General features: G+C 43.5%; 1 protein-coding gene across 1 annotated transcript; it reads left to right on the top strand.

The window, feature by feature from the left end:
- The first annotated feature begins 12,252 nt into the window (after positions 1–12,252).
- LY86 (lymphocyte antigen 86) lies at positions 12,253–38,113 on the top strand. Its single transcript, XM_032685671.1, has 5 exons — positions 12,253–12,569; positions 26,191–26,277; positions 27,742–27,870; positions 34,848–34,900; positions 37,354–38,113. Exons 1-5 carry the CDS (start codon positions 12,449–12,451, stop codon positions 37,447–37,449), a joined length of 486 nt encoding a protein of 161 aa, XP_032541562.1. The 5' UTR covers positions 12,253–12,448; the 3' UTR covers positions 37,450–38,113.
- The last annotated feature ends 33,976 nt before the right edge of the window (positions 38,114–72,089 follow it).

A 72,089-nucleotide genomic window follows, 5' to 3' on the forward strand; every position in this document is an offset into this window, starting at 1 on the left:
AGATGAGAATTCAGCTTCTAGACTCCAGACCTCAGGCATTTCACAACCTCTGCCCTCAGGCTCCTGCCCATCACCTTTACCTATCCCCATAAAGAGAGGAGAGCAAAGGATAAGACAATCTGAAGGAAAGCAAAATGCTGTTGCACTTACAGTGCTATAGTGATTACAGCCATACCCCACTATTTCCATGATTACTAGGGAAGGGACCTATGCCATCAGCCTCAGTTGGTTTTCTCATATCTGGATTTTAAAAGATTTTCTTCATGGTATTCTGCACTTCAGTGAATAATTAGGGATTTCTAATAATTAGGCATTTCTTAGTTCCTAGTGGAACTAAGGTAATTTAAATAGAAATGTATATAAATAATATGTTCAGTTCTTTGTATTCTTATTTGTTTATATATCTATTTCTATAAGTAAATATATATACGTATACATTTATTAAGATACATTTATTAAGATATAGAAATACATATGCAAATAAACACATACACAGTCATATTTACAAACTTAAAGGAAAACTATTCAAAAGTGTGGTTACCCAGTTCCTCTAGGAAACACCTTGTTTCGCAGTTTCAGCTTTGAGTGCCCACAGTTAGACCTTACAGCAACAGCCCTGAAAATCAGGACTTTCTGTCACTTTTTATGCTTATGCATATAGAAGGATTGATTTACATATCTAATCTAAGGTCTCTAATTTTCAAAAATTTGTTGCCTGAACAGATAATCCCATGATTCCAGTTTTACTGCCCCAAGGGGCACTTCTGTACAAAGAGGATCATTCAGTCACCTTGAAGGGATGTCAAAGCATTGCAAGTTGTTGACAGCCCATCTCAAAAATCTCTGCCTTCTGTAATAAAGAGACTTCCCAATTCCCAGATATGCTCGATGCAATAAAATTTCTGAACATCCCACATGAAGAAAATAACAGAGCACCTAACACAAAAGACAAAAAAAGAAGAGGAAATGAGATTATATTTCCCATCATGGCATCTGCATTAAGCTCAATAGCTGCTTATTTCTACTATAATTGTGCCAAAGTCATTTTGAATTTCATTTTCTTTATGCACCTTGTTCTGAAGCTGAGATATTTTGGGAAAAACAATGCACAAGACAGCACTTAAATGCAACAGCATCATCTCACCAGTTGCTACTAATGATGTCAGAGGAGGTCAGATGGGCACAGAAGTATGAATTGTCCCTACATTTGTACACTTTTTGAATGGTTAAAGAGCACCCAGGAGAACTAAGGTCTTCCTAGGACAATGGGAACACAGAACGCTAAGAAGAAGAAATGTATTTTTTCCTGCCACCTTAATTCTCTTTGCTTTCAAGCTCTTCCTCAGCCCTTGCCTTTTATCTTCCTGTAAAAGGAGAACACAGTGCTTAGGGAACTCAGCTTGCAGAAGCATTGGATCATGGGAAAGTCTGCACAAGCCACCTCCAGGCACTTCTATAAGTACTTCTTTTCTGCACTGGGTTGTCAGTTGTGCTGCTCTATTCTAAGTGCAGAGCCATGGAGCAAGATGCTTGGGGTGGATTTGTTGGCAGATCAGTAGGGAATCATAATATTCCTGCCAAATTCATTTTCTCATGTGACCTGAGCTTGACTTAGAACATGGATTTCCTATAGAGACAAGTTTGAGCAGTGCCAGGAATTTGAAGGCCAGGTGGTCTGCAAAGCTTCTCCCCAGGCTCTGAGATCCTATTTCCTCGCGTCATTCTTTCCAGACGGCATGGAGAGCGGGCTGCGGTGCTCACAGCAAACTGAGTCCTCAAAACCAAAGCAATTGCTCCTTCCCACCACCACGATCCTCTGGAAGAGACTGTCTTCTAGCAGAAACGTGCTCATCTTTCCTCCCACTTCTGTCACAAATTCAGACAGGCTTTGACCAAGAATGCTAGTTAAACTTTTCTCTGCCTGAGGAAACTCTAAAAAAAAAGAAATCCCACTTTTTCATCTCTGCAACATCCAAATTGGGCTTAGCTAGTCCAAACTGCCGTGTCCTTGCTAATTCAGAAAGCCTATATTTGCCTGTTTGGGAGGGAAAGCCATCATGCAAAGGCAGATAGACAGGCTTTTCTGAAGAAAGCTATCCATAGCCACTTTGGTCTCTTGGGACAAGAAGGTCCATATATTAATTTTAGATCTTTGGCAGTCTGCATAGCAGAAATACGTTATGGCTCTCATCCATACTGACTTCTATTAAGAAAACAAAGCTAGAATGAGCTGGAAGCTCTCCCAGATGATGCTCTTTGAATATCCATTGAGAAAAAGCAGCCTACTCTAATATATTACTTGCCCAATCCCCACAAAACTTATTAAAGGAAGCAAGTTAGGCTTCCTGAAGAGGCACAATAGTTCTGTCAGCATTGTAATGGACCAAATATCACAGAGTCACAGAACGGTTAAGGTTGGAAGGCACCACTGAGGGTCATTCAGTCAAACCTCCCCTGCCCAAGCAGTGTTCCCTATAGCACATTACTCAGGATTGTGTCCAGATGGCTCTTTAATATCTCCGGAGAAAGAGACTCCTCACCCTCTCTGGGCAATCTGTTCCAATGCTTCGTCACTTGAGCGGTAAAGTTCTTTTTCATGTTCAGGTGGAACTTCCTGTGCATCTGTTTCTGCCCATTGCATCTTGTCCATTGCTTGGCACCACTGAGAGAAGCTGCTTTTCTCACTGTTTTTTCTCAGAAGGAACCAGGCGTAATGCACAGATTACAGCTGTCTGCTTCTGAAATTCTTAATCTTCTCATACTGCTAAAGAAGGGTCCCTACTGGCCCACTCCTGACACAGAGCAGGGAGTAGCAGTCTCATCCTGAAATGGCTCCTGCCATTCTCTCTATAAATGTTAGAAAAGTGGTGATGGCCCATCACACATATAATCCCATATCTATAATTGCTGCCTTGTTGGCAAATTCCTGTCACAGATTGCACTCAGTTCTATCCCACCCTCACATCAGATGCAATCCACACCAACCTGTGCCTGCTGGAGCGCCTGGCTGAGGTAGTGGGATGGAGAACAGCTCACTGTACTGGCACTCTTGGGAGACAGAGCAAATAACTCAGATTTCAGCAAGTCTGAACCCTCCACCTCAGTTGAAGCCATCCTTGTATCAGCTCTGTCCCCTCAGGGCCTGAGGAAGTGATGGATGTAGCACATCCTTCTCCTCTACAGAGGAAGGAGAAGCCTGCACCAGGGTCTCCTCCCTTCTGTCCAGCTTAGATTCAGTTGCAGCAGCCAAGCACAATAATGCTCTGCACGGAGGGAGTGATATCTTCCATTGAAGCAGCATTTGAAACAGCACAAATCACTGAGAAAGCAACCTCCCTGCATTCTTCTTGTTGGCATTATGCTGATGACCACGACACACTCGAAAACCCTCTGCTTCTACAGTCAAAGAACAGCAGGAGAAACTGCAAACTCCCTTAGCATGCTCCTGGAAAAACATAGCTGGGAGAACGTCAGCAGCGGCTATGAAATTCATTTGCATCAGACTCACAACTTTCTGGCAGTAGGCTGACCAGTCTGAAATTCACTCCTAAAATTCATCAGAATCCAGTTTAAACTTAGTCTTGCTTCCACTGTAGTTCCTCTACCTCCTTGTTTCCCTGCATTCAAATGAATCTAACCTTACCACCCATAAGTCAGAAAAGAGAGGAGAAACATAGGTTAGGAAACACTCAGGTACCAAAACTGAACAAATGGCATAGTAAATCGATGAAATCCAAAATCCTTGCCTAATTTAAGCCTAGCTTTCTTGCCTGGAAGGGCCAACCTGCTAATTCACAATGTGTGTAGCTGGTAAGAGACTTCCACTTGCAATTGCTCTCCCTTTTACAGTGTTCTCAGTCAACAGGCACGTCTGTACATCCTGCCAGCACATGACCGTGAGACCATTTTTAAAGGTTTCGTGTCAGGCCTCTGTGGAAATCAGTTAAATCATTTTACAGGAGAAAGACTGTGATCCAGAAGCACAAGGGCAGCTATTTCGGACATTTATCCCTGCTTGCAGATGATTATTCAATCCAAAACTCCGCTGAGCTGCAAAGTTCCCTAGTACAATATTTGTGTGCAATATTGACTACGAAATTTCACATCATTGCACTGTGTGTGGATTTGGCTGTAGATTCGTGATATCTATAGATATCACTTTCTGCTCTGCTAAGTTCACCTGTAAACAGAATTCGTCTGTAGAGCCAGAAACTCTGCTCCTTACATCAACATTAACTAGCCCTTGGCTGAGTCTGCTCTGTCAAGGTCTCAGGCTGTATTATCAAAGGAGTACCTGGACACTGCTGAGCATTTTCTAGGCAGCAAACTGATTTTATTCTACAGAGAAATTCACTTCCCCATGAGCACAGAGGAAGGAGAGTTAGCCAGGATGGAGAAACACTTCCACCAGATATGGAGAAACATTTCCACCAGTTACAACACCACCACACGACTCAATTCAACTGCCCTGGTGTGCTGTTCCTTACTGCCTAACATGCACCTATCTGCACTGATCCAAAATTACACTCCAGCACCACAATGATGGCAAACAAATTCATTTCATCCAAGAGGGCAACTGGGTTTTAGCAGAGGCCATTGATCCACTGTGATCCTGACTCAACACCAATTTAAACATATTGCCTGGCCAAAGACCTGCTCACAAGCACAGTCACGAAGTAACACAGGAGAGATTGACTTCTGACACAATGAGACGTACCAAGTTCATGCTAAACCAAAGGCTGGTTCCACAGCTAATTGAAGTTGCCTCACCAAAGCCATGCACTGAGAGGCAGTCCACCAAAGGGAGAGCATAGCAGCCTGAAACACCCTTTCTCACTCCTTTGAAGCTTGAGGTTTCAAAGCTTCTCCCATTCTGAGCTTCATGTGAACAGGAGGCCATCTCCATGGTAGGTTGGAGTCTCTTAGCCCAGGAGAAGTCCCCATACAAGTCCCTATTTTGAACTCCAGACTCACAAGAAGTAAAAGAGTTCCTTAACCTATACAGGATATTCTGGAAATGGAGCTTTCTTCTAACTGCAGTGCTTGGTCCTGGTGCTGAAAAAATTCCTCTGCTGGTAATGCACATTCCCACAACATTGTACCAGTACTTTCATAAGACGCTTATGAAGTGGTATTTGCTGAGGAGAACAGTATTCACTAGAAAATTCCCACCCACCTCAAAACATAACTGCCGCAGTAATAACTTCACACAGCTACTGAGACTGGTTGGTGGAACTGAGGAGGGGAGATGGAGAAGCAGATGAATGCTTTTTTTAATTTGCACCAAGGCTTGTTTTTTCTCTTCTACCCCACTATGATTTTAGAGACCACATGACTCCAAGACCACGATTTCTTTTCAGTCTTAGGTCATGTACCTTTGCATCATGAACATGCGATGCAAACCACAAATAAATGTATGTGTATATCTTTGTCTCTGCTCTGAGTGGTGCTAAGTCTGCTTTCCTTCTTCCCATTTCTCTTATTCAATGGTGCACACTGTGGATGACTTGACAAATACAACAACACTGGTCCAAAAATAACATCTCGAACTCTCAGTCACTCACTCTGTACTTGGACATATGTCACCTTAGCTGCATCACAAGTATGGCTTCACTCTTCGGAGAACACCAGAAGAAACTCATCCTACATTTTCTTCCTGCATGCAAACAAATGGTAGAGCAATAGTATATAAAACTCATCTTCCTGTTCTAAAATTATAGAATGGTGTGAGGGAACTTTAAAGGTCATCTAGCCCAACCCCTCTGCAGTAAGCAGGTACATCTTTGACTGGATCAGGTTGCCCAGAGCCCAGTCTAACCTGACCTTGAATGTTTCCAGGATCTTTGGGCAACCTGTTCCATTTTTTCACCAAACTCATCATAAAAAATTTATTCCTTATATCTAGTCTAAATCTATCCTCTTTTAGTTTCAAAGCAATAGCCCTTGTCTTATTGCTACAGACTTAATTAAAAAGTCTGTCTCCATATTTCTTATAAGCCCCCTTTAAGTATTGAAAGGCTGCAGTAAGGTGTCTCTGGAGCCTTCTCTTCTCCAGGCTGAACAACCCTAACTCTCTCAGCCTTTCCTCATAGGAGAGGTGTTAGATCCCTCTGATCATTTATGTGGCCCTCCTTCGAACTTGAGGAACATGGTTGCTTCATGACAGCAGCTTAATTTCACCCTTTTTCCATGACAGACCACCATTTTACTCCAGGAGAGACTAGTTTGCAATGAGGGCAAAGCTTCACACCGCACACATCTATTACAGCTGCATGGCCTAAGGTGTGTATGTTGGTGCAAATGCACACCCTCTCACTTGGCAGCAGAAGACTCGGGAAACTTTATCCTGTCTCATAGGCTGTAGACTCCAGATGGAGTTCTGAAAAGTTGTAACAACACATAACTTAGTTTTCTGAATATTTAATAAAAATGCTAAAGAGGAGAAAGTTCTTTCCTTTTCTCCACACCACTGACTACTCCCTTTTCCTAAAAGATATATTTTTAAAAAGAACAGTTCAAGTTAACAAGGTAGCTAGCATAGTAGTCTGCTACAATTTAAGGTGTCAAAGTCAAATTAAAACCTGACCTGTATAAAAACATGTTATGCTATATAATACAAACAGCACCAGTGTTCCACGAGGAGCAGGTACTCCCGAGCAGCAGTCCAACCCTAGGCAGCTACTAAGGGCTTGTGCTGAAAGCATGCCAGGACTCAACAAAGCCCAGCTTTACAGTACTTAGGAAAAGCACTACACAGCAGCCCCACCTGCAAGTTCCACTTGCATCAAATTTGGTCACTTTGCAGCGCTCAACCCCACGTCTCGGTTTGGTCCTGGAGTGCTCGGAGGGACAAGAAGTGATTAAAAGAGCTGGGTGCCCACTCCAGGTCTTGGGTTAGCAGCCAACAGGGAAAGAAGAAGCCGTGGGGGACTGAGGCTCTGCTAGTTTCTTCTTCTGCAGGGCTTACACAGTGCATGAGCTCCATCAGGCATGTTGCTGAGAGCACAGCACTTCCAACACCCCCAGCACTGTGGAGAGCTCAGAAAACAAAACTCATCTTCTCTCAGGTGCAGCTGGAAAGGGGGTAGGGGGATGGCACATTAGGTTGCATTGCATTTCTAGGTCTTGTTCTTTTTTAACTATAGAATATTAAATACACTATTACAAGCACAGTAGGAAAAGTTGACTTTTATGGAGAGAAAAGATATCACCTCTGAAAAATCTTATCTGTTTGCTGAGAAATTTTCACTCACTGTCTTTGACTAGCAGGAGATCCATGCTGAGAAATATGAAGCAGAAAGGTTTTGTTCAGAGTGAATTGCAAGAAAAAGGAAGATAAATGAGTGAAGCTTTTAATGTGAAGTTTTCCCTCTGGCAACATTTCATTGTATGATACAGGCATACAAAGATGCCAAAGGAAAGAAAACAACATTTTGGTTTGAAAGAAAGAACTTAAACTCTGGATAAGACTCACCTTATACTGGACTTGCTCAATAATGGAAAAAAAATCTGTAAATAAAACAAGCTCTTAAGAGGAAATCCCACTGCTGAGGTGAAGCTCTATTCAGGCCTATGTTTGAAAAAGTTTTTCAAACACAACTCCTTGGCTAGGAGCATAGGAAAAACAACATACCCATAACTATTTTGGCAAAAGTCAAAGAGTAGTGCAGCTGTCTGAATGCAAGTAAGAGGTTCCTCTGGACCACCAAGCCTCATGACTAGCTAAGCCTCCGCAGGGAACCCAGAGAGCAATTAAACCAATTCAAGGGCAAGGATGTTATGTGAGCACAAAACAGCTATTTTGAGGGGGGTGTGATTTGCTTATATCAGCAGTTATATCAGCAATCTTCTATCAGACAAGCCAAGAAGTCACAGACATCAATGTAAGATTTATCTGCTTACCAATCTGCCTTGTATCTTTTTACTCTTTCCAATTACATTACAGATAGAATAATCTTCTTGATAAGGAACAAGAGGTTTTTTTCACTCTTTAATACCACAGAAACATTCGAACAAGGTGAAGAGTGCTCTAGATATATGAAGCCACTGTCCCTCTAGGTAAATAACTTTCTTTACAGACATTTTTGAGCTGTTTATCTCCATCGTCAAAGCCTTCAATCAGGCAGATAAAGAAACATGCTTGTTGGCCAGCTAAGCAACATGCCAAAACAGAATTCCCACTGCCAGCACTGATACCACTTCATTTATATGTAGTTTCTCATCCCACAGGCTTCGGCTGTTTGAAGGGAAAGTAGTTCTCAGAACAGATGGAGTTGATAATATAGCTCTTTCTAGGAGATACAAGGATTACACAGGGAATGAAATGGTGAAATAGTGTCTGCAGTACATATTGTAAAACTTCTACCACTCCAAGTAAAATTCCCTTCCCACTGAGAACAACATGATAGGACAAAGTGGAAGTGACAGTGTGGTTTTCCAAAACATTAGCTGTATCATGGCTGTTTCCCCTTAGAACATTGGCTACCCAAAACCTACTTGAAACACGTTCCAACCTTGCACTCACAAAAAAATGTTGTGACTTGTCATTTTGAGTCAGTGTCAGAAGAACTGCCAAAAAAAAGGATGAAAAAGATATCTTAAAAGAGCAAGAGAGAGTCTGTGCACCAGACAGGGAAACAGTGACTGTGTATATCAGACCTCCTAAGCTCAGCTACAAAATCTTATTTGGTTTCCGCTAGATATACCCCAGGCATCTTGCTTTCAGTGATGCAGGAAGACTTGTATCCTACAAGTCTAGTGTTGTTCCATGTTCCCAGGCTGTCTACCTATGCTTAGACTGAAATCTTTGCAAGGCAAGGCACAGAATCCTGGATATTTTTAGAGAAGCTAACTTCTGCAAAGACGACAGACTGCTTTGAGTCGGACTTGGAAAGCCACAACCACTGGCAACAGTGTTCCAACAGGATGGGGAGGGCAGAGGGAAGGAAGGTAGAGAAAAAGTCCATTGTCCAGGTAAACCATTCTAGTTCAGACCAAAGCTCCATTTAACCCAGTAACCTGTGCCCAGCAGTATGGACAAGAAGGCATACAGAGAAGACCAAAAGCATGACAAGCATGTATAGTATTTCTTCCACGTATTTTTGCAGCTTCCAATGATTTTCATCTCAGGACAGGTCCTGATCCCGATTTGGCTTCTTTATGGAATGATCCCCAGTAGGTGTCTCTTTGAAGTATATGCCTGACTGCTTCGTTTGCTTTGTTCATTGCCACTGAGCATTAAGATGACATTTTAAGTGAAGAACCATGATGATGTCATTCCTAAAAAAAAATCATCATCATGGCTAGGCTTCGCAAACGAAGATTTGGGAAGGCACTATCCACATTTGCTGCAGGCACGCTGGTGGCTTATGAGGCCAATACGTGACAGACATATCCGATTGCAAAAGGAGCAGCAGAAAGACTCCTTAGATGGTGTATTTTGCAAGACACGGTTCTTTCTGCGTTGCCTTTTTTCCTCGAGAGTGATCCTGCGTGAGTTCTCAAAGGAGACAGCTGCGTTATAGATGGCGTGTCTCCAGGCCTCCCGATTGGAGGCCAGAGTAGACCAGTTATGGTGATCAATATGGCCAAGGCTGAAATGTTGTTTCAGGGAGTCCTTGAATCTTTTCTTCGGGGCTCCTCTCATGCGGCAGCCAGTGGCAAGTTCACCATAGAGCAGGATCTTAGGGAGGCGGTGGTCCTTCATCCTTGAGACGTACCCTGCCCATCGCAGCTCCATTCTCAGTAACATGGCCTCAATACTAGTGACAGCTGCTTGCTCGTACAGATATATTGGTCACATAATCTGACCAGCGGATGTTAAGGATTGTACGGAGGCAGCGCTGATGGAAGCGTTCTAGGAGACGCAGGTGGTGGCGGTAGATGACCCATGATTCGGAGCCGTATAGGAGAGTAGACAACACTATGGCTTTGTAAACACTGATCTTGGTGCTTTAAGTGTTTATTACGCCATACTCTTTTGTGGAGTTTTCCAAAAGCATTATATGCCTTAGCTAACCTGTTGTCTATCTCTCCGTCGATCTTACCATCTGAGGAGATGAGGCTACCAAGGTAGTTAAACTGTTGGACTGATTTGAGCTCTGATTGGCCAATGGTGATGTGGGGATGATGGGGGACTTCCTGAGGTGCAGGTTGATGGAGGACCTCTGTCTTCTTTAAGCTGACTTCCAGCCCAAAGAGCTCAGCAGCATCTGCAAAGCAGGATGTTAAACGCTGCAGGGCTGCTTCTGTGTGGGCAACAAGGGCAGCATCATCAGCATAAAGCAGCTCCCGGACAAGATGGTTTAAGGTCTTGTTGTGGGCCTTCAGTCATCTTAGATTGAATAGACTTCCATCAGTACGGTATCGAATGTAGATACCATCCTGGTCATCGAGGTCTTCTGTGGCCCTTTGGAGCATCATGCTAAAGAAGACGGTGAATGGGGTAGGAGCGAGAACGCAACCTTGTTTCACACCATTCTTAATTAAAAAGGGCTCAGAAAGTGTGTTGCCATATCTGACTTGGCCGTGCTGATCCTCATGGAGTGAGATGATCATTTTAAGGAACTTGGGGGGACAACCTAAACGTTCCAAAATCTGCCAGAGACCTTTTCTGCTCACAGTATCAAAGGCCTTGGTGAGGTCGACAAAGGTTACATAGAGACCTGGAGGTTATGTGCTCAAGGTCTTGATTTGAAGTACTTTGCATTTTGTAATAAATTGCTATATACAATTTTTCACTGTCTTTGTAGACCTTAGTGGGGACTTTTATCTTATGCGATTCTAGTTTAAATGTGTTACAGTAATCCTAGACATTTTCTCTCCTTACTATTCCCTTTTAAATTGCTTTTGCTTTTGTCAACTATCAGCCGGGTACAACCGAAGTCCAGTCAAATCAGGCAGATCTATAACTCAAATCTCATTATATGACTCATACATGTTCCATGCCTAAAGACAGTTGCCTGGATTCTTACTCTGGTCCTGGACATATAATTTACCATTACAAGAGTGTCCAAAAATATGAGGTAGGCCTGAGCCTCATTCTTTAAAGCAAGGTCTCTTGGATTGCACTGAATGGAATTTTAAATTTAATACATAGTGGTTGAAATCTTGGCTCCCTCTTTAATCTGTGGGATTGCTTTTATTACCCTTGTTCAAGTCAGGGTTTTGCCTGAAGAACATCTCTACTGTTTAGCATTATTTTGTAATTAACTTGCTAGGAGCTCTCCTGTTTGCTAAAGCACATAGGTTTTCCCCTCTTCAACTTTACACAATGGCAGAGAAAATGACACTTGCAGCCTTCAGAGCAAGAAAGACTGAGATGGCCAAAATGATCTTTTATCCAACTCTGTCATGCTACAGAGCCAATTGCTCCTTGTGTCCAGTTCAGAGAAGACTGTTGCAGACATTTTCTTTAGGGTTGAATTTAGCTTGCAGCATTTTTCCAGTTGATGCTCTGTCCAGGAAAGTCCTTTTTGGCAGCTGCAGTTTGAAATTCTACTCCAACCCTGGATCTTAAACTGAATCAGAGAATTTTAGTGGAGATGAAGAAACTCTCCCTCCTTTTCTTACTGATCATTCCCTGCCATCTGCAAAAGCAACTAATTTCTGCATAAAGCACAGCTTTAAAAGAGCTAGTGCAAATCACAAATACACAGTTGCATTAGTGGGCAGTTAAATAACCAGAAAGACAGAAAGAAAAAAATTAAGTCTAGGTTTACCTAGGGTATACTTACACGTACTATTATGTGCATGTACTATATATATATGTATATAGTACTATAGGACTTATATGTACTATTGTTAAATAACCTAAGAAATATTGAAAAAAAAAATGCAAATGCAGTGTTTGGCATAGTCAAGCAGAAAGGATTCATTCCTGAAAATTTCAAGATTTGTTTATTTGGTGTCAACTTTGTCAGACACACCTTCCTTTCCCTCCAGCAGGCAGATTTGTTACCAGAAAAAACATAGAAACCAAACTGTCCCTCTTCCACATTGACTTGGTGTGAATGGGATAGGGCAATTTGGATCGCAACGTTTTGCAGCCAGAAGGGCTGTGAAATAAACCTGTCTCAAGTCTTGCCCCAAATGCTTTGACTTCAAGAGAAACTGGCAGCAAGAGACGAAATAAACAGTTCACTGCATTATTCCAGCAGGCACTGAGGCAGGGCTATGCCGTGCAGTGAGTAGGTGTGATTAGCTCATTTGTCATTAGTTTAACACAAAGAACAGAAAGCAGAAGTCTAAGCACACGGAAGTAGCACCCTCCAATTCTGATTAGCCTCTTGTTTATATTACACTGTGGTGAGCTAAGCCTGCACTGGCTCACTTAACCCTTCTGCAGGCGCGAACGCTGTAACTCCCGTGTCCCTTGGAGAAAGGAACACCTCCCTCCAAAGTGTTACCAAGAGACAGAGAAGTGATCCTGCAAACTACCACCACCACCATGAAGACATCAAATGTTCTTGTTCTCATCTTCGTCCTGCTTTACATCAATGCCAGCACAGAATGGCCTACGCACACAGTCTGCAAAGAGGACAACTTGGAAATATATTACAAAAGCTGTGGTGAGATTTTTTTTACCATTTCCATTTTCTTTTCAGCTGCTCAACAAAGTTGTTCTTATGCAGTGAGAGACACTTATAAGCCAGGCAATGAATAGAAGGTTTATATTCCCAAGCCAGCACTGGGTTTCTCATCTAGAATATTTTTAGTCTTTCAAGTATAGCTAGTTTTGGTTCACACATACACACACAAATCTGACTGTATTTAAATAGAAGATAATAAAGAGGAATAATGTAACTTAATTCAGAACAATAAACAGCTGTCAAAACCCCAGTTCAGCATGAAAGAGATGACTAGGATTTTTATCTAGAAGTTAGGTTAAAAAAAAAAAAAAAGAAGACCCTAGATCTTTATCTTTGTTACTCCTGAGACAAAAAGGGCTCTTCAATGATCTGCCGTTTTCCTAATATGAGATGAGGCTGTGGTGATGTGCTTTCTGTCCTCCCACTTGGAGTGACAAGAGACCAGTGTGACAATGGGAAGGATTCATGTTCTCTGCCACTGCCATCGTGCTTTGCAAGACCTCAGCAGCAGCCCCTACCAGAGGCATTTCCCAGGGATCATAGGGGTTTGTTTGCTCTTTAAATCTGTAGAGAAGAAAAGGAGCAAGTGACACTGAAATTGACTGAAAATGAATTCACTGAATGGTGCCTGCTTTCCACCTCTTTCTTTGCTGGCCTTGTGCCTCTCCTATTGTGCTGATCTGCTTTACAACTGGGACAAAGGGAATTAGATTCACAGACGCCTCATTCATTTTCTGCACGTGATGTGAAAAGCGATTCATGGCAAATGAGCACCCCAGAGTTTGTTTTTCCAATTCATCCTAATACAAAGGGTTTTCCCGGGGGCTTTTTCTCCCCTGTAGCTTTCATGCATTTTTGCACACCCATTAGAATAAAGCCGGTGAGGGACAAGAGAAGTAAATAAATATTTGTAATGCTATTCTTTATTGGCCTGCTCCCAGGAGACTAAAGTCAAGCTTCACGTACTATAAATGGGTATAATGCATTAAGAAAATATTTAATTAAATATTGAATACAAGCTTTGGCATTACCTTTATTTCAGTAAGAATTTATTGCATAAATGAATTCTGTTCACTCAACAGGTCTCAGTTAGCACGAGATGCTTTGACAATGAGGCACAGGCTCAGTTTGAGTCAATTCAAATGATGATGAATTTGTCTGCTGGCATGTGCCAGTTAAGGATTGCCTCTTACTATGCACACCACTGGCCTAGCTAACAATATGCATTTGTTTAGAGTCATTTGTTTCTGTCACTTATTTGGGTTTGTGAACAGAAAGATAAGAGGTACATTCATTCAGGGGGAATTCACAGCTTGAGAAGCACGAGCCAGAGATCATGAAGGTCAGGTCCTGCCACTGAGAGTGATTTTCTGTTCTCCTGGTCACAGCTATGGGAAATGAAGAGATTACACAGACATAGAAGCAATGCAAGAATTAAATCAGATTCTTTGTTTGAAGTCAGATTCCTTGCTCCCTTACAGCTCTGTCAAGATTCAAGTTGTTGCAACTCACAACTGCCATCACAATGTTCTGCCCTGCCTTTTTCCAGAGGCTACCACACCTGTAGAACCAGACCAAGACGCACCATTTGCATCTCTGCTGACCCAGTTCATAGTCTGGTAGTTTGCATAAAGGAGAAAAATACAAGATGTTTTCGGTTGAGCACAAAAATCTACAGGTGGGGAAGATAAATCCAAATACTCTAGTCTACATCCTCTTCAGAGAAGACACTGTTCTTACTGAGCTCTCTGGCAAGCTCATGATGGTGCCAAAGGTGCTGATCACCCTTTCAGGGGAGGGGAAGCTTTGTCCCTACTTCATTTCACTGTAAACTGTAACTAGATGGACAGAACATAGCTTCATTTTTCCTCTGTGTCCTGCCAATTGTTCTCACCCAGGAGGAAGCAGACTTGTTAGTACCTAGGTTTGACAAGTCCCTTTCCCAACAAATCTTCTCATGACAAATTTATAATATCAGCAAACACAGAGTCAATTCTAGGCAAGTGCCCATAGTCTTCAGCTGTTTCAGGAGAATACTGCCCCATATGTCCCCCAATCTGAGAAATCCCCTTGATATTTCTTACTCCATCGAAGGTGTCAGCAGATGACCTATTTTTGGGATACAGGAGCCACAATGAGATAACTAGTATGAAATCCTGGGTAAAGTATTTGCTGTTGCCATCAAGAGGGTCAGGATTTCACCTCTATTGTTGTTACTATAGACTCTAGGATGTTATCAGTGAATTAGGGTTGAATAAAGTGAAATACAAGGAAGCTGAGAGAAGTACTTCACAACTTTATTTCTGGAGCTGAATGCCCTCTATCAACAAATTGCTAGAGTTCATTCTGAGCATTTAAAAAGGAGCCAAGTGCTCATTTTTGCCTTGCAGTTTATCAGATCCTCTCCTATAATGCAGTAAAAATCTGACTAAAGCCAAAAATATGACCTAATATAACTGTGATTAATGCAGCAGAGAAATTTAGGTGAATAACTGAAAATAGAGAAAGTGTAGCAATCTCCTGTAGCCAGAAGCAAATCCCAATGGCCTGTCACAAGCAATTGTTCTAGCTGCATCTGCCCCTATAACACATAAGATACAGGCATGTATCAAGTCCACAGCCTCAGTCCATGCTCTGGATCCTATAGAAAGGATCCCCATTCCCACTAAGCCACGTCAGACTAAATGTTCTATAACCAGGACCCCAAGACACGCATCAAAATAAAGGGCTAGACAAGATTCTAGTGATAAATATAATGCAGTCGTAAAAGAGTAATCTAAAAGAAATCAGATAAAAATTCTCAGCAGCAAGTCCATGGTGAGAAAGTCAGGCTGAGACATGGGTGGTCTAAAAGTAAAGTAAATAGACAGTGTGCTGCCTCCTTTGTATAACCGCAGGAGACATAACACTAAGACAGTCTATAAATAGCAAGACATTTCCTATCAGGGCCACTCTTCCTCCCAGGAACAAGTGACAAAAGTGAAGGAAGATCTCAAATGACCACAAATCACTTTAGAAACCTGGGCAGAGATCCCGAGACAAAAGCAGCACAGGTTAACATCTCTGACTGAGAAAAGAGAACCTTAATTGGCAAGACTATGCATAGACGTGAAAAGAACCTGCTACACAAATGGCCAATTCCTATCCCTTTTAATTTCAACGTGATTTTTACCTTAATAATGCCTTTGATATTGCCAACTACATTTTAAAAGGCAATTGTCTGGGAAGGGAGGGGCAGGTAGGTAATGGTAACAAAGTGCCCCAAGTAGGTTCCAGTGCTATTTGAGTAACAAGCATCCACTTGGAAGTGCAAAGTGTAATGCAGTCAGAGACTAGAAAACATAACTCCTCAACACATCTACAAGCACCTCCTTCTAGATCACTCATGTAAGCCAAATTGTCTTAATTAGCCAGGAAAACATTCTCACTACATAGTGTTCAAATGGGATCCCCTTCATAGGGGAGAGCAGGTGATTCCTCCTGCAGACACAAGAAAACCATTTTCCAAGTATTTTTACAGTTCTTTCTTGAAATGTTAGTTGGGCCTACATCAATAAATTAATGTTTCAGAATGTCAGGTTTTGTTTCAACCAGCAAACCCAGATCACTATGCTCCATGATTAGTAAAGTTCTATGTTTAGATTAAGACTCAGAAGATTTCAGAGCTGCCCACTGCCTGAAACTGTAGATTTCTTGACAGTGGAGCAAAGGAAACTGATAAAGTAGAAGGTTCTTAGACAGGGTCTGAACACCATGGACCATTGAGGACTTCTTGCACTCCCTGTGCAAGGGAGTAAGTAAGAGGGAATTTCAGGGAGATCTTCAGGTCGAAGTACTAATATTTGAAGACGACATCTTCAGAAATATTCCCAAGGCTCTATAAAACACTGTTTAGACCACATGGGATTTTAAATATCATAGAAAAACACATTTTCCCATTGTGATTTTGTTTGCTTTTGTTTTTTCATCTGAAGCGGGGTTAATAGCCACTAGCTGAAGTTTCAGGAGAAGGAGCAATCAATCAGTATTCATTTCAACCTCCAGAACCTAAATATGAAATTGGCTGCACCCTTTACAAGTTTTGTAGTTGTGTATCTACAGATTAAAAATAACAAAACATATTTACAGATATGGTTAACCATTTGCTTTAATTAATGTCTTCTGCTAGGCAAAGACTCTGGTCATCCAGAGAATTGTTTTTGGTGACAATGCCTCTTCTGAAAGAGAGGAAAGTCCGACTGAACTTATGTCCAATGAACTCCATGTCTGCATAGTTCTATGTCACAGTTCAAGCAGCATTATTTCTACAAACCCTTTTCCTGCCCTGTTGTGGAACAATAGGAGTGAGCAGCACTGCCCACTTCAGTATACACTTGCACAGGATTGCATTTGCAATTAGAGAAGCTCTCATTTGTATGGCTTTTCTGTAAATTTGTGAGCTTGGGTCTGGATCTCAGTGAAATTGCCCCTTGAAGTCAACAGGGTTCTTCTGGTGTAGAACATGCTCTGGTCAGATAGTGCAGTATAGACTCCCTTATGTTAAACTCTGTTTTGAGGGAACTTTTCAGGTGCTTAAAACAAAAAAGTGGAGGCAGAGACTAATTAGCTCACAATTTCCTGATGATTTATCTGTCCATGCTAAATAGTTTCAGGGTCCTGGTCACACACTCAGCCCATCATATCCTTTCTCCTACATACTGAGATATCAAATATACTATTTTTCTTAAAATGTGTTTTTTCCTTTTTTGAAAAATAGACCAGTAACACCTACCCCTGCTAAATCAGCATTACCAACTTGTAAACAATACTGCTAAATTGTCATCATTGCAGCACTAAATTTACAGCACATCACTTTCTGTTCTCTGTGTCAGCCACTTTAACTTGTCTTTTTTCCTCCCTGACCATTTATGTCCCTTAGTTAAAGGCTATAAATAATCTGATAGCTTTAGATGGCAAAGAAAAGTCTGCAAAAAAATTCTCACCTCATGTCTCCTTAGGGCAAAGATTCTTCTAGACACTTGGTAAAAGGGGTTCTTTTTCCATTATTCTTTGGGGTTTTGGCAGACAGATTGAGCCAGATGCTTCTCTTGGACTTATTTATTTATTTCCCTCAAACAGTCTCCAGCAATTGCTTCTGCTTCTAAATTATTTAAAGCCACACGACACCAACTCCCCTCTGATCTTTTGTTACATAGATTGCTAATGGGCAAACAATCAAAGAACTTAAGAATTTCACTTGAAAACAATTTTTTGGTTTGTTTACTCTGTCCAAGCCACCTTAATGTCATAGCTTTGCTGCTGTACTCATCTGGTATAACTTACTTATTCCAAGGGGAAGACCAGATGTTGACAAGCATATTTCTGGCACCAGATCCTAACAAGCTGAAGCTATCAGCAGAATCAAGGTAGCATAGTTATGAGTGCACATGCAAATTTTCTTTTAAGATTTTAGTCCCTCCATGAATTAGAACTGCCTCATCTATTTCATTCTCTACTTCAGTAGAGAGGATTTAAACTTTCTTTCCTATGTGAACTCTTGAGGTGGTTCTGAATATTATTTTACCCCATCTTTCAGAGAGAGGAAAGTATTTAGTAAGTTTTAAAATGTAAATGGCATAAAGGAGCAGGAGACAATTTCATATCTCCAAGGTACTCCGGTAAAAACATTAGATTCAGCATCTAGACTTTAAACCATTTAGTAAAATCAATATTAACGCTTTCAGTGAGACTAGTAGTGGAGAGAATTAACCTCAGCTGAACCTTTCCCACCAGGCTTTAAATTTTCTCATCTAATTTAGTTCTCTGTGGTTCTCTCACAGTGCCAAATTCTTCACCAAATCAATTAAGGTCCTGTACCACAGACTGCAAAAGAGGATTGTTTATGTGTGACACCCTCTCCTGCTTATCTCCAGCTGATAAATCTAAACTGATTGGCATGTTTTTCACCTATTGACTTTTGATATTTCTTTGGTTGTTGTAGCCACTGAATCACTAAAGTAGTCATAAGCAGGAGGGGTAACAGCTCACAAGGCAAGCCATAAGAAAATGTGTTCTCCCCTTTGGAAAAAAATAGGAGAGACATACCTAAAAAGTAGTATATTGCATTACAGTCTAGAAGTATGTGGGCAAGGCAGCACTGTCATTTCCTTTTGGATACTGAATTTGAGTCTTTATGGAGGGAGCACTCTAACATACTAAACAGGTTAGTCACAGCTATTTTAACAGTTTGATAAAAATTTGAGATAAGCTCCTATATTACACAAAGCAAAAATTGCCAAGAGGCACATTCACTGCATAAAGTCAGGAGCAAGAACAAACCACAGCTGACGATGTGTGTTCCAGTGTAAATCTTTTCTCTGTAAGCCTCTGAGGCATTGCTACGCTTTCTTGACACTGCCACATCATCTCACTTAGAGCTGCCATCAAAGGCTCAAGATATCTCTGTTCCCTACTATGCTTACAGTTTACCAAAGAAAATAAAGTCAGGAAATCAGGTTCTTACAGCAATTAAACATTCATCAGCAAAAATATCCAAAATAATCTAAATAAAATTAACATACCTCAAAAATGCAAGAAACTGCTTCAGCATTATTGTGTGTTGGCGTCACGGTACCAAATTTAGTGGGCCTATGGCAATCTAAATCTAGGGAGAAACAGTGGCCATTGGGGACAAGATGTCCAAATGCCCCATACAGATTCATCACGTGCCAAATCCAAAACTTTTGATCTGTTACGGGTGCTGCTTTTAGACTCATGAGAACTTCCAGTTGCCAAAAGCTAGGATCTTGAAAACTACCACAAATTAATTCAACGCTTCAGTTTCCTCTTCACCTGAAGATGGATGGCTCCTGTCAAATGATTCAGCAGTGATCAGGCAGGTGGGCACCCAGCTAGTTTCCTCAGCAGAGGGAGCATGCCATTTCAGGTACAGCTTACTGCCATGCTCCTGTGGCGGATTTCAACCCATCCTGGGAAAATGGGAACATTTAAACCATTTATATGCTGCTGACTACTGTTCTGTATAATCAGCAGTATACCCTGCTATCCCAGAGCATGGCATGTGTCTAACAGCAGGACAGTTTCTAGTAACGTTTGGTTCTATTTCTGACACAAGCCTGAAAGTCTGTTGCAAATCCCCAGTCATACTGGCAGGCACTGATGTCCAGAGATCTTCATCTCAAATAGGACAATATAAAAAAAAATATTAAAAAAAAACATGTGAGGAGGGAAGAGACATCTGATTAAGAATACAGGCAGTTACTGAATCCATCTTATTCGTGCAGTGCATGGTGTTTTCTTACCAACAGAAGAACAAAGACTTTCTCTCTCTAATACATTCCCTGCTGGGCCCAAATTAATGCAGTGTTTTCTTGTTACACTGCTGTAGCTGGAGCCTGCCCTATCTGCCTTTCTCTCTCAAGCTAACTAGGACAAATCAGGATTATCAAATACAGATATGTATGTGCTATCTCTCAAAGCCAGCATCTTTCAGTTTTGTCCTCTTAAACAGGCTTGGTTAAAGCTTTGTTATACCACACAAAGCACAGAAATCCCCCTTTCCAAATAGCACCTCTGGCAAAAGCAAGGAAAGACTCCAAGAACCTTCAGACACTGGGCCTTCCCTTGAGCCTCAGCAAACAGCTCTTACAAGCCTGCTCTCAAAGCAAGCTGGTTCAGGCAGGAAAAGACAGGGAGTCTAGGAGCATATCTTTGGCAATGCTGCTTTATGCATGATAGGGACACCCCTATCCCCAAACACAGCCCTCCAGCTGCAGAGAGCCCCTCATACCTACTGTCATTACAGGGGCTTCCCTCTAACTCATCATATTAGCCTGGTACCAGCAAATCTCTTCCCCACCTGACATTTGGAGAAGCCTTCTGAGTTATTGTTTCTGAATATTTGCGCATTTGGACATCATATATTCAGCAAAAAGTTTTATTTGAAACAGCAAGAGACAAGTCTTTGTCCTTTATTTAAACTAATTTTCTATTGTTTAATTGGAATCACCTGGCTACAAAACTAAGGCCATAAGTACCAGCCAGTAATGCCTGTGCCTTAATCTAGCCAAGAAGTATATAATTGATCTTTGCATTACCAGTGTTCAGTATTCTTGAGAGAGGAGTGGAAATTACTTAACTTGTATAAACACTTATTTTTTAACCCATATTTTAAGTTTCTTTTGCTAGTTCTCTGGGCTTTTTTAGCTTATAGATTATACTGAAACCAAATCTTTAGGCTTCTCTCTACAGTCATGTAAGTTTTATCAGAAAGGAAGCAAAATTATTCACTCCATTAGTCATCTCCAAGAGTTTTGGGTTTAAGCACACCACAAGTTGATATCACAGTTTGCAAAGGGGAACTCACACAGTTTGTAATCCTGGGACATTTAGGACACGCAAACTCTCATCTTCCATATTCTTTTTCCTCTGTGTTGCCTAAGCAAGCCAGAAAAATTCGGGTGATAAAGCATACCGTGGCTTTTGCAAAGGAGGCCAAAGTGCCCGTTTGAACAAGGCAAAAGCCTGAAGCTGGTCATAGCTAAGGCAAGTGTCTCGGGATGAAGCATTCTCATAATAAGGTAGACACAGCCAGCATGGGTCTCACAATTTATTCTACTTTCCTCTGCCCCTCCCAGACACACCTGAAAGTGGCAGTGACATGCACTGAAGGCAAGCCCAAAAGGAAGTTCTTTAAATTGAAGGTGCTCAGGGAAATCTAGATGCATAATCTGAAAGCTGCTAATTCACCTGATGCTTCTTTCTCAGTGCCTTATAAGTAGATTCCAGTGTCAAACATAACCTTGAGTATTCAGGTTAATTTATTTAAATAGACATTAAAGAGAAATTGTTGAACAAATACATAAAGTCTGAAATCCCAAACAGTTCCTCATTCTTTCCCTCTCCTTTCATCACCTTGAATGCTGTAAAGACTAATGATTTAATTTTATTAGCAGCTTTGAAGGTGAGGAGTGTTGGGTAATTGCTAAATACGTTTCTTCCTTGTGCTAATTTCCAGCTCCTCTAGCACCAGTCTGTCCTTATTCGACCCTAGCCAAGTGCAGCTATGTCATTTCATTCAATTCTGTGGCTTATCTGCTCCTAGAAGTGTTATTTTGAAATACCCAAAGCTTACCGATTTGGAGAGTCTTTCCACCACTCCAGGGCTTACAGATGTGGACTCTCACAAGCACTGCTCATCTGCTTGCTGCTGCTATTCAGTCATACCACTGATTTTCATGCTCATATGGAAACAACGTGATTTTAGAGCAGATTCAGATGAGAGTGAAGCCAGTAGAGGATAGTTAACAAAATGGGGAGAGGAGAGAGAAGAATAAAAGAGAAAGACTGCTGTACACCAGCCCAGCAAAATTCCTGTAACAGGTGCTTCCCATCTGGCCACATAGTTTCTACAATTCCCAGTTAGTCATCTAGGAGCTCAGGCTTGGAGGGACATAGCCACAGTGGGTTAGCACATTATCATTCCCAGCTGTCTGCTTCATCTCCTGCTCTGGAGATCACCTCCCAGAGCACAGGAAGGGCAGTTCCAGCTCACAGCCCTGTGGCTTTGTGCACACCCATGTTCAGCAGCGGCATGAGCTGCTGGCCCCACAATTGCAGTAACTGGGGCATGAAAGTGAGTTCCCATCTGTTGTCCCCGTCACTGGGGTTACGCCACTGTAAATATGTCTGAGATAATTTACCTATGAATCTTCTGCCAAGAAAAAAGGAGGGGGAAAAAAGCTCCATGAAGAAAAGTTCAGGAACTCATCTGGGCCTCTAGGCTGTACTGCACACACCTGCTCAGTCCTCTAAGAAAAACCCTGGCAAACCCATCACTGTGAGTACCTCGAAAGAGGCTGAAATCTTGCACTATGCTGCTAGTGCAGGTGGTACGCAAAGAAAACCACATCCCAAGTCAATACAGCAACAAACCTCCATCAGGGTACCACCAGGTAGAGTGAAATGGGAGGTGGGATGCATCACTAATACTGACATATAAGGGATGATCAGTAGCAAGATGCCACGTACATCCCAGATTTATCTCTCACAAAGCAGAATTGTACTATAGAAGCCAGTCTTCAGCAAGAGCTGTACATTCAGTGCTAGATACAGTGCTGATGCTCAGCATCAGCCACAGCACCAGGTTCAAATAACACATGTAAGAGATCTTAAGAGTGCATTGATTGTTTACAAAAGTCAGAGGCTTGTTCCTTTCTCGGAGAAGTTGCCTGAAAGACTTAGAACCATGTAGACAGAAACTTGAGTTCAAATGCTACTCCCAGGCACCTTCCTACTAGCTGCAGATAGGTTGCAGCATGAGTCCTTCGCACTAGATACACAAAGAATGCCCTTTTTCCCATCAATAATCAGATTTTCACTGATAAACCTCGATGTGTTTGCAAAATTTCCAACAATGTTTTAAGTGTTGGTAATATATCAAAGCTGAACTGGAAAAGCAAAACTCTGCAACCAGTTGAAGAGTTTCTAGCTTTAATTATGGAAGAGGGAGCAGATTGAAGGGAGTGGGTGGAGGGAAGTCTGGGAACATACAGTACTGTGCACCATGAAATGTTGCAGGGAAGGGGAAGGCTGAAGGGCAGCCCCACGTATTTTAGAGATTTAACAGTAAATGTTATTGCTCTGCACATGTGAAAGACATAACATGTATTTTTTTCAGTCTAACCAGCTCACTTCAGATTGAGGCAAACACAGAAGAATAAGTATCAAACCTCCATAAGAGACACACAGTGACTCACAGTTGTGCATCTGAAATGAAATACAAAAATGGCAATTGCTTCGAGTTGCCTTTGCCACAGGAGGGACTCTTCACCATTTAAAGAAAGAGGGGTATGGCACACTCCCTTAGTGCATAACACACAGGTGAATTTACAGACATCTTCATTGATCAAATGACAAAACCCCACTATTTTCAATAATTTCCTTTTTAGCAGCAACTTTTCTGCCTACACGTTTTAGAATACAGACTCCCTGGCACCACAGCTTTAGCAACACAGCCATTCTTTCAATTGATTTCAGCGGGAGGCTTCCACCTCAGTACACCACCACATCTAAGATGCTGGATTGCAAAGCCTTAGCATGAATTTCCACAGGGAGATGGTCAGAAAACTAATTGGGTTTCTTTTGACAGTGGAAAATTTGACATTTCTCAGCAACAGAATAACAACACAAAATCCAAGTGCTCCAATTCACAAATTTTTCCGGAATTTCTCATGTGAGTGCTTCCACACTTTCTTCCTCTCCGGGGACCAGACAACGCTTCTCTGATATCAGGGCCCTATGCTGCAACACTAGCAGTGCAGTAAAAGACATCCATGGCTACAATGCACCACGAAAATGTCATCTGTTAAAGGAGCTAAACCCATAGAAATAAAACAGACACAAGACATCCAAAGTAAAATAATCCTGAGGTCAGGGCCATTGTAAGAAGTCCATGCTTTCAGAGAAGCTTGGTTTCATGAACAACCCCTTTTTACCACGTTACTGATGAGAAATTTTGAAATAAAAATCAATTTCTAGCTCTAACGCCATGATGTAATTTGTTAATTAAAGCACAGCCTATTCACTTTGAAAAGAGAAGAGCATCGTATATGTTGCAGTGCCATGTTTGACCACAACTCCTTCTGGAAATTATGGAACTAACAATTTTAGTAATTTGATTACCAGCACTATTTGTAGACCTCAATGCTCAAGTTGCTCTGAATTTAAGCAGCTGCTTCCTGAACCTTTTCATCGCACTACACACAAAACATAAACGAAAGGGGCTCTTGCAAAACTCCAGAGGAAAGCGGAAACCAAACCCTGAGAGATGGTAGAAACCGGAGGGGAAGCAGGAGTAACGGTCCCAGAGAAAAGAGAAGTTTGACATGCTTTCTGGTTGGAGTAGGAAACTGTTCTCCTAACCAATTCCAACAGCTTCTGAAACTGAAAAAAACGAAGTGAGAATTGACAGGAATGGGGAAAGGGAGAAAAGACAACCCCCTGACTCTGGTCTGACTGATAAACAACTCCAGGCACTATTTGTCCCAAGCAGATTATGCAACTGCAGAGACTGCTTTAGTGATGTGGAGGACAAAATCCAGCAGAGAGACACAGAAAACTGTTCGAAATACAAGTGCCTTTTATCTGTCTCTTTTAAACTGTTATTTTAATTTACCACAACTTAGGGCTTGAGTACTCCTTTCAGACCACACTGATGGTCTGAGGGCTCACAGAACCTGGCTTAGTTAGAGGCCCCCAGGTCCTCCTAACATTTTCATTCATTTCATGATCCCCTCTAAGCAATCAGGTTTCAGTCACGCAGACTTGCTGCCTGCCAGCTGCTACAGCTGTGGGGCACTGCTGCAAAACAGGGCTAGGCTATGGGGATGCTAGCTCAGCCTCAAAGAGGACACTCGTGACTCAAGTTTCACCACAGCATCAAAGGAATTCTCCCAACATGTTATTTTCAATTCAGCAAGAAGACTAGCCCAAGCAACAATAACTTATAAAACAGAACTGTTCCCAAGTCTATATTTGTCACTACCAGCTCTATGTAAACCAAGGAACCTATGGGTGCTTCTGCACATGCCACAGTTGCTTCTCTTTTTTCCACAGAGAAGGAAGTTGGATGCACAGGCTGGCTGGAAAGCCATGTTGAGGGACAAAACTATGCCTCAAGCAAGCCTTGAGGCTCAAGATATGTTTCCAAAGTGGACAAATCTTTCACCTCCAGCCACAGTTTTGGAAAACTCTTGCACATTCTGTTGGTTGTGGCAGCTGAGCTCTCAGTTTTTGCTGCTGCCTGTCACCAGAGAGTGACACAACAACAAGCCTTCAGGCATAGCATGAAGTCTCCTGGAGGCTAGCAAAGAAGAAGGTGGAACTGGTGGGAAAACAATTATGTTTATACAAGAGTTTTAGAGCTTGATGCAGAGGAAGGAATACTGTAGGAACTGGCAAGAACCACGTTCATGACAATCATCAGTCAAAGGGCTGGCTTTGACCCCAGCTCTGCTAAAGTCTCCCAGAAAAGGAGAAATGTAGAATATTTCCTGGGTTAGAAGTATCATGGTTGACCCAGCATAAAGTACTGCACTATATCAGTTACACAATTTTATTTTCAATTTTGGACCTTCCATTCCACTTCAATATTCAGTTTCCTAATTAGCCCCACCAAGCCCTCTTGTGATACAAATCAACTAAAAAACATCTTCATAACCAATTGCCCATCAGTACTGAGGAAGGAATGCCAGTGTACAGTATCTGGGAAGAGCAGCTGTACTAAGAATTCACTGTTGAATAAACATTTACTACCCACTATTGAGAGGAACTTGCTTTCTTTGAACTTGGCTCATTTTCCTACACAATAGGTTTTAGTCTCACCTGAGTGTGCTTCAGATTGAAGAGGCAGGAAAGACAGAAGTAGCTAAGTAGCTATTGAACACAGGGTATGGGAGCTTTGAGCACTTCTTGCAGGATTTTTAAGGAATATGTAATTTGTTTTTTATAACACTTTTATATTCTATTGCTTTCTTCTAAAAAGTCATTACATTTCATTAAAGACAGAACTTTTTACCCACTGCTTTGTGTCTTCAAACAGATCCCCAGCAAGATTTTGTTTTCAGCATTGACAAGTGCTCTGATGTCGCAACCCACACCTTTAACATCAGAGCTTCAATGGTCCTACGTAAGTGAATTGCTATTTTCTCACACCATAAACAGGTAATTCATGTGTGAGTGCTGGTATTAAGAAGTAAGCCAGGACGAAAACCTCCCACAAAATATGAATGGGCTTCATTTCTTAGAAATTTCAAAACCTATGCAGGGCTACAGAAATGTCAGTTCTGTTATCAGCTCAGCCTCAGACTATGTATGTCACCCTAAGAAGGTCATATCAGCCCCCAACTCCTATTCCTCTCCTACCCTTCATTTATACACATGGATAGCCAAGGTGGGGCATTGCTGCTCTAGAGCTTATCTTCATAGCTAAGACTTCTAGGGAAAGTCTTGTTGAACGAGACAGCTACAGCATCCACACTCTTCTGTCAGCACCAGCAGTGTTCACCAAATTGCCAAGGCTGTGACCCTTGCAGGTAGGAGACTGAATGGACTCCCACAGAGCAAGGTGGGGACAGCCCTCTGCCCCTCCTGAGCATACAGAGAAATATGCTGGGAAAGTGCTAGCCTGAGGCAAAAGTCATGCCATCAGTTTACCACCTGCAGTAGCTGAAATTATACCCTTCAGCACCTGACTGATCAGCAATAAAAGGTCAAAACTGGGTGCACAAGTTAACATTAGTCATAGCTTGCATTGTGATCCTTGCACAGAAAAGCCACCTTTTTGCAAACTTGTTGGCCCCAAGCTCACCTAGAACCTCTACTGCCAGAGCATAAATACGGAAGTGCTGCTGTACATTCCTGATGCTGAAAATAAATTTGCGTGCCAAGTGTCTTTTAACACTTTGGAACACTTCATTGTATGCTAAGGTCTCCCTTCTGTGAGAATGCTACCCACTTGCCAAGGAAGCATCAGTTTTTACGTGGCTGCAAAGTTAAACAAGTCTGCAAAAATCACATTAAAAGCATTTGTAAATATTTTTCCCACAAGTCAGAGTACAGGACCTCCCTCTAAATCCAGTAGCTTCACTGGCTCTGTCTGTGTTAGCAAGCCAGGCACAAGCAGGCAACCTCCCAGCACTGCCTAGCTGCTCTGCTGGTCCCTGGCACAAGTTTGGCTTGGGCCAGCTACTGTTTTCCCAGGCAGAGGTTACAGATCACAGGTTGCTCCCAGGGGCCCATTGGATATGATCCCTCTGCTAAGGACAGCAGAAAATAAAGTTTAGATGTAAGGATGTAAGATTGTTGTAAGGACTACTAGATGTGCTAGTTGACCTCAGAGTCAGAGAATGGTCATGGGTGTAGTTTATTTAACAATAAAGATATGTGCTATTATGTTCTTTGTCATATACCTTGAAGGGCTTAGAGACCTGTTGCTTAAGCATGGATTTCTATGTATTAGGAGTTCTCAGTGAGGAGGAAAAATTTAATAGCTCAAACAGCAGGGGGAAAAAATGTAATCTTTTTTAAAATAAAGTAATAAACCTGTTTACCCTTGCACTTTCTCTGAGCTCTCTTTCTGCTTTGTGTGTAGGACACGATATCAAGGAACTATATGTCAAGCTTCACCTGATCATAAATGGGAAGACGGTCTTAACCTACTCAGAGACCCTTTGCGCACCGGGTCATTCTAAGCTTATTTTCTGCGGAATGAAGAAAGGAGGTAATTTAGGTAGCACTCTAAGTGTTTGATGGCTGCTGAATACTCCAAGCAGGATGCACCCGCTGTGCTGTTGAATGCACCAATACATCCTAATGTTCTGTTTACTTCAACAGCATGTTAATGGATGACAGAAACACAGTAGGACAGAGACGTTTTAATTTAAGAGCCTGCTTTTCCCCCTAACCTGTTTTTTTGCTTTTCTGTTAATCACAGAATATTGCACACACATGGGATTTCAAGTCCATAAAAAATAACTGTGGTTATATGACCCCATCTAATAGCAGAGAGGTTCATAATCCCTATTTATGGGCATGTAGTTGTCATGTGAGCAAGAACTATGACAAATATAAAGGCTAGTTCTGTAAAAGAAATGGCTGAGCAAACAAGCAACCATTCTGAACATGTTCTTCACTATTAAGCAAGTAACACTTCCTGTCCTCAAAGGATATTTTCAGCTCACTTTAATAGAAATTATGCTTGAGTAAGGATATTTGAACCAAGATACTATTTGATTCTATCTATGGTTTGCACCTTGTTCCTGCTCAACATGTGCCTATGTAGCAGTCACATGAATTCAGTTCCTGCCAGTTGAACTGCCAACCAGTGAAGACTTGCACTGGTTGGTTTACAGTGGTATTAGCTACCCCAAGAAACAGGCGTCTTTGGTCCCAGGTGAGCCTGGGCACCTCAGGGTCCCTTCTGCCACAATGCAGCGTAGGTAGTGCCAAATTAGCCACGCTATGTTTGGAAGAGCTATGGACTTTAATATCCACATATCTTAAACAGTTATTCTTAAATCCCTCTTACATCATTATCATCTCTTTAGGCTGATTTTGAAATAAACAGATAGAGTCACAGGGAAGTTTGAGTTGTTAGAGTACCAGTTAGTTACAGAAGCTCTGCTTTCCTTCCATCCACTTGCATCTTCATCCTGATAATGCTACAATAACTCATGTGCAAGGGCTATGAATTTAAAGATCATGCACAGCACTACTGCTAAGACAGCTCCTGGAAAATGACTAAGACATTTCACACAGCACAGAACTATCATAAAGAATAATAGAGGAATGCTGCATGAGCAACCAATTATGTAAATCCTGTAAGCCAGAGAGACAAAAAAATTAAATTCAGACATTTCTTCAATTTTGTATTGAATTATAAGAGGAAAAAACCCACCCACAGACCCACTGAAAAACTGTCTTATTCTGATGAAGTACTAAACATCCCTTGGAGAATACATTAAGGAGAAGTAGAATCAGCCCCGAGCTGAGCACAAACTGCTATTCACACATTAAGCCACAAAACCAAAACCTCCTGGGGTTTCCAAGTCCCTTAATCTTGAACTGACAGGCGATTGTTTCTACTAATTGAAGTACATTATGATATAAACCCATAGTTGGTTGTTTAAATAATACTATGTATCTTCATTTAGAAACATTCCTGCCTTTGTGCAAGAACCTCTGCCACAAACTTTTTAATACACACCCTCTCTTTCAGTAGCTATTATTATTTAGTAATTAAGTCACAGTGGGAACGAAGTGAACTTTCTCAGACTGAGGTTCAAACTGAAAATGTGGTATTTCTTAATTAGTTGACAGTTGATTCCAAAACATGTTTTAGGACACAGAATTGAGCTGAAGACCAGTTTAGGACAATTCAGGCATAATTTACCATATTAGCACAGCTGTAAATCTGACCTAATACCTATGCAGAAAGGAAAACGTGGATGGCCAAGTATGCAGCCTACAGGGGAGCAGATAGCCCTTTCAACTGAAGCTTTTCATGGAGAGCCTCTTTTTCCCTGTTGTACAGGCAACATTTTCAACATCTAGCCAGACCTGACCTGAGTTTAAATATAGTTTCACGCAGAATTTGCTTGTCTTTCGCAAGGAGTCCAAAAATTGGCTGTTTCTCCCTCTCCCAAAATTAGAGAGAACATCATCCTGCTAGAGGCTTCATTGATCCACTCACTGGTGTGGAAGAGCAGAGCAGAAGTTAAAAGAAAAATAGACTTATAAGAGCCGGATGTAGCAAATTCTTGGGTGTTTGAGGTTGTTTTCTTCTTTTTGTTTATTTTTATTGTTATTTGCTCTCCTATAATCCTACAGTTTTTGCCATGACTGGAAATACTTTCTGTGCTGGAAAGACTTAATATAGCTGGAGGTTTCATGTTCATCATAATCATACAGTATTTACTATTTTTGTTAAGCAAAGGTCATGTCTGGCACTGCTTTCTAGGACTTCTAAATAGGATTCTAAGATCTTTTTCTTTGAGCTATATACCTGTTGCAAAGTTGTTAGCTCAAAGGTTGCAGGGAAACTGGCCATTGTCCATTTAAGTACAATAGCAACAAGACTGCTAAATTCTTTGCAGCACAGCATGAACTCAGGTCTTCCTCTTTTTTTAGTAGAAAGTGATGGTTATTCCTCATTTCCTTCAGAGAAAACAGTTACATAAAATTCAACAGATTTCCCAATGAAATCACTAAAATCAGAGTAAAAGACCTACCAGGGTAATATTTAGCAATGTGCCAACCACAACTTGCATGCTTAAAGAAAGTTTCCTGACAAAAAGATAGCTGCATCCTCTGCAAGTTTTCTTTCAGGCCCAACTGACAAAGGCAGCATCAGAGCACTTGCACAATTCCTTGTGCACACTCCCAAACTATAGAGAAACCCCCATCTTGCTTCAGATCTCCATTCTTTTCATTATTGTAGGTGTTACAGTGGACAAGTTTCTATAATAGTATTTGTGAATAAAAGTAGAAAACACAACATGAATTACAAAACCGGCTATTACGTTGAGAGTTTAGGTACCTGTTTCTGAGAAAGCAGCTACACCATAAAGCTAGGTCTTTGTGCTGATGCACAGTGACATCTTGCTTAGCTCCTTCATCTCACTTTTTCCTCCCCAGTAAAGAAAGTGAATGCTTCTCACCTGGCTATATATTTATATATGTTTTTCTCACTCAACTATACATCTATAGCTGGCAGTTATTCAGATCATTCCTACATCCATAAAACCTGCAGAAGCTGTGTGTCAGTTGCATGGGTGCAAGATTGTGTCCTAGAAGAACTCAAACATGGAGCATTGAAGTTCTAAAAATATTTAGAACATAGAAAAAGGAAGAGGTGGGTGCAGATGTACAGGGTCTTTATATAGCACAAGAGTGTGAGAATGTATACAGATTTTCAGTGTAAGGGAGATTTGAGAAAGAGGAGTGAGAATTTCATTACAGGACTTTTTTCAGGAAGGAGAGGCGTCTTCATGATAAATGATAACTAGTAACTTGAAGCAATCCTCAGGAAGCTCTTACACATTTGAAAGCTCTGATTCAGACTGGAAGCTACTAAAGGCCTGACTAGTGGCAAAGAAAAGGACTAAGTTACTTCTGGTAAAAACAACAGTGAAAAGCTGCTACAAAAAGTACAATAGCATCACCTTGAATCAGTGGTAAATTAGAAATATTTTCTAGGGTGCTCTACAGAAATCACCTCCAGATAAGACTTTAAGAAAAAGGGCTGAAAACACATCACTGTTGACAGCATGCTTGACATATAACGTAACTTACTAGCAGACCAATAAAGAAACAGGAGATTTTTTTAAGTGGAAAAATGCACTCATGATTTATGCTCTTCCCAATGTTTGTACATTTTTTGCAACAACATTTGGGCTTTCTCTAAAAAGACCACAGAACTCTTTCAATGAGCTGCTCAGTGTTTGTGACAGTTACTGCAGCAGATGTATTCATCCTCTTTCAATGGAGGAATGTAAAAACGTATGAATATATGGAGAAAAATGCGTATAAAGGATGCTGTGATAACTACACCCCTTAAGGCCTTGGAGGATGTTTACACTTCTGAAATTATAGTAGAAATTCTCATGCAACTGGAACATAGGATGGGCTTTTCAAAATTTGCAAACAAGCCTTATTCAGCTAGTATAGGATCTAAGGAGGTTGCCATGGTCCAAAGTGAACATGAATGATAAAATTCAGCAGATCTACGAATCCACAGTATTTTCTGGCAGGTCTCAACTAGCTGAAAGAGAAAGCTGCCCTTGCTTTCCTATAATGACATATTTTCAAAGCAGCATAGCTTCCCTCTCCTCATTGAAGTAAGGAAGGTCACAGGAGTTTCCTAGAGGACTGGTTACAGAAACACAGAGTGGTTGAGGTTGGAAAGGACATCTGAAAGTAATTCAGTCCAGTTCCCACCTACTTGAAACAAGGCCATCTACAGCCAGTTGCCCAGGACCCTGTCCAGGAAGGGTTTTTAAATATATCCAAGAATGGAGGGTCCACATGCTCTCCGGGCAATCTCTGCCAATGCTCAATCACCCTCATAGTGAAACAAGTCTTTCCTGATGTTCAGGAGAAACCTCCTGTGTTTCAGTTTGTGCCTACTACCTCTTGCCCTGCCATTAGACACCACTGGAAAGAGCCTGGCTCCATTCTCTTTACAACCCCACTTCAGGTATTTGTACAACTTGATGTGCTCTCCCTTAATCTTTCTGTTCTCTAGGCTGAACAGTCCCAGCTCCCTCAGACTCTCCTCATTGGAGAGTTGTTCCAGTCCCTTAATCATATCAGTGGCCCTTCACTGTGCTCTGTATGACTAGTAACTGTGAACCACTGCAAGACTCCTGGTTAGAAAGAGCTAAATAAGGCTGTTGCTGAATCATAAAGCAGTAAACATGAACCTCAAACTGGACACACAGAACCTATCTCCGTAGCTGAAGGCTCCCTAAAATATAATACAGCCCATCAGAGTGACTTCTTTGATTACGAGGAAAGGCATACCTACAACACATCAGAGCAACCATAGAAAACTTAATGGAGTGGGTTGAGGCAAAGCCCCAAGACTGCATTCATCTGGCTACTTTATCACAGTGAAGTGTGTGTGAAAAAATAGCTTCTACCCACACTAGATGAGAGATTAGCATTGCCATCATTTCAGAAGCAAATTTATGGCCTGATGACTCCTACTTCATTTTAAAATACAAGCTTTGCAGAGCTTGAATGCTGCATCTGTATTTTTACATTCTGGATGGCTTCCTGGGAGCCTAGGTGAGATCCTAATGAGCCATGTGATCCAAAGGGAATTTCCATGTCCCTGGGGAGAAGGACTTTGGGGAAGGGTGATTATTCACAGCCCAGTTTCCTCTCCATTCTCTGCTGCTATCCAAGATTTGCTAGGCTCAGAGTTGTCTGAAAGACGGGTAGTCATACAAAGCTCTCTGCTGAAAGAAAGGACACACAAATCATGAGCTTGCATGGTCCACATCACCCTGAGGGGGCAGCTCACAATATGCCTTAGCACACATTGACACACATACAGCTTAAGTCCCAAGGGAGTCACTCATCACCTAAGTCATGCAGTCTGCAGTGCCTTTAATTCCCATTTAGACTCTATTAAAGTTGTGAACTGAGAAGTGGGCTGTACAGTATTTTTAAAATTCTTGAGTCACTGCTCTCTGCAATGAAGATGTGTCAGACTCCTGGGCTCTTGCTTCGTGTACAGAAGCAAGCAGGGATGCTGACTGCTCTTCGAAAAGGAAAAGACTTCTTGGTGTCCAGTGAATTGGCCAGGGATGCAGAGAGGAACGAGTACAGTACAGGTGCTGTAGCATAGTTGATCATTTTGAGATTGATCAGCCAAAACATACTTATTCTATTCCCTGTTTTGGTACCAGGTTTTTCAGGGAAACACTGAGTTGCTTTGCATCTTTTCCACCTCCCAGGATCATCAGGGCATTACATTAAGCAAACTTCTCGTTAATGCGAAGGTGCAGAACATTGGTAATATCTGAGGTTTCTCCTTTTCCTAGCTTATCTTATAGTCATGATTCTTTCATAAAATTTTGTTACAAGACTAACATTTCATAACACGTGTAGGAAGACCTCCTGTGGAATGTTTTCCAAGCCAATGCATAGTGAGATGGACCATACAACATAAAGATGTTATGAACCTTTTGTCCAACCTTTCAGAAGAGACGGTATAAATCGACAGCGAGACTAGACTAAAACAACTCTCTAGAAATGACAAGCATCAAGCTGCCAGCACATACTCATATAAACATGATGAAACACTTACTCCTCTGTCACTGTCAAAGTAAAGAATATTTCATGACACCTACAAAAGAGAATCCTTAAACAGTTCTTAAGACTTTTCCATGACTTGTGTGGGGCAAGTTGTGCAAGAAATTCTGAAATATCGAAACATCTACAAGTTTTATTTTCAGTCAAGTCTGCACAGTTTGGCCCAGTAAGCTATGAAGAAGTAGGAGGAACTGCAAAATAGCTTACTAATTCTCTCCATTAATGCCAAAGTTGCCCTTTCTTCAACAGTAAAGAGCAAGCATGCCTCACACGATTAGGGAGATGAGGACTGGAAGGTGGAACTCCTGGGCTCTATTCCAGTCACCAGCAAAACTTGTGATGACTTCAATACCTCATGTAACTTCTTGGTAAACGCTCCCTCAGCAGTGAGATAGACATGTTCTTATTACTTTAAGGTCATGTTTAGCAAGCAGTCAGAAGTCCCCCTCAAAAACTCAGCTCAAACTGGTTTTTATAAAAGTTACCCAAACAGTACAGTTCAGCTATTGCACCTGCAGGTGTTTAATAGCTCACGCTAAAGGACCTGAGTCCAGCAGTCCCCCTCCCCTTTCATTTCCCCATTTGAAGGATGCATGCTGACATAGGAACACCCACCTAGTTTGCAAAGCCATGTCCCTCTCCTCCATTCAGGCAGGGGCTGTAGGTCCTTGAGTCCTTGCTTTCCCCACAAGGCAGTATACATGCTGATATTTCTCTCAGGAGGGCTGTTGTAAGACTGTGTATACAGCATTTTGCAGTTCCATAACACTTGTCACTGGAGCACTTTGAAATTCAAAAAGAGAGTATCTATGATCAGCTGCTTGTTTCCTACATGTGCTGCATGTCTAACCACCCAACACCATTGCTACTTTTCAGAACACCTCCACTATGAGGGACCAGTCACACTGGGAATCAAAGAAATCCCACAGGTAAGTTAGACACAGATGTTCTCCCAAGCTTTCCGGATGAGGTATGGTCAAAGGACTACCAGCAATCACATCAGCACATTCCAGGGTCCCCTGGCTAGCACACTGGGTCTGATAGTGTTTTACATGACTAATTCTTTCCAATATGAAATTAAGTGGCTTTGCTTACAAAGCATAGGAGAGCCACCGTTATCCACAGACAGACAGATTTTCTTAGTATAGAAGATCTCCTGTACCAACACTGAAGTCATGCAGCCATATAGATATTTAGGAGGCTCTCCCTCTCTTACTCTCAAAATAGCAAGATTGAAGAGAAGAAGGCACAATCTAGATTATCGAGGCATACGGTTGAGAATGTGGTGGAGAAAGGATCATAGTTACCACTGCAAAAGCATACAGCTCAGGTGGCTAGTGAAATACTCCTTAGATTTACTAAGAGAGACACAGCATGAGCTCTCAGATCTTCAGCAGCAGACACAAAACCTATCTCATAGGTCCAAACATGAGGTCTCAGGCCTGCTCATCACTGGATTGGTCCAGGTGCAGGAAAAGAAGACAGGATCAGAAGAGGGTCAGAACAGGGATACAGAACAAAGATATGAGACCCAAAGAACCGGGCTTGCCAAGACCTGCAGAGGTGATAACAAGAATAGCTGGTTTCTGGGAGAATAAAGCCTCTATAATAGCTACCATTTAATATGTCTCAATCTTCCCTTGGTAATAGAAGTGACCACAACCTTCATTTTCCCAAGGCTTTCACACAGGTAAATGGACCCCCTTATGCAGGCTGTTGTCCCGCCCCTACCAGCCTGCTTCCCTAAAGCCTACACCTAGAGATTCTGTGTTGAGCAATAACTTTTGATCTCTCGTACAGGAGTGCTTGAGCTCACATCAATCAACATCCTGCTCCAGGAGCAGCTTTACTAACGCACTGAGGACACTTACATAGTAAAACCTCTAGACAAACTGAGGAATAAATCTTTAAACCAAGAGAAAGCCCAAGAAACATGCACACAGACCAGTAAAACTCCAGTTCTGGGCAAATTAGCTGAATTTGGAGCCAGAAATTCCAAGACTGTTCACAGTCCTCTTTTAATAACAATTTTTCACCACAAGCAAAAATTTATTCTGGAGGAGAAAAAAAAAATCTAATTACTAATAAATAATGGAAATTAGCTATTATGAACTTCCATGAATTCAACTATAAGCTTTTAGAGAGTTAATGTGATTGTGAGAAAGGGAATAGGAAGCCTTTTATGTTAATTAATCAATCAGACAAATAATACCTTCCTTCCTGCTGGCAAAAAGGAGTTATCCCTTACAGCAATTATCTCCTGATCATTGCAAAGAACAGCCTCATCTGGGCAGCCTGAGGGATGTTTGCACAGTCCACACTGCAATTACAAGAAGTCTGTATTCTCATGAGCATGTTGCCATTGGGCCTCTCTCTAAATTTGGATGTTACACTTAACCTGAACCTCTCTGTGGGGACACAGGCCAGATATTGTCTTAGGAATCCCATTGTAAAAGGCAAATGTCAGGAAACCTGACTCATTCTAGCCATGCCTCTTTGTACTCCACAACCAGAAGTGTTCTGAGCAGGGCAAGAGCTTTCTGTGGTACACAGCCAGGAGGTCCCTGCTGCCAAACTCTCTGACCCCAGGTTTTTCTCCCCTCCACCCTCCAGAAAAAAAAAACAAACAACAGAAATAATTACTGCAGTGCCAGCAATATAGAGTGAATGAAATCTAGTTCACCTCTTCCTTCAAATCTCATAAATAAGCTTGTCACCCCCACAACCAGTGCTTCTCCTTCTCCAAGAGTCTGGAGAGAGAAGTTTTGACCAAAACAAGACAGTCATGGCTTCTTTAGGGTTCAGGGGGTTTTTGCATTGTAATGATACAAATTCTACCAGCCTGAATTCATAATTTTAAATACAGAATTTGAAATTAAACTACCCCTTGTTTTATTATATAGAAATTCATCATATATTGAGTCATCTATACACACACATCCCTCCAAGGTGCTCTCTTATAGAAATTCATATTAATAACACCGAACAACAAGATCCAAGGAAGTGAAGTGCCAGACAAATGAGCACCTCTTTGCTTTCCAGTTACTAAACAGCGCAGGCTATATTGTGCTTGCTCATAAGAAACATGAGAAGTAGCACAGATTTGAAGGGATTTTTTATGCAGCAAAATATTTTGTTCCCCTTGCACTGTTTTAATTTTTAACTTGTGCTTGTCAGCATTGATATCCCTGAGGAGAGTATTTTGGCAGAAAATATGGGCAAGTTCTTTACCACCTCTGAAACATTTGGACCAGAAAGGTTTTGGAGGAAATTGATGGGAAAAGGGTTATTCTATTTCTGGGAAGAGGACTCAGAAATAGAAACAGAACCATTTATGTACTACTGATGGGTTAATCTCTTGCTTTGCTTTTGTCTCACACAGGGAGATTACACTATTTCAGCAAAGCTGACTAATGAAGATCATGTCACTGTCGCTTGTGCCGATTTTACCGTGAAAAATTATTTAGACTATTATTAGCAACAAACCAATTACATGAAAGCTACAGACTACCAAAACTATTCAAGCCAAGTAGGCTGCTTGCATGCTATGATGATTCTGAAGAAAATAATCCCCACGTGGTGATTCTGATGGTGTTCCTCTTTATAATTCACTATTTTCAAGAATTTACTAGATCCTCTAGTGGTACCTTTTATCTCTAAAAGCACACTGTAGCCTACTTTTTTCTTCTAATATATACAGCTGTAAGTAGAAAGTATCCAATACCAGCATTTTCATCTTAGGATGAAAATAGCACAAGGCAGAACAGGCGAGAGCCCAAACAATTTTTTGCAGTAAGTTATGGAGGTATCCATTTCTAACACACGCTAAAGACTTTATATATATATATATATATATATATAATATATTATGCAATTACAGCATTCAACATCTTAAGTCTTCTCTGAGGCCAGTCTGGAGATTCCACTAACACAGATTTTGTTATAACCACAGAACAAAACCACATAGGATGAACATGCCCTTTCTCCAGTGATCCATGTCCTGTCACTGGATTCATATCGCTCTAACCTTCTGGAGTCTGCCTGGAATTTTTTGTTCTTTAATGTCTTTTAAGGGACGTGTGAATCATTCTGTACCTAAGCTATTTGCTCTTCTTGCTTCTCAATAAATTCATAATGAAAGAACATTTTTTCTCATTTTTCATCATGATTCTAGGTTCTCTCAAAAGCTTAAGGGGGGGGAGATGGGAGGTGGTGAAGGGGAAGAGGGAGGGAAGATTGAGGGGAACAAGTTAAATGAGCACATTTTAAATATAAAGTATCAGTCATGTTTACACACATATTATATTCACAGAGGACAAACTGTTCCTTGCTTTGAGCATAAAGCCCCAGGAGAAGTAACACATATTACATTGCAGGTGCAGCACATTCCCAAATCATCTCATTCCAAGAGCCTTTCACCTGGCATAGCTGATGGGTAGCTAGATAACCTAGGTAGGCATAGGGCAGCACATGGGATTAGGATCTTGAGTAGGAGAGTGCAGAGACCTGTTTGGGATCCTTCTCTCTAGGGGATGGTTTGGGAGTAGCATTGAGTTCTGATTTGGAAAGGTATGGGCAGGAATCAGAGGCATGAGAGGGTCCTGGATCTGAGCACAAGTTTACGAAGGATGGTAGCAAGCACTGGGCTGCACGCCTCATCTTGAGAGGTGCATGTGCAGCTAGGGCAGCTGTGGCTCACATCTGGCCACACAGGAGCTTTGACACATGGCCTCCATCCTGCACACTCACATTCTGCAGCTCGAATGAATTCCTGAGCAGCAAGAGAATCCCTGCTGCACAGATAACCAACACTGCAGAGCAGCCAACAGCTAGCGACAAGGAATAATCTCTTGCTTTCTTCCTGTCCAGCAAAATTCTCACCTGCTATCTCTGCAAAGGAGAGCAGCTCTTTGAGCCTTACTCATATAGGGAGGCTTACTGCTGCTGAACATGAACCAGTAAACACCACAAGATGGGATAGAGCACATTTAACACACTGCACTTTCAGCCCATTTCTATTACACCTTGGTTTGGAAAAGAAAGAAGGCCAGGGAGGTCATCACAGCTTCAGCCACCAATCCTCAGATCAGGGTTCAACTCTTAAGTGCTGATGCTGTTTTGGAAACAGTTCATCCAAGTCACCACCATTGCTGCATTTTAGGTCTTCATAATTAATGAAATAGTAGCACAATACAGACACAAGCTCATTTTTTTCTCCTCACGTCAGCAGCTCTTCAGATTCACCTCTTTCCCCATGATTCCACTGATATATCAGAAGAGCCATACCTTGTGGAGAAGCTAACAAAACTACATTCAGCAGCAGCCCTCACACAAGAGTCCACTTGCTCAGCTCCCTTCCACCGCAATCACACAACAAAAGCATGACTAAAACCCAAATTCCTGCCACCAAGCTTCTTGGTCTGTTATCTGATGAAATACTCAGCAGATTAAAAACAGACACAGTGCTAGTTTAAGCATTTCTACTTGAAACTGACCCCATAATAGCCAAGATCCTCTTAGCCAAATTCACCAGGCTCCTTATATCCTCAGTCACACCTGAAGGGGCCCCCAGGCCCACCACAGCGAACAAGCCAGCCTTTGCCTCCACATGGTGCAGAGGCTCCCCCAGGGCATCTGCAGCAGAAGCTGCTGGAGGAGGTCTCAGCTGCCCCAAAAGTGGGAATTTAATCTCTAAAGCATCAGACTTCTGGCCCTTGAGATCTTCCATACTGATCCTTTTTGCCCAGCTCACACCCAAGACATTGCAGAGCCTCACTCCCAGAACCAGCGAACAACATTTGGCTTCCTATCACAAAAATTGCTTGCCCTTTTTCTATTGGAATTAAACTAAATCTTAAACCCACATTCCAACATTTAAACTGGACCTTTCTCCATAGCAGGAGGAAGGTATGTTTGCCATACCAAAGAGCCAGGGAAATTAGCTGTCTAAAAATCATTCAGGGCTTGGCAGCTCAAGGTTTCAGCTGTCCCTTAAATTAAAAAAGAATTAAATTAAATTAAAAGAATTTCTGCCTAAGAAATGCCTTAGTTTCTTCCTTGATTTCCTGTTTCTAATTGGACACCATTGTGCATGGTCAAGCAACAAAAAGAGAGTTCATCTTCATTGATCCCAGCACAGCCAATTAATTCCTTGTTAGACCAGAAGGTCTGTTACACCAGAAAGTGTATTCACACTATCACACCTGAATTCAAATATATTTGGAAGTTACTGCAGTCATCTTTCTGAAATAGCCTCAAAAAGCTTAGTAAGGGCACCGTAGCAACAACCAGAGTCTGAATATAGCTCGTCTGTGCACAGGGAATTTCCGCCTGAGCAAGGAGACAACTGGGTTTGGCCAAAGCAAAGATGTGCACCCGTCCACACAGTTCTCCTTGAAGTGAGGGATACGAGGCACAAGTTCATCCCATGGTCAGACTCTGGACCAGATTCTCAGCCCTTGCTGGCAAGATTGCCTGAATTGGAAGCGTCTTTATGCTGTTGCTTCTGTTATGTTGAAAGATGTTGTCTTTCCATAAAGATTCATTGTTTAAAGTTCTCATGCACCATCTCCTACACTCTCCAGCGTAGCCATAAAATAATCCCAGAGTGGCTCCTTTTTATTATTTTGATAGTGTCCTGCAGCATGAGAAAAGGGAGTAAGGGGAGTAGGAACATCTGAAGGGTGTTGTTCCAAACAAAATCTAGTTTTTGTCACAGAGGACACTGGGAAGGTAAAGCATGAACCTATCTTTACCCTCAGCTCTCATGCAATGGACCATGATGAAGAATCCCAGTGTTTTCAGAGGATTATTCTAAAGTAACCTTCCCAGGACTGACAAATGCTTCAGTGAGACAGATGGGATGGGAGTCTGCTCCCAGGAGCTCCCACAGGGCTCAGGCAAACACAGTGATCAGCGTGCTACAAATACACTCACTGATCAGTTAAAGCTGAGATAAAACAGCTACTACAACGTTTCTATCAAGTCATTCACAACCTAGTCACAGAGACTTCTGCATCTCAGCGGGCAAAGTCTCAGACTGCCAGAACAGATCTCCCATCACACCAGCACATCCCTAGTTCAGTGTGAAGGTCACCCACAAATTCAGCTCTCACCCACCCAGCCTTGTTATGTGGCTGTATACTGCTGAGAGCCTTGTTTCTATGCAGCAGTAGGATAGGGTACATGCTACAGTGTTCAACCAGCCTAGAACAGGAAAACCTTCCTAGACCTCACATAATGGATGCAAGACCTTCCTCATGCAGTGCAAGAATGCTGACTGTGGCAGATATGAGGGCAGAAAGTCACACAGTATACCCTGGGACATCAAGGGGAAAGTCTTGCTTTGATTGCTCTGCCAGCCTTGCAGATTGCTTCAGTTTCCCCTCAATACCCACACCTCCGGGGAAGCGCCCAAAAACAAGTACTCTGGCCTAGCATTGGCTGGATAATGTGGAGCTATTTAAAAATAAGAATTGTAAAAAAATGTATTATGAAGCAATCCCCTTCAGAATAACAGCCACAAGGTTAACTTCCTGCTGTCTGCTCTCATACCCTGCTGCTCAGCCTGTTCTTCTTTTTGAGGCAGGGATGTTCTGTCATTCTTCAGCACTGCCCTACCCAGCAAGGAGACCCATTCATGTCATGAGGATATATTCAAGCCTGGCTTCCCTCTTGCTTCTCTAATGCAAACTGGCCTTAAGCTGAATCTGAACTCGAGCACACTGGTGTCTACAACAATCTACCCAACAGAGAACAAACTAAATAAAAGAAACACAGAAGGGACAAAAATGGAAAGAAAGTCAAAAGTAAAGTTCCCTTTGCTCTGCCCTTAACACATAAAGCGAGATGCAATCTGTTTGCATAGAAAGATCCTGTTCCTGAGGTCATGAGACTACTATGTTACTCAACAGTGTACCTCCTCCCAGAAGCTCTTTATATATTTCCCCAGATTGAGGAAGAACACCACATTCAGCTACTGAGCATCCCCCACCAGACACCAACTACCAGCCTGAAAGGATCAGAGAGGAGAGGTTTGTTTTGGCCAAAAGACTCATTTCCAAGAGGGATTCAAGCAGCTCTTGGTGGGTGAGAAAGGAGGAGCCTTGAACAAAAGGATCAGACAAAGAGGCTCTGGAAGCGCAGAGCCTGAGGCTCAAGGTGATTTCTGCCAGTGGGGCATTTTGTTGATAAGGGTAACCGAGCTACTCAGTCTGCCAGGCATGAGCCTGCAAATGGTAAAGCATTCCCTGTTGGCCCTGTGATAATGCCTGTACTATCTAGTTATACAATAAGCCTTAGGTTGTTTTCCTAAACCAGGCAGTGGCTGGAAAAGCTAAAATAAGCTCCTGTTGTCTCACACTGCAGTAGAGCAGCCTCACACATAATTTCCTTTTCCCTCCTGATACTTTCCTTCTTCCACTCAGCTGCACAGACGATACTGATGCCATCAATGCAAGATCAGGGCACTCACAGACCAGGGAACAACTTAAAAGAGGTTCAAACTCCATCCGCTTTGATCAGGGGAGTGGCTCCACCAAAGCCAAAATAAATGTTTGCCGACAATCCTGTGCCCCCTGTTTGCTTGTGTGGCTCCCATTTTATTAGCCTTCCTATGGTAAAATTTACAGCTGGGGTTAGCAGAGCGATAAAATGCACAGATTATATTCTTTACTGTTGTTGATTTGCTTCTCCCCAGTTTAATGCACTTTACCTTGAAAAACCAAGTACTTTGATCCAGGATGCTCTCTTGCGTCTTGCAAAGATTCGTCTCCTTCTACTACTGAGCAATCATCAGTTCAGAAAACAACAGCCTGCTCCAGGGCAGGAGGAGAGCAAATCATAATCAGATTTCCCTGTTGAATGCATGAGATGCTCTTTACAAGAGCACTCAAATCAGAGATCCTCCTCAATCACTGCACCACTGTACTGACAGCAGTTTACCCCTCTCTCACTGCAATGCTCTACCTGGGGCTCCAACAGGACTCCTCAAGTGTTGAAATGCAAATAAGTAGAGAATCAACACCATTGAAACTTACTGGCATCCTATGATTTGATTTCTTACACCATCATCACTGAAGTAGAAACTTCAGTGTCTACGCAATAGGTTTTGATTCAGCCCCAAATGCAATGCCATAACTTTCATCTTGATCTTGTTCTTTCTCCTTGATTTATTCAAGTTATGCCCCAGCTATTTCTCAATCTGAAAGCTAGGAGAGAAACCAGCAGAAGAAAGGGGCTTGTTTTGCCTTTATTTTTTCAAGTTCAACCTCCTCAGATTAAAAAGTACATTAATCTGCATCACTTAGCTGGAGACACCTTTGTTCTATCTAGATAAAAATCAAAGATGAACCAATTTATTAACTGTGGCACAGCAAAAGCTGAAGAAGCTGTCAGTAACTCTCTAGTCCCAACATGGAATTCCTATTGCTTTGCAGCAGGCTGAAAAGTTACTGTTCAGTCTTTAATGTTGAATTTTATGAATGAAAAACAGTTTTCCCTGAGAACTTGTATTTATTATTCATAGTTTGGGTTGCTCCCTAAAAATAGGAAAGCAACATCAAATTCAAGGTCTCCCTGGATGCTAGGGAACTGCAGACCTAGATCAGGAACACACAATACTTTCTGTTTCTAATTCTTTCGTCAGCATAAACACACGACAAGAACCATGAGAGTTCAAAAAAACATTAGTACCTTGAGTAGGGTGATGAGTACAAACAAACAGGCCTAGAGCCACTACTGCAATGAGCTTTGGTACAAAAGGTGGCAAGCAAACAACACTGCAGGATTTGTTCACCTCCAGGTCACTGCTGCTTGTTCACACAGTCCACTATAGTACTGTCTACAATAGCAAACTGCTCCCACTGGCCACCAAAAAAAAAGCAGTGTGAACACAAACCCGAAGTACAGCCAAGCTAAGAAACTTAGACTCAAGTAGACTCTTAGGTATCTCTGGATTTAGCCACACCAGAGTATTCTGTGACCAAAAAATTATAATCCTTGTTTATCTGTGATAATGATTCAGGGAAATATTTCTATGTTGGCTTGACTGAAATAACAAGCTTTCTGTGCAGAACTTCACACAACTGATATCACTCTCAGTATTGCAAGGTATTTTCTCTACTGGTTTTCTGGGGGTTACCTGTCCATTAGGATGAAGTCCCAAACACAGGTGGGACAGAGCTAACAGACAAATATTAAATTTTGAAGATTTTCTGCTTGAAGTCAGGGAATGCAGCCAGATCAAACAAAGCACTTTTATACGGAAAGAGTGGTGGCTAAAGGATGGTTTAAATGGAGGAGCCTTCCAAACACAGACTGGGGCCACACAGCAGAGAGGACTGGTAAGACAAAGACTCATTATGATCTCCAAATTTATTAAGTTGTACCCACTTGATATGGGGGCTCCAGCAGCAGAACTGGCTTAAGGAATTCCTGCTTGTGTCAAGACACTGCACTTGCGCTGTAGCTTTATTTACTTATTTTAGGCTCAGAAAATTCTTTGGCCTGGTTCATACCACAAATCCTTCAGCTGGGACCAAGGCTTGAGGTCCCAGAGTGCAGCATTCCTTATATCAAAAGCACCGCTAAGGTTTCTGCATGGCCCCACCACAGGCTGAAGAGCTGTTCAGTTGGCACTACCACACTACCAGGTTTTTCCACCACAGCGATTTCAAGATGTTTCTGCCTCCTCTCCTTCCTCAGTAGTAACTACGCCCACAGGAAACACCGTAGAATGAGATGAAAGAGAGGAGGATGGGGAACACCAGGAAATACAGATATAAATCCAAAGAACTTGCCAAAGTAGTACCTCAGAGGGAAGATTAGAAAGCCAGTCTGTTGTATTGCATAAATGATTATATTTTGTACCCCCTAGGGGAAAAAAAAAAACAAAACAACAACAACAAAACGGCACCCATGCTGTTACTGGAATGTCAAACAAAGATAAATTGTTTCCTTAGAGAGGGAAAATGCTGTCTGTATATAAAAGGTCCTGCACATCTCTAAGTACTCTTGAGAGCGTGTTGAAGCAGCTGATATGCCTCAGGAAGTGCACCCTGCTGAGGAAGACCTGCCCCAGTCACACTGGGAGCTGTCACAAACACAGTATCCACAGCAGAGCAAAGCACCAAGGCCACTGGAGTTGTGCTCATGTCCATGTCACCTCAACTGTGCACTCTCACTCCCTCCACCGCACCACACTAGGCCCATTCTCCCCTGCTACCCCCATGTTCACAAACCACACCAACAGAAAGCTGCAAACCTCTGCCTTGTTCTTTCTTCTTGAACTGGCTCTGCCAGGGTCATTGGAGTGCCATAGCCAGGAGTGGGGAAACAAGGTGGGAGGGAGGTTAAGAGATGCCTAAATTGCTGCGGGACTGTCACTCACATGCAAGACACTCCTGGACCCTACTCAGCTTCCTAGAAACTCAAGTGCAGCAGCAACAATAAGTCTGTGAATCAAATCCTTTAGGGAAACCAAGATTCTCTCCACAGCTGAGACTTTATTCTACTGGCATCCCTAAGGGCAGCTTTTTCCACAGTACCCCAAGCCTCAGTCCCAGGCAAGTTCAGCTGATACCCCCCATGCTGAGGAGGAGCCTAGAATGCCATCCTCACATCATCCTGGCTCAGCGGATAGTTGCAGCAGCACCCAGTGCAGAGCCAGAAGGGGCTCTTCCTACTACCGTGCTGCTTTGTGCATTAGGTCCTTTGATAATGGGTGTTAATTGATCAGAGTCCAAGAGGATGGGACAATGGCTACCCCCTCACACCAGGAAATTCTGGCCCATTTCCTAAGGAGAAAGATTTACAACAGCGCTACAGGCACTTTCATTTCAAAAAACCTTTTTAATTGTTGCCTTTAATCAACTTTCTATGAAATTTAAATATCAGCATTTGGATACTTGATCTGACCTTTCCAAAGAGGATCTGTCCTGCCCTCCTTGCCCCCCATGACTCAAAACATCTTGTGTTTTGAGTCCCCCATCCCTGGAGGAGGAGGTGAGATCAGGATTTCTTTTCATCCAATTCCAAAAAAAAAAAAAAAAATTGAAGATTTGCGGTGTTTTTTTGAAGCAGAAGAATCCTGCCCGGGCCAGCCTTTGTGCACCAAAGACTGTTCCTGGCTGCTGCGATGAGTAGGTATAGAGCTGCAGCTGATATCCCCCTTTGCAGCTCTGCAGCATCCATCGCTTGGCGAGAAATCCGTTTGTGGGACTCCACGGCTGCAGCTGGTAATTAGTAGATGAGGGACACGTCAGTGTAAAGCTGAGACACCCCTCCCTCCCAGGGCCAGCCAGGAGGTGGCACTGTTAAACTGCTGAGCCTTCCCACCAGACTGGATTTTTGTTGGGTTTTTTTTTTTGTTCCTACCTTCTCCAGTAATCTTTTTTCCTTCCTTGAGGATGGCGATACACCATTGCAAAAATTCGGCTGAAAAAAAAGTAAGAGCTCATTAAACAGACGATGGCTTTATGATTGCACACGTTTCTCACATCAAAACTTTAAAGGGATGGCTAGCTAAGATGGAGAAAGTTTACTCAGTGTAAGATGATGTTATACAACTTTCTCCCTCTAGCAACTGCCGGAACTGTTCTGGTTTAACCCTCTGACACCTTGACCCAGCCCATTCAAAGTCCCCTTTTTTAATTTCTTTTAAACAGCCTACACCCTTAACGCACGGCAATGCATAACACCTACCGAGCTCTGACCCGGCAGGCAAACAACAAAAGCGCTTTATCTCGAGGGACTCGTTATCGCCTGACTCCCTCTCCCTGAGCAAACATCAGCGGTGGCTGGGGACAGCCAGCGCTCCTCTGCCCAGTGCCCGGGCTGCCGGACAGTGAACTGCCCTCAGCAGTTTGCACCACGTTTTGCTGAGCTGAGGGGACATAGTCTTTCCTGATAGGATTCAACAAGTCCATAATCCCCAGGGAGGAGGCAGCGATGCTGCAAGGTTTTACAGAATGCATCTGTCGGCACTTTCATGTCCCAGCAAGGCCCCAGGGAGCATGGCTCGCTCACTAAAGGGAGGTGACTAAACAAGCTGCTGTAGTTCACAGCAGGGCTTTGACTCTCTGTGAACCTGGAATAAAATTCAAAGTGGAAGAAACATTGCTAAAATGTCCTGAAATTATCTCCACTCACAATTTGATAATGCAGACACCAATTTTCTTTGTAGACATCTCCTCACTGACAACACTCACTACAGTGCAAAGCCCCATCTTCCAGGAATTGTTGATATTCCTGAAACTATTTAATAGCTTGTGTTTAGGAGAAAGATGACAATGAGAATGTATTTTCTGGATTTTTTACCTCTTAAACTTGTTTAGCAGCAGTGGAAGCAACAGGTGGGAAGTAACTAGTCAGCTGTGAACAGCTAGCTTTCCCTGAGCTGCATCTGGCCGTGGTTGGAGGGAAATCAGTGGTCAGAGGCTCAGCATGGGAACTGCTCACCTATACCAGTTCTACTTTCAGGGCTTCAGCAAGTTCACGAATGAGTGCTGCTCCCTTGAGCAAGGAGGTCCCTGACTGTTCAGCCTGCCTTTTTCAAATAACAGCCCAGATGAGTCATAGCAAAGATTGCAGTGTCTGTGTCTTTTTTTAGTGATTTAAAAGTTCTCATGGCCACTTTTTTTCCTCCCTGAAACTTAGCCCTTCTCTACCACAATTGCAGAAACCGCCAGCAAATAAGGCTTTGCCAGCTCTGTGCTCTGGAACAGTAGTGCCCCAGTTTCTAGCTGGAGAGGCCACAAGTTCTCCTCACCACGTGAGTACTACACACCTGATCTTTCCTATCACACATAGGTGGAAGAGCTACCATGTGTACATGCAGTCAGCTCAATGCCTCTCAGAAACACTACCTTTGCTGCAGGCACTCAGACAAGCCTGTGCTCATGGTGCTTCCCACTGCCAAAGCCATCAGAAGGATGGTCCTGAGCTGGTGGTACCAGAGCAAACCACTTTCCAAGACCTCCTGGGATTCATTAGAGAAGCTACACACAAGCACTAATTTTTCTGGAAACCAGGCCAACTGCCAGCTTTCCTGAAGGTCTGGCAGCCTCTCCTCTCCCACAGAGTTCACACCTGGTCTTCTGATACAGGAAAGACCATCATGAAACACAGATGGGGCTGCAGTGCCTCAGCTGCTGCCTCTGCTAACATCAGCAGTGTAAGTGTAGCCTACTGCCTGCTTTGAAGGGCCTTCCAAAAAGGCAACAAGGACCAGGCCATAAGCTTTACAAATTGCCCCACTGGAACCTTACTTGTCAGAGCAAGTCTAAGTGCCTTGAAAATAGAAAGTTTCCAGTTAGACAGTCATCCAGATTTGTAGCAAAGCCACATTCCTAGGACTTTACCATGTGAGGAGATATTTATCACTGAAGTCTTAATGGCTTAAGTATCATCTGTCCATAGTAAGAGATGATTTCAATCTGCATTGACAAGAGAGAGCTTCCTCCTCATAACTAAAGCAACACTAACCCTAGCACAGTACTACTGTTACCCCTTCTGACCTCAGAAGCCAGCCAAAAGCATAGGGAGTGGTAAGTTTCCATTACAAGCAGATTTGGTAGCTGAATAAGGTGTTCCCTCCATCCCTTGCAAAGAATGCACAAATTCCTTTTTTCTGCCTCCCCTCACAAACACAGCAGAGATCAAACAAGCAATGTATTTGTCCACATTCTCATATCACCTTTTGAAATTAGTTTAAACTTGGTTTGAAAGCCTCTTCAAACTTTGACAGTGGCCCTGACAGTGCCCTATTCCTGCTGCAGGACTCAAGGACACTGCCAGATGTGGGCCTCTGATCCTTTCTGTGCCAGAAATTACTGCAGAAGGGACAGCTGAGTACAGCATATACTGCTCCCAAGCCACCTCCAGTAACAGGCTGGTGCACTAGCAAACCTGACAATACCAGGTATTAATAGATCTGCTCATCCCCTGCAGCAGATATATAGACTGTTCATTAACAGCTTCAGCTGCCAACACAAGACTCAGCAGATTTTTTTTTACTGAGAATCACCCTCAGATCACTGTCTGCAGCTGTGCTTCTCCCTCAGGCCAGCATGACCATCCCTGCCATCCCATAGCAAGCAAAAAAAAAAAAAAAGAAAAGAAAAAAAAACCCACACTGTCGGGGAGATGATCACTTTGTAGTCAAGAAGGAGGCACAGAGGAAAGTGGAGAGCTGGGTGGTGTGTTCAGCAGCAGTTGGACATTAGGACAGCCTTTCTCTATCATTAAAAGGGCACCATCATTTTCCCCCTCCTCAATCCCTTCATAATTGAGAAGACAGTAGCCAGCTGAAGCCCCTGCTGCCCATCATGAGTGTGTGTTTGAGGCAGGAGCTCCAGTATTTCTACCTTCAGGTACCATTAGCTGTTTCCTAGTTCTACTATAAACAGGGAGAGGGTGGGTGAGTGTGAGGATGTGTGCAGATTCTCCATCACCAGTTTCAGTGAGGTTTAGTCTATTTACTGTTTCACCTCAGTTTATTTGTGTCTGCAGCAGCCCTTGCTGAAATCGATAGGGAAGAGCACCGACTAAGGTGGGAATTAGTGTCCTTCTCTTTCCAAGTAGCCTTGAAGTATTACCTTCTGCTCTTTAACACTCCTGCATCCTGCAAGGAGGGGCTCAAATGGCCCCTTCTACTCACTTTCACCAAAGTGAAAATGGGGGAAGATGAACATCGTCTGAAAACTATACTCCAACTTGTGTTTCCCCAAATAAGACCAAGTGATATTTTCAAGAGGTTTAATTCTGTCTTCTTTTGTTGGGATTTTAAGGCTGCTTGCAAAAGCATCATTATTAAATTGAGTTTCTGCTCTTTTTCGGGGGAGTTTCTTGTGACTTGAGAAATACTTGATCTTTTCCCGTGAAGGAGATAAATTAGCTGTATTTCCTTTCAGGTATGGGATGGGATTTCCCCTCCCCACCCAATTCCACCCCCCCTCCCACCGCAGCTTTAGGAATAAAAAATAAACATGGTCTTCTCTGGTTTTGCAGAGATCAAGATATTTTCAAGGCTGAGTACCTTGTGCCCTTTAGACTTGAAAATGAAGAGTACTCACTGCTTAGGAAAACAACTCTCCTAAACACTTGGGCACTAAAAGTACTTACTGCATTAGTTTCCTCATTACCAGGATGCCTTTCAGGTTGGTCAAAACCTCTGTGTTAAGATTTTATAATAAGGACTTGTTTAGTGCATCCTAACAAAAAGGGGAACTCCCTCTTCTTTTTTCCTACGTTACAAAACATTTTTAAAAAATCTTAATCATGCTTACTCTCATACTGCACTAACAGCTGACACAGAAGACCCTGAACTATTTTGCCAGTTGATTGAGGTCAGTAAAGGAATAAAAAACCAAGCTACAGGATGAAGAGTCTGTTAGATACCCAGATGATTTCCATCTTAAGTGCCAGTGTTGCTAATAAAAACACAAAAGTGATAGTCCCATGAATACTCCCTTAAGCAATGTTCAATATTCCAGAGCTTGAACTCCGTGACAGAGTAATTATTAGCTCTGTTTTGTTTCCAGGGGAAGCTGAGGCCAGTAGCACAGCTGGGAATCTCCTACACTTCCAGATTGCCAGCCCAGTGTCCCCACTAGAAACTAACTGTCCCTTTCCTGTTTCTAGCATACCACTGGATCCTCAAGCAAGAGGCTGCCGCCCCAAGAGAAACCAAGGAGCCAGCCCATGACTCACCTGCTCCCAGCCTAGTTTCATCCCTCTCCCTCCTCCAGCAGGGAAGGAGACAGGCTGTGCCAGCTCCCCACCCGCACAGGCTGGGGCAATGCGAGACCTCAAAGCTGTGTGAGGGCACAGGCCTGCTCCGGCTGAAGCCCAGGTGAGCCGCAGGCACATTGTCAGGGGGCTCTGCCAGCAAACACCAGTGTCTTTCCCAATCGCTGCTGAAGCGGACAGCACCAGGTGTGCTGCCTAACCAGACCGGGTGTGGCTCTTATCCATTGCAGCCAGTCTCTGAGATCCTTCACCTTGAGTCAGCCACTGGCAGGGCTCCCAGGGAGGCAGTCTGCTTTGCATCTTCCATCGCAGGGCAGCCTTGGCAGTAGGGAGAAGATGGACCCGCAGTGGTACATCTCTGTTCTAGGACAGCATTAAACGTCTTTTCTGCTAATATGCACTTCTATAGGGGGGAATAAACAGTGTCTAGAAGCAATTGAATCAAAACAGGATTTGAACTGTTTGGATAAACACACACAAACCCATATGAATGCACTTATGCGAGCTGACAACCGGTTTTTATCTGGTTAGCGCTCATCAATTAATTACAGACTAGCATGTCCAAAACCATGGTTTCCCTGTGATTTAGTCAAGTCAATTTTCCAAACCAATTTTAACTAATCCAGTCACAACTGAATATGTAGAAACATATTTCATGATCTGGGACATCAGAGTACAGTCAGGACACTCAGGCACACAGTGCACATAAATGAAGCCCTTCCAAACCCATTATAGAAACTTGCTGGGAGTTCTTACACTATCCATGCCCACCCAGCCCTCCTGCAGGGACTGCTGTACTCCCCAGTGATGCTGGAGGAAAGGGGTACATGCCTGAGTCTTAGTTGCTTTAGGTTAGAAAGGGGTACTTTAAGTCTAAGCTGCTGAGGAAGGTTTGTGTTCAGACCCCAGCCCGCAAAAGGAAGGTAACAGACAGCTGAGGAGCAGTAGCATCTTAAACAACTGCAGCTGTTTCCCCAGTGAACGTGATTCAGAGCCACAGTTTTCAAGAGCTGAAGCTCAGAACATAGCAACAATTCTTGCAAAATATTTTGCTGCTTTTTTTTTTTTTTCTTCTCCCCCACACTGCTTTTTAACCTCTTGGTGCCTATGCTGAGTCCCTCCCAAAAATAGGTTTCAGGGTGGAACATACTTGCCACTTGATCCATGACTTGCTAAATTTAGCCAAACACAGACTGCCTGTATAAGATGGTTCTCTTGAAATGTCAGTAGCCACACGTAAAGTTGCCAATGTCATCCAGGAAGTGGGACACCACGGCAGTTATATTTTTTACTTAAAATAATAATAAAAAGAAACTTTTATACTCTGTGGAGATGCAACCATAAATTTGATTCCAAAAAGTAGAGAGAGTAAAGAAAGGACAGACTTCAGCAAAGCAGCACTTGAGCCAGAGGGTGGTTGGACACTGGAACAGGCTCCCCCAGGGAAGTGGTCACAGCACCAAGCCTGACAGAGTTCAAGAACTGTTCGAACAATACTCTCAGGCACATGATATGATCCTTGGGGCTGTCCTGTGGAAGGAGCTGGACTTGATGGTCTTTGTAGGTCACTTCCAACTCAGGATATTCTACCATTCAGCTGAGTAACCTGGGGCAACCCTTAAGGCAAGGGAGAGCTGAATGAACCCCATTACCTCCAGTTTGCAAATATCCCCCGCCTCCACAGACAAACCTGCCTAGGCTCTGTTAGGACTTATAGCTTAGAAGTGACCCCAGTTGTAAATAAGATTCTCTCTATCAGCATGTGAGACTGGTCATCTGCTATATGTCCAGGCACTTGAACCACTTGCTGGGAGCTCAGCTAAACTAAACTGAGCTAAGCTAAGCTAAGCTAAGGGGAGGAGGCATCTAAACGTGGGTGCAATTAAGAGCCTGTTAGCATGCAAAATTATCATGATTCCTACCCAAAGTCTACAGCAAAGCTAAGCAGAAGCAGAGCTTGGCTGGCCCGGGGCTATTGAGGTTCTCATCTCAGGATGTGAAAAAAAGGAGGGGCTCAAAACCTGGAAGAGGTTAGGAAGCATCTCTGGATGTAGGATGCAGAGAGGAAGCTGGGATATAAGTACACTGGGCTCAAGAACTGTCTTGTTGTGTTGGCAGAGGTGATGTCTCATGGCTGACTGATACATCAGTCAGTACAATGTCATATTGCACCCTCCTATTAAACACAGTCCCCAGCTTTAAAGATGCCTTTGTGGAATAACCTGTTGCATCTCAAATTTAGCTAACTGTCTGGGCAACACAGAGCTATTTTCAAGGCAAAGATACCTGAACTTATCCTTTCAGAGACTGAGGCAAAGGAATTATTAACTGTGAAAAAAATGTATGCATATGGAGAAACAGAGTTGTTATTCAATATCATGCAATATTTTTCCATTTGAAAAGCTGCCTGCCTTTTCAGATAGCTAAGCCTCTGGCTGTGATGGGATGGTTGTGGGAAGGGAAAATGTAGGGTTTTGGACAGCTGTGGGACAAGAAGGTGTTCACTACGTGACCAGTGGTAAGATGTTGCAGTGTTTTGTCATCAGTATTTTGTAGAATTCTCCATAAACTAAACTGTTCACCTACTTGCCCAAAGTCATGGGTGATTATCTTCGTATCCAATGTAAATTTGCAAGATGTGGGTGTCACTGATACTGGGACAGTGTAACTGGCACCCTTTCTGGCATTCAGTGATGTGTAAAATATTCCTAACTATGTGCAGATGCTATGATTATAGCAGGAAAAAGGGGAAGATGCATCATTAAAACTGGTGGGTGGAGCCACTAGCATTAAAATTGTGCTGATTCACCTTCCCCATATTTTACATTTTGAACTTAAGCTCTTTTCCTCCCCCCACTAGATATCTCCAAGGTCAACTGAAGGTCCAGCAGGTATATAGTTACATAGTCCCCAAGTCAGCAACATAAAACCATCCATCTTTTTTTTTCAGTTTGTTTCGAACTTCTGAGTCCTGATGACTGTGGTACAAATCAGAAAACTCCACAGAGTTCCTTGGAGATGTTCACCAGCATAAAAGCTGCAATCTAAAAGGGAAACAGGACCTTTATTCTTAATTAATTCTTATTTAACTCAACTATCTAGCAATCAGTTGGATAAAAATCTCTCTTTGTTTAACATTCAACAGCTGCTGCTCCATCCATTAATGCCTGCATAAGCTACTAATCTGGGTTCCCCAAGGAAGACCTCCAGCAAGAAAAATCTGAAAGAAATATCAGATCTTAAAAACTGTGAGTCTTTTTTCTGTAAGATGTGGGAGGGAAGGAGGGAGGGAGGGACAGAGCAGACAGTTCAGAAACACTTTCCAAAACTTTCAGAGGTTTTGCACAGTTGCACACTCTCTTTAGATTCAGAGTTCCTTGCTGGGAGCTTCCACTTTTCACAGCAAACTGCAGCAGCAAGTAGCATGAATGCATAAACCCCATAACCAACGTGAATAGGGTAAGCCCAGCAGGGAAATGTAGGGCATAGTCTGAGCAGATACTGCTCAGATTTGTACACCTGCAAACTTCCAGTCACAAGAAACAGACCTGAAGCATCATCCTACACCAAAGTTCCCCTGGATGCTAATGGTTTCAGAACTTGAGGCAAAGCCTTTGACTGCAAAGGCTCCTTCATTTGTGGTGTTAATGTCCCTGTCTGTTAAGAAGACAGAGAACTGCTCAAGTCATAGTGGCATCAGTCAGGTTACATTACTGTCTTGGTCAACAGTGGGGTAAAACTATCATCATGTAGTCCAGTGCAAATGTTATCCCCATCAGGCTTGTGCCAAGTGATTTGCTAGTTCAGCTAATCTGAATTGGCTGTGGGTACCCAAATGCCAAATAAGCACTTTCTCCTCTTTAATTATAGTCTTTATGTTTCATGATTTAGGTTGCTTCTGTCATTGTTAGTAAGAGAGGATGGGGTTGCATAACAGTGTGTAACACGATACAGCTGCAGATGGGGCTGCTCAACCATTGCAAGCCCAAATAGAGAACAGCTTCTTCTGTTAACCAACAGCTGAACAACAGCAGGAAAATCTCATCCACCCCTTTTCCACTGGTAGGGGAAAGGGAAGGCCTATGGGCTGTCCCTTTGCTCTGTTTATATCCAGCTCATTGCAGCCACCAGCATACCAGTGAGGTTCAACAAAATTCTCTCTGGTCAGTTCTGCCTAGAAGAGGAAGTCAAACTGGTTCTGTATGGAGTGTTGCTTTTGGTGAGAGTGATGGCATGCTTCTTTGAAGAAAACAGGAAAGTCACTCCAACGATCTCACTTTTCATCCGTGAAGTGTCAAACCTAGTAGATCTCCTTCAGCCAAAAATCCAACTGGTGTCAGCAGGACTGTTTATCTGTTTTGTTCTGGTTTTTGTTTTGTTTTGTTTTAAACAAGGCCTATAGGATCCAGTCCGACAACTCTTCAGCCATCATACTTGGGTCCAGGATTAGTCTGTACTTGACTGGATCCTCATTCTTCAGAGGAAATTTTGTAGAAAGAAGGGATAATGTTGCTTTACGTGCTTCTGTGGCCTACAGGAGAATCTGAGATCAGAGCCTGGGACCAAATTTTTTTCTTGCATTCTTCAATGTAGTTCCTCTGAAGTCACTGTGACCAGATAAGCTATGGAGCATAGCACAACCTTATGTGGACACTTGGACTAAGCAAATTATTTTTAGCTCAGAGTTCTACCTTAAGGGTTGACTGTTTTAACAATCCATATTAGGCCTTGGTAGTACCTGTGAAAATTTCCCTACATAAGGTGCTATGCTTGGGTGGCACAATATTAAACTAAATGAGTTCAAAATCATACTACCACTTTAGAGTGTTGCAGACATGTGTGGATGTTCAGGCTAGTTTGTACAGCACCTTGCATCCCAGTGTTTTAGCGGAAGAAGATGCACAGATGTCGCCATTTTTAAAATCAGTGCAAATTCTGAGGTAAAAACTACGCTGCAACTTACTGGTTTCACTGTTCTATCCAAAATAGAAATTTTAAGTATGTTCACTGTGATTCTGCAGTATGAGGTGCAGGATTTGTCAAATGAAATGAACAGCTGCACATGTTCTTTGCTGCACAGACTGAGGAATTTAGAAGCTGCTGAGTGCTACTAGATATAGAAAGACCACCTGAAAACCCCAGGGGTGCAAATGCTCAGCAACAGAGATGTGACCTAGAAATCCTTTTAACACATGGCTCCTAGTTGGGTGTGTTGCACTGACCTATAATGGCAGCTTAGAAAAAGCAACCCGTCTAACAGAACAGTTTTTTAATTTGGTACATGCCCAAACCTGATCCAAGCACATCCCATAGCGCTTTGGCTACCAAGTGTGGATTGCTATTAAACAGACTGCTGCCTACATTAGTCAGGAACATTGCTTACTAAGTATGTTCAGACTTCTGGTTGTCTTGCACCCGCCTATTATCTGATCTTAAAAAGCTACCCAGCATTCCCCTGCCCATGAAGGCATTGCAGATGGCTACGTGTCAGAATTGCAGCTCTCTGCAGATCAGGTTGGTCTGCAGCACATCATTTGCAGTTTGGGGAGCGACAGAGGAGAGATGGAGAGCACAAAAAAGGCATCTAAACCACAGCCAGCTAAACATGACTTCTATGCCAGTTCAATTTCCTTGGGACTTTCCCAGCATTTTTACCCCAACTGTTTGCAGCAGTGTTAAGATTCAAGATTTTTTTTCTGGCCCAGGCTTCCTAATAGTTCTTCAGCCTGGCTGCAAAACTATATAAACAAGGATGAAATTCTGGCCCATGTAAATCATGGCAAAACTCCCACTGATCTGAATGAAGCCAGGCTTTCACCCCCACCTTCCAAAATGTACAAACCCAGATTGAAAATATATTTTATAAATAGAGCACTAAAACTGTTCTTTCCAGGCTGAGTAGAAGAGAGAACATCAAAGACTGCAGCCTTGTTGATCTCATTAAATTTTCACTGAGACTGGGTAACTGTGATGGAACAACGGTTGTGATCCTGTGCTCTCATTGAGATTGTTATCAAAATTAGCAAAGTAGTTAAGCCAGAAGAGAGAGAAAGCTGTGAACAAAGTCAGGCCCCAGCCCCTGGAACTTTCCTCCGAATGTTTTCAGAGTTCTTGTTTGTCTGCTTAACTGCAATTCATCTTTCGTTCTCCCCAGCTGCTTATGGACTCCAGTCCTCAGTAGGATGCTGGATTCTTTGGCAAAGAGATGCAGGCTGTGTCAGTACCATTCTTCATACTCCACTGATCATTAACTCATCTGCAAAATTCCTTCCAGATATTTTACTGCTTCCTTTGTGCTGCTCCAATACAACAGTATACCTCCAGTCAGTCTTAAAGATTTTGGTTTTGGGGAGAAAACCAGAAGAACTCCATAACACTCGATGAGCACCAGGCTTTTCAGGGAGCCCATGCTGGTTCAGGAAATGCTCCCGAGGGAACAACATGCTGTACCTTGCCCGCTGATAAGCTGCAACAAGCCATTCAGCAGGGAACTGCATAGTCCCACTTCCCAAGAAATGTAATCCCTCTAAGTCAACAAGGCAGGCAGGGCAGCGATAATTTTCTCAGAACAGAGCAGACATTATTATATGTCTGGTAGCGAACTAACAGAAGTTGTCACTATGTGTCTTCGTTACCACAGTAAAGCGTTTCACAAATAGAGCTGTCTGAACTCCCTCCAAGTGTTTGGCAAGCCCGGAGCAGTGTCTCTCTGACCAGATCTCCTGTGGTCTGCAGAAAGGTGATGGAGTTCAAGGGCTACGCCGTTGCTATTTTTTGTCCACCCTCTAAATCCCATCTAAAGTTGTTAGGAAATGCAAGCACTTCCATAACAGGAATCGAAGCAGTATGGGATGTGGCAGAAGCAAGGAGCAAAAGATGGAGTTTGCACTGAGTGCAGGGAAGAAGCACATTACACCACGAAGAGTAATGAAGAGATCTCCCCACACTTTCTCTCCACAGATTTGTCCCATGCTATGAAAACACTAGAAAAAGCTCTGAACTAAGCAGATTTCTTTCACCGAGTGCAAAAAACCCCGTGCTGTCCCAAGGCTCTCAGGGAAAGACAGCCATTAGAGGGCAGCAGGTATCTAACACATGCATTGATGGATCCCTTTCTGATACATGATGTCCCAGCCAACAGAATTCACTGGGCGAAACAAGAGAAGAGGTATTTAAAAAAAAAAAAAAAAAAAAAAAGCCACCCAAAACAAAAGAAAACAAAAAAAATCTCCTTAAAGAAGCACTATTAGCCAAGTACCTACTCACAGCCAGGACAGCCACATACCATCCTATGCCAGGAATAAAATGTAATGTTTCATCCTGAATGAGCCATCTGCCATCCTACCCAGCTATTATCCTGGAAATATAAGAAAGAATTACATTTCTGGCAAACATCCTGACTTAACAGCTGAATGGAAGTCTGGAGTGAAATATTCATCCCATGGGCTGCCCTCAGCCTCCAGCAATGAAAATAGAAAGGGGGAGGAGGGGGAAAGCCCCGAAACATGTGAGCTGGGATACTTGTGACAGCAACATATTTTGTTTTGTAAGCAGCAATAAAAGCTGAACCTGCCAGATAGGTATGGTCTCGATTGCTTTATGTCACCTGGTCCTCAGATGAATGGCCTGGCCACTGAAGGTGGGGTGTGCTCAGAGCACTGTGCCAGCAGAGCACTTCAAGAGCAAGCAGCAGCAGCATCTTGGGGAGGAGAGGCAGGGCTCCTGCCCTGGCTGAGCACACTTGGGCAAGAGGCACAGTTTCACTGGCAGGTCCTCTCCATCTCACTGATCCAAAGGTAAAGCCTTTCATCAAGCTATACATCATGCGGTGGAAATAAAACTGGACTGGCAAGCTAGCAGCAACTCAGCTCCCATCACTGAGAGCAGCTCACTCATCTTGCGTTGCCAACACTGAGGCAGCGAGAGCTTAAGCCCAAGTCAGAGATTTGAAGCACAACATGATGTGAGTGATTTCAAGTGAGAGACACACCCAGAGAGCTTCTCAGCCATGGGCTAACTCCAGCAGCCAACCACGCACTGTGCCAGGAACAAAATGTCTGCAGGCTCCTGGGGACACCCTGTGCTGCTGCAGCTCTGCCCTGGGGAGCAAACTGCACTCCCAGCCCTGGCTCCAAAGCCAGCAACAGGATGGAGCAACTGCCTCCTTCCATACCCCAAGACTACTCCAGCTCTGACAGGGGAAACTTCTCACCTGACCATGAAACAAAATGGGTGCTCCATCTCAATGGCACTTTCTTTCTCCCCAGAAAGGCAAACTGAGGCTACTATGGCCGCTGCAACGTACGGGCTGGTGAAAGCCCTGCATGGAAATCAGGACAGCCCTGCACTGCTAACACCCCTGGCAGTGGGACCAACATAGCTGGTGGAGGCCTGTCCCCTGGATGGCAGTGCCAGCCCTAGACATCTCCTGTAGGGCAGGCAGGGCAGGGCCGTGGAGAGCTGAGACCGGCCCTGCTGCCACGTGGTTTGGGCACGGGCTGTTATAGCCTTGAGGGCTGACATGGGATCCCAGGCCATGAGTCCTGAGCAGCCAGGCAGGGACATCAGGGCTGGTGCCACCCTCAGGGTCTGAGTGGGTGGGCGCTCTGGATCTGCTGGGCCACCTCTCCAGCACACCATCAAACAGGCTTGGGCGGATGTCTCCTGTGAGCCTTGGCAAGCCCATGGCTGCTGTGCCCAGCCTGCGTGCACAGGCAGTGACAGCCACACAGCCTTCCTGTGGGCTACCCGAGCCCCCTGCCCTCAGCCTGCCAGCAGCAATGCCTGACATTGACCTAACTCCCCATCTCGCTTTCTGCATGCCAGGTTTATGATGGCCATTTGCTTTTGTGTCAGCATTGTCCTTTAACTGAAATAGCTTCTCTTCCTCCTTAGCATTAACCTCCAGGATGTATTTATAGAGACCGATCATATCCCTCTCTCAGCCTTCGTGGTACTGGTCTAAATAAGCCAAGCTCTTTTAGTCTTACTTTTATAACCTCAGCTCTCCAACACCCTAATCCTCCCACTGCCTTTCTTTGCACCTGTTCCAGCATGAATCAATCTTTTTGAACATGAATAACCATAACTGCCCCGCATTGTACAGATGGCATGTCACATTGCTTTCTACAACAGAATTAGTATTTCCCTCTCTTGAGCACTGGCGCTTTTCATCAGGCAGCCCAGGACCTCATCGCCTCCTTCCTTTTGGTTGCAGAGTCATCTTGAATAACAAACTAAGTTCTGAGAGGACCATGATACGTTGGGGTGAAATACCACCGGGTAACAGTGATATGAAGAAGCACATGATATAAACCCAGGAGCATCATATTTTAATAACTAGAAAAAATATTTGGGAGCAATACTGTGGACAAGACTTTTTAATATTCAGGAGACGGAAAAAAAAAACTTTTTTCTGTGACAATCTTACACTTAGAAAACCTATCAAGTTTAATACGGAGAAAAACATTGTGAAAGGGCTGTGTGGAAAAGGACTGTCATGAAAACCATTCACAGGCAGTAAAACTATCTTTACAACAGAAGAGCAAACTGAGTAAAATGCGTTCTATAAAGAGGAAACGATGACCAGCGTCCCACAAGTCTTTTGCAGCATCTCTGAGTGACTGCTTTACTGTTCCCATGAGGCTGCTGCGCTTCTTTATCTCCCAACATCCCTTTTAACACCCATGACTATCCCAGTATTTCCATCTTTAATCTTTCCACACTTCGATTGGAAACTGTAGAAAACTACAGGTTTTTTTCTGTATGTGTAGGGTTCTGAAAATCCATTACTTAGAGCAACTTCAGGGCTTTTGTGCACTCCAGTCTTCTGTGGTGACCAGCTAGGGATCCCAGTCACAGCCCAGATACATCACACTGGAGCTCATATCACATCTGACCACACAGCTCCATTACTTTCTGAGCCCCCCAAACACCAGATGCTTGCACTGATAAAGGAGGATGACCGTTCCATGTGCGTTCAGCTACTGTCTTTATACTACCCATGAGGATGTTTCAAAGGGCTGGAAAAGTCATGCAAAACATATAGTCTGTTCTGCAGTGGTGCTGGGAAGGAGATGGGGCAAAGGAACTTCTGGCCAGATTCCTGGAGACCTCCCTGCACCAGGGAATGGTCTTAGTGCCACCAAAAACATTTAAGGGTAAAGTGAAAAGCCACAAATCTTCAGGCTCTTCAACTGAATCATCAACCCATGTGTTTCGCTTCTCCTGTTTGTTTTCCGTGCTAGATGTATGTTTGCGGAAGGTGCAGATGCTTTGTTTACAGAAGGTTACCCCGGGGAGCAGGCGCTGACCTCCAGAGGCCACTCTGGTTCCCCCCGTCCTGCCGTGTGGCCATCCGTGCCCAACCCGCTCTGCTGCTGGGCACTAGGGGCCACTCTCCTTGCTGCTGAATGCAGGCAGCAGCTGTATCTTGTCACTGTCCTCCTCTACCGCCCCTGCCTACTGCCCTGCTCGGTGAAGCTTAGCTGGGAACCGGAGGGGAGAGCTAGAAGGGAGGCAGAGACTACTGGCAGGGATGAGGAGTGGGGCTGGTACTTGGCTGGTGAAGAAGGGGGGGAATGGGGGAGAGGAAGGGGGGGAAGGGGATGAGCTGAGACTGGGAGAGGAAGAAGAATAACATGCTGCTGCAAGTCCTTCCCCCATGGAGTCTGAAGAGAAGAAAGCTGATTGCTGACAGAGAAGATTAGGAGGCCCTCCCTTGCCCATGCCAGCCCATCCCTGTGAAAAGCTGTCTCTTGGGTCCTGTCCTGGGACTTGTGGTAGAGCACAGAGCTGGACCAGAGCGTGGGAACAGAGGGACCTCCAGCTTGTTTGAACAAAGATAGGGCACAAGCTTTATACGCCCAGGTTTCATCTTCCCCCAAATTCCAGGCTGGAGGTAGGACCCCTTGGGCCACGCATCATCCCACATCTTCCTCAGAGAGGAAGGACCTATAAAGGGCAGAAGAGGAGGAGGTGCCAGGGAAGGCAGAGAGCAAGTGAGGCCAAGACGGACCCTTGCCCCTGGAGAATCCCAGCAGACAATTCTGAGATGCTCTCCCCTTAATATAGCACCATCTGCCCAGCTATTTTCTCCTCTGGCTCGCACACAGGGATCTCCACATTACTATCAGTGTTTCTGGCATACTTGAGCTGGCTGCAGCCAAGCAGGGGCAGGCAGAGAGCAAGCACAGCAGGGGTACAGCAGCGAGCCCTTCAGCCCCATCTCACAGACAGCCAGTTCTCCAGGTCCCTGAACTGATTTTTGCTGAAGGCTATGCTGCTCCCTCTTCCCTGCTTTGACCTGCACTGATTAGATCATGTGCTGCCTTGCAACAGTTTCAGAGCAGCCTGGTCCCTTGGGAGCCTGGCTCCATGTAACAGGGGCTGGTATGCTGGATAAAGAAAGTGTGACAGGTAGACTTGGGCACTGATCTGAGAAACAGTTCGGCAGGTCTCATGATTTTGTCACAAGTCATGTTATTCCATATTTTTTCACCACACCTCAGACATGAAAGCTTCATTCTTCAGCACAAACCTCACCTTGCATAAGAAGACTGTAAGAAGAATAACACTTTTGTAGTTTGCAGCTTATTTATTTCTCTGAGCCTTGCAGTTTGGAAGTTAAATTCATTTTTCTCTGATTCGGGATGGTGGTAGAAGAAATTGTAAAAGACAACACATCTGTTTTCTGAGGGTGTGCTTGCCTACATCTTTATCAGCTTTTTGATTTTTTTTTTTATCTACACAGTCTTTGTGGTCTCTGATGCAGAACCAGGGCTTTACCTGTTTCTGTGTTTACCCTGCATCTCACAAAGTTTGAGTTGCCATGCAAATAATAATTCCAACCATTTCTATGGCTGAGGAAAAGCCTTATTTTATTTTTTCCCTCAAATGGGTGTGACACAGGGACAGACTGGGAAAAGTTTGCAAAACATTTTGTACTGTATGCTGATTGCTCCAGCTTTTAGACTGAGTAAAGGCTCCCGAGAAGAGAGGGAATTTGCCAGGGAAGATCCAGCAAGGACCAGTGACTTGTCTGGCACAGTGGAGGCCTGTGCTTTCCCTGGAAGGATAGCATGATATCCATCTCTGTACCCTGAAACCAAACCCAATGATAAATTTCCTTTTGTATGAAGCAATCCTACAGCACAAATCAAGATCAATTGACATCCTCGTACCTTCCACAGCTCCACAAATGGTTGGTACAGCACAAGTGGGGCCTGTTCGCTAATCGTGAAGTAGCTGAGAGCAAACCTTGGATTACTGTGGGCTGTAGTAATATATCACTTTCCATAAAAAGAAAAGAACATTGTGCTCTGTTTCCCAACACTATTTCACCCCAGCTCATCAGTTGCCCAGCAATCACTCTCCTCTCCCAACACTTGCATAGCAGACGGAGTGGCTTTTAATCCTGCAGAAGTTCTGCTGTGCTGAACTAAAGCAAAAAGAGCGGGGAGAAGCAGCTGGGTGCAAGGGGAGGAGTTTCTGACAAGAGAAAAAAAATTCAGTACTAAGGGAGTTTCCAGGTTAACAGAAGTCTAAAGGCCATTCTGTCCTTTTCAGTGGATCCAAAGTTCTTAGCTGCAACAGGGGGAGGGAGAATATCTGATGGAGGGAGTGGACTCCTGTCTTCTCAGACTAACTTCATCTCTCACTGAACACTGAAAGGTGCTGTTGAGTTACTGCTCTCTTTCAGTTACAGTAGCTTATTAAGGTACATATGTTATGTTCTCATGTTGTGAAACCTGTCATTTCGCAAACTGGCTGAAGTTTTCAGTCATTTTGCAAAATGCCAGGAGATAACAGGTATGTACCTGAAATCCTCACCCTCTGGCTATTACTAACTCCCTAACTCAAGGAGAGATGCAAAATTGTTCTTATGTTCACTTCTACAACCAGGCAATATTTTGTAATTATTTTTAAAGCCAGTCAGCAACACTCATCCCTTGACAAAGCTAACTAGCGTTTTCACAACTGAGCACGGTAACATCAGCCATTACATTTCAGTTTTGTTCATTCTGCCTCTGATTCCCAGTGCTCTGGTCCACCACAACTCCATCACCCAAGCCTCCCTCAAATAAACATTGATTTACATTGCCTGAGTCAATAATAGCAGTTTCTTTCCATTTACCAAAGGAAAATTGAAGACAGGGTCATAGAGATAGAAAGAGCATTTCAAGTGGCCCAAGCACAAGGAACTAAATGCTGTAAGAAATACATCAATTCCCAAATTCAGGATGGTGACAACATCATCTTGGTACACGTTCTGCAGAGGAGGATCAGGGTCATATGCTGAATGTCAGTCAACAGTGCAACACTGATAGGAAAAAAGGCAGACAACGGACTGGATGTATAAACAGAAGAAAAATCCTCTGGACGAGTGAAGTAATCCTTCTACCCAGGACCATCTAGGCTGGAGGTGGACTGCTCTCTGGTTTTGGAGACAAAAGTTCAATATCAACCAACTGGAAAGAGTCCAGAAGAGAGGTGTGAGATAGACAAGAGGTCTAGAAAACATGATCAGTGACGAAGGACCAGAAGAACTCTGTCTGCCTGAGAATATCCCAGTCAATACAAAGTTGATGCAAGCACAGTTGCCCACAAACTAATCTGTTTCTGTAGTGCACCAGGATAGCCAGGATGCCAGCTTTAGTACAAATAGTGCAATGGCAATGCCAGGCAGCTTGCAAATAACTCCAACTTTCCATCACTTAGTACGGTGATGGAGAAGAGAAATTAAGCAGTGAAGAAAAATGTCTGCAATTCCTATCCCCAAAAGATTAAACTTTTAGTCATTTTGTTAGTAAAATATGTTGCAAAGTCAAAAAAAAAAACAACCCTGCAATCATTCCATGACATTATTTTACAGGATGAGTAACTCCCATATGAAAATATTTTTTAAAATTATTCTAACCAATTGGACCATGTTGTCATAATACCTGGACAGCATGCAATCTCAGGGCCCTACAGAGACTACCAAGGGCTGCTTACTTCTTTTGCAAAAGGGTAGAAGGCTCCAAAAGATGGTTTAAACAATTTAACCACAGAAACCACAGAAGTCTTTGGCTGAACCAGGATCCAAAACGAAATCCTGTAAGTTCAAGCCCACAGCCCCCTCTGTGCACTCTCTACCCTTCATGCTGTTTTTGTTCCTGGTCACCCATTAGCACAAGTAGAACTATAACTATAACTATACATTGCCCAGCACACAAACTACCTGAATTGTATGGGAAGTAACACAGCTTACTCCTCTAAAATAGGACTAAGCCTAATCACTTTTGATCTTGCAGGGAAATTCAGATAGAGAATCCAGGCTGATGGCTGAAATCACCTCCTAACCCAGCTCCTGCAAGGAGTCCATACAGTCTGCATCAGATCAGAAAAGCCTTTTCTCTTTGCTGACACAGAAACTGAGTATGCAAGTATCAAGAAATATCAAGAAAAACATATCTGGTTATCACAGTTCTAGTTGTACAAGGCAGAAAAGGCCTGGCTGCTTTCTGTTCAAACCTTTGTGTGGCTCAAGGCCTGTGTGTACACAACTTTCCTCCATCTCTGCATTCACCCAAGCACGCATTTCCCTGGAAGGGCGCTGCCTGGAACTCCTTGTAGTTGTTTTCTGACTACCACAAGCAGCCTCTCCTGTACAAAACAAGATATGACTGGAGTCAGACTGTTCCTAGCACCTCTCCTCTGCTGCCAGCTGGACCCTCTGATTAGAACTGCTTCTACATGGCTGCTGGCTGCCTGGTGGTACCCAGGTTGGGTGTCTGAGGTGGCAGGGACATGTGTAGCTGCAGCAGCACAGGGCAGCAAGGGCTACCAAACCCCTTCTGGCAAGTCAGGTGAATGCCCTGGCAGCAAGTCCTCACCCCAGCGCTGGGCTGCCCTGGTGTGCTGGCAGGTGAACCTGTTCTGGGGAGGAGGAAGTTAACTCCGCTTCCTCCGCACAGCCTGCAGGGTAGATTGGTTGCAGTGCAAACACATCCCAAATTTCTAAGCCTGACGGTCAGCCTCAGGACTCAGCACTGATGCATCCCCAGAGAAATCTGAAAAAATAACTCATTCCATAAAAGTAGCCTATGGGCGTTAACTTCCCAAAGGCTTTTTCCTCCAGTTTATGCTGACAAATGCAAAGACTCTTCCCCCTCAGCTATCGCAACGGTCTCGTGCTGTCGGGACCCTCAGCTGCTGAGGTGCGGATTTACAGCACTGGCTTTTGCACAGTATAATGCTGAGCCTCGGGGATCAAGGGTTATGACATTTTTATGGCCTCTCTTCTCCCCCCTCGTATGAACATGAAGCAACCGTAAGGAAAAACATCTGGTTTCACTTTTCTTTTCTCCACCACTGTTCCCATCTGACAAAACCTTAAAAACTTGCCAGTGCTCTAGCAAGCTATGTGTGCCAGCAGCCTGCAAGGAGCCAAGGCTTTTTTGGTGTCATCACAAGCGGGAGTACACTCGTCTGGAAGGACCAGCTCCATCGTTGCTAGAAGGCAAGACTACCCCGATCTCATCCCACTGACAGATGCACTGGCAGCCCTCCTCCATTGCTAGAGCAGGCTGAAGAGTTGCTAAAAGACTGTCCTTCCATCTTGATCTCATTACAGGCTGCATCTCCAGGGAGAAACAGGGGCCACTGTGGGGAACATTGTGAGACAAGTCAACCTCTGCTGTGGGCAGGGAAAACAAGTTGCAAGGAGAAGTCCTGACTCACCTCAGAGTCTTCAGAGGGGTTCTTCTGGGGTGACAAAACAGGCTTGCTCTATTTCTGAACAGTGGTGTGCAGAGTAAGACTTGTACCTTCCTCTGTGATCAAGGCTAGTCTGGATGAGCCCAAAAATCCAGGCGAAGGTCCCTGACTTGCAGGAACTACCTACACAGCTCCCAGGTCCAGGTGGGACCCACACTGACAGTCAGGAGGAAAAGCATAGAAGACTGCAAACTCTGAGGCCAGTCTGGCAAAGGTGGCCAAGTGCCTCTTTCCGCAGTTGGAGACCAAGAAACAGCATAATCTGTTCCCTTACATTATCTTATTTATCCAAGGAAAGACAAAATTAAAATATTTCCAGGAATCTGAAAGCATTTCTCCCTTATCTATAGGAGAGGAAGGCATCTATGCAACAGCCAAAGCAGCAGCTCTGGAAAACCTCCAGAAATAATCTCTTCTCAGGATCCCCCATTTTCAAACCCCTGAGGAAACCAGGTGGACTGTTCGGACACATCTTACAAAGGAGGGACAAATGCTGAGTGCTCCTCCAGGGACGTGCTGTTGACTACTACTGGCTGCCATGGAGACCATGAGATGTGAAGGTGCTTCACAGGGATGAGGTCCCAGGACTGTATGGCAATTAAGGTCATATGTTCGATATTAGAAACAAATCCTAACAGTGAAGCACTCAAATAACAACACTGGCCTCCAAGAAAGGTCTCCGAGGGACAGGAACCAAAAGTGATCATGGCAAAGGATATTGAACGCACAAAGAAAATGTTCTGTGCTGTGGGCTGCAAGAGAAGACACAGGGTATTGTTTTCCAGTTTCTTTCTCTCTTTTTGACTGCCCTTCTTGACTATGCCAATAAAAAAACCACCACTCCCTCCTCTTATTCTTTTTCTTTGTTTACTTAACTTTTTTTCCTCGTAGCAACTGCATAAAGCTGAAGCCATCTGATATTTCCAAGTAACCAAGACCATTATTCACTGAAGGCACTGGCCTGGATCCTAATTGCTGCTGGTTTCATACTCAACACAAGCGTTGCAAACAGCTGTAAATATCTCTGTACAGTACTTCACTCATGTCAAGCCGACCCTAATTCTTACAAGTCCCCTGGGATACAAAAAAAGTGCTGCCAGAGAAAATAGGTGTGCTAGGTACACTTTGCAAGAACAAATAGCAGCAAGAGAGGAGACAGGGCAGAAATACAGTTTTAGACCCTTTTCCAAGGCATGCAAAGGGGAAGCAGGTGAAAAGAGTCGTTGGTGACTAGTATCTGCAAGCCACATGATGGGATGAAGAGACCTTACATCTGAGTAAAACTAGGACAGGGAAGACTTTCTAGATCATGTCCCAGCACCTGGAGAATATTTGAGGAGGAGGCTGTAGTATCCCCTTCCCACGATTCTCTTCCAAATCTTTGTTCCAGGCATGCTGTTATTCTGGCATTACCTGATTTCTTCATCCTATTTCCCTCTATCCACACAAAAGGCCTGTGTTTCACGTGAACCTTTGTTTAAGGTTAAAGAGCATCATAACTGCCAGGTAGCAACATTACCTTACATGGGTCAGGGTAAAACCCCTGCCAAGGAAGAGGAGAAGTCTCGGCTTTGCACCTCTCCTTGCCAAAGTCACAGAAAGGAGAAAAGGACAGGGCAGCAAAGCATATGACAAAATACAAAATATTTTGGTTTTAATGTATTTCACTGCTATAACCAGAGGAATGTAAAGGAAAAACATCATGGTGCAACAACTTGAGTTTTCACACACACACAAAATGTCACTAAAATAACTGTTCTGTTTCTTTTCTTTTCAAAATACAGTCCAAATCAGAGGGGAGGAGAGATGTCCAATTTCTTACAAGCTCCCCAAAGAGTTAGACACTTATAACACTCCCTCAACTTTTATTGCCCTTATTCTTCAAATGCCGCCTATCCCCTGTGTGATTTCACAGTGCCCTTCTGCTCTCCTTCCCATCTGTCACACTGTATCTCCCTTTTCCACTCACTTCCTCCTCTTCTCTGATCCAATCATGCATTCCACCTTCCCTAGTTCATCCCAAAGTTTGTTGGAACATCAACATTCCTCTGATACCTTCAGCCCCTCATCCCACATGGCTGCCTGCACCCTGCCAAGGGGCTCCTTGCTGACAGCAGGGCTGCAGGAGCCTAAATCCACTGCTTCTCATGGCCAAGTCAATTCCACCACAAAGAAAAGCAGAAACTGTGGTGAGGGATTTCAGCCTAACTGGGGGAGGCAAAGAAGGCACAGTGTGAAAGTCCACTGCTACATACCAGGCGATGGAAATCAGTACAGCTGGTACTGTGTGTTCAGCTCTCAGCCAAAGTCCTTTCTCTCAAGGTTGTGCTGACAGACTAAAAAACAAGGGCTGAAAGAAAGCACAGTGTGAAAGCGAGCAATGGGGAACTTGCCCCAGTAGAAAGAATCTGCTAAGAGGAAGGTTTAACATGTTTGTTTAGATGTCAAACCCTTGGCAGGGACTTTCAGGAGGGACAACGAAAGGTGTAAATCCAACGCACACCTATTGCTTCTTGACACACCTGTGTATTTCTCCCAGCCTTTCTACATAAGTGCTGTCTTTAAGACTCAGCCTTTTCAGACTGACATTTCAGAGGGACATCTCAGACCTCCCTCCCATCTGCTCCAAGACAGGAGATATGCTGTAAACGAAGACTTGTGGCAAGCAAATTTTTACCAGGAACAAATATTTGTCATTGTTCTGGATGGCTGCTATGCCACACTACATTCTTCTTGGCACACTAGAGTGGTTAAATATTCTCGGAAAAGTAAGTAGACTTCTGCCATCACAAACGGCTGACAAACACTTCAGGCCACTGAACCCTGGGTCTTCATTTCTTCTTGTCAAGTTGAAGGCCCTACCCCGGGTAGGACTATGCACACAGCTGGCTTCTCATGTGTGCTGGCAAGATAAAAGAGCTAGAGAGTCAGGTAAATAATAGTTGTTAGAAAGCTGTGGACACCCAGCGCTGTGAAACCCACACTAAGGGCTGCAGATACATGCCCTGTGCTAACTAGCCACCTCTTAAGATCTCTCAAGGTTTCCACTGCCATTTCACTTAATCTCTTGCTGAAGTGCCACGTCTACCTGGCAAACGAATTCCCTCTGTTCCTTTATGCCAAGTTTCACTCCAGCATGTCAAAACCACTGCCCTACACTGCAGCATTCCTTTCCAAGTGAACTATTCCCCCCCTCCCTCCCACGGGTCGTGCTGATGGCAGCTCAAAGTTGTATAACTGCTCACTCCCTCCTTGATAATAGAGAGAACCAGGATTTCCTGGTATGCCAGAAATGGCTTTGCTACTGCTGCCTGTGTGAAAGGGGTGGGACAGGAGGCAAAGCAGCCATCGTGTGTTACAGCTCTGGGTCGTGTCTGTGCACCTTGACATCCTGCCAGGCTATAATAAGAGAGACCTGCAGGGAGCAACATATGTCAAAGTTGGTAATTTTCCTTCCTGCCTTCACTCCTTGAAACCGCCTCAATTGGATCAACGCCCGCCCAGTTCCTTCTTTGGATAGCCAATGAAGCATGCACACTGCAGGAGCAGCTGCCAGCTCCACTGGAAAATGTACAGAGGAAAAGATCACCTGTGAGTGCGCAGCCTTGGCGTGAGCTGTTCTGCACGTCTGCACCTCAACAATGCTGCTGTGGCTTTGGGAGGCAACAGCAGCCGACCGCAGCACCGACCGGCCACTCACAGCCCAGAGCCAGGGGCGCCTCTGAGAACACGCTCCCAACAGCAGGGAGACCAGAAGAAGCCTCACAAACCTCCCCTCATTTTTAAGCTGAGCTGTGCTAATAATCCTTTGCCCTTCCCTCCCCCAGCGATTTTCAGCTTCCCTGGACAGCCACAGTGTCAGTCCACATCTGGAAAGGGCATCCCTGGACCATTTGCAGCTGAATCCGAGCCAGATGCAGGAAAGATTTGAAAGGTCCCTTGCAGTGTCTTCCTTCAGGCTTCCTTAGTGCCTCACTAACATCAAGACCAGAGGTGACTACAGGTGGTGCCTTCTTGTGCTTCCTGTAATGCCAGGCATTCAGCTGAGATGCAGCCCTGGCACTGGGCAGCTGGGCTCAGATAAGTAAGTGGTGCTATTGTCTGTGGGGCCCACAAATTTGGCCTTCCAAGGAGAATCATCAAAAATTGCACAAAAGACCTCCAGTTTCTTGAGGTTTGCAGAGGTTTTGATAACTTGTAAAGCATCCAGGTTGTTAACTGCTTCTATGGACATAATTCAGATGCCACATCATTTGAGTCTGTACTAGCCCTCATCAGAGCCAAGCTGACTTAAGATTTCTTCTGAGGAAAACCAATAAACTCACCTACCCAACCATCTTTGAGCTCTCAAGGTTGCCAAAGCAGATCTGCTTTGCCTGTCCTCCTTCTTTCCGATTTCCTTCCGCCCAGCTACTTCACAAATGCATGTGCTCCACTTCGCACTTTCTAAGCCCCTACTTGAATAAGGATTTGTAGGCTGTTAATTTCTGTGATGTTATTCTCGGGGTAAAGGGAGCATCAGTGTCATTGTCACATTACCGATTCACCATGTTTTCTGCATCGAGCTCAGGCAAGCTGGCAGCACTGCTTGACACTGGGGTACTCCTTTGAAAGGAGCAGGAAAGGCCATGTACCTACACCAACTAATTCAGCTGATTTATTTTTAAATTCTGTAATAAGGCAGGCACAGAGTGAACAGAGAAATGCAAACCCATTGAGATCTAGAAGGCACTGTGTGTTGCTTTATGGCTCTGCCTGCCTCTCATTTGTCTCTGCAAGTGATTCGGAAAACCCTGTTTAATCAGACTCAGCACCTGCCATCTGTTTAGTGAGACACTATAGGGCCGGTTCCTATTTTGTATTGTAACAAGTTGTGTCAGAATTGCCTTTGATTTAGCATACTTTGTGCAACTTGTCCCACTGCCATCATTCACAGCAATCAGAGTGAGGCTTTAAGGCTCCTTTTCTCTTTGGGGCATAATGACTCACTGCCGTGGATGAGCAGGCCACACTGACCCTCTGCATCCCGCTGGCTCTGAGTCACAGGCTGGGATTATAGGGACATGTTTAGGATTACAGACAAGCACTCTTCAAGAAACCTCCTTCTCTTCTGCCTCCACCAGTACCTTGCTTAGCAGAGGTTGTGTACACTTCCAAATGTGGCAGGAAGGATGGGAATTCACAGAATCCCCGGACAGCTTGCAACTGTACAGTCAGGTGTCTGAGCAAAGGTACCTATCGATCAGCTTGGTTAGTGACACCCTTAACCCATAAAAATGGGATCATGTAAGTCCATCCATCCTTGTGCCAGGAAATCTCTTAATAGTAAAACAAAAAGTGTGTATTGGCAGTCAGAGTAGGTGGGTGTTTTGCAGGATGCCTGGCACTTTTGAATGGGCCCTCCTGATGGCATGAAACAGATGCTTTACTTTACACACCTTTGAGATGATGTGCTTTGTGCTTTTTGGAGCAGTCACAGGCCTGTTGTGGTGGGACAGCAACCTTATTTCTTGAAGATAACCCATCAAGTTGCATCCCACTGCAGTGGGAGCAGAGCTGATTATCTCCTCCTGGCAGGGTGGTTTAGCTCACCTCTCACAAAATCCCTGG

Source organism: Chiroxiphia lanceolata, chromosome 1 (assembly GCF_009829145.1).
Source record: "Chiroxiphia lanceolata isolate bChiLan1 chromosome 1, bChiLan1.pri, whole genome shotgun sequence".
NCBI classification, from domain to species: Eukaryota; Metazoa; Chordata; class Aves; order Passeriformes; family Pipridae; genus Chiroxiphia; species Chiroxiphia lanceolata.

Bases quoted from the DNA above. Each gene is read 5' to 3' on its own strand.
- LY86 (XM_032685671.1), top strand. From the start codon at position 12,449: ATGAAGACATCAAATGTTCTTGTTCTCATCTTCGTCCTGCTTTACATC. The intron at 12,570-26,190 runs GTGAGATTTTTT...GTCTTCAAACAG, and splicing joins AATATATTACAAAAGCTGTG to ATCCCCAGCAAGATTTTGTT. The intron at 26,278-27,741 runs GTAAGTGAATTG...CTTTGTGTGTAG, and splicing joins CAGAGCTTCAATGGTCCTAC to GACACGATATCAAGGAACTA.